Source organism: Zingiber officinale, chromosome 6A (assembly GCF_018446385.1).
Source record: "Zingiber officinale cultivar Zhangliang chromosome 6A, Zo_v1.1, whole genome shotgun sequence".
NCBI classification, from domain to species: domain Eukaryota; kingdom Viridiplantae; phylum Streptophyta; class Magnoliopsida; order Zingiberales; family Zingiberaceae; genus Zingiber; species Zingiber officinale.
The window spans coordinates 144,839,976-144,910,431 of record NC_055997.1 but is presented as its reverse complement, the minus strand read 5'-3'; the positions used below and the strand labels follow the sequence as shown (position 1 = coordinate 144,910,431).

Sequence of the window (70,456 nt, the reverse complement as noted above, 5' to 3'; positions counted from 1 at the left end):
TAGGAAAAAGCAAACATAACAAAGAAAATAAAAAATGAATGAGAACCTATTGGAATTGGGAAAATAGAATACTTCTACATCTAATACAAGCAACAATATTCAAAGACATACAAATACATTTACAACATAATAGAAGGGAAAAAAAAGAAATCACACATCATTAAATTTAATATTGATATGGGAATAGAATGAGGAAGAGTCGTGTGACTCACTAGTCGCATGAGAAGAGCCTTTTCCAACGGTGTCGGTTGTCCTAAACACCTCAAGTCGCTGAAGAGTGGCAGAGGCTAGGTCACGGGACGTGTGGTGCTTTGGCGAAGATGTAGGTTTTTGTGGGGGCTAGGTTTTGGGAGGAGATGGAGGTTTCCGGGAGAAAGAGGCTAGGTTTTGGTGGAGGCTTGGTTTTGGCGGACAGAGGATATGACCAGAGGTTTTGGCAGAGAGATGGGGGCAAGCAAGGTTTTGGCAGAGCAGAGGTTTTCGCCGAGAAGAGCTTTTGGTGGAGAGATGGGGGTGAGCAGAGGTTTTCGCCGAGGAGGTTTTCGTCCAGAGGAGAGATCGATGGGGGCGAAAAGGTTTTCGTATGTGAGGAGATCTTGTGGAGGAATTAAGCTAAGTTTTAATTTAATAAGGTTGTGGGCACCGTATTTAGTATTGTAGATAAACAAGTTTTATAGACAACGCTTTTTTATAAAAGTGTTGTCTTTCACTTAAAAAAAAAAATTATTAGACAACATTTCACTTAAAAAAAAAATCATTAGACAACACTTATTTAAAAAACATTGTCTTTAATAAAAACTAAAAATTATAGACAACGCTTTTAATAAAAAGTATTATAAAATTAAAAAAAAAAGACAACATTTTTTAAAAAAAATGTTGTCTTTTAAGTGTTGTGTAATCCAGATTTTCTTGTAGTGTTCGGGAGTCCGGGAGGTATCCGGGCGCCCTAAGGCGGAATTTTATCCCCAACGTCGTTGTGCCACGTGGAGTTCACTTAGTTGGCTCGCCTACATCATAGTCGAGGCGCCCTGAAGGTTCCAGGCGCCCCAAACCTCCTAGATTAGGAGGGTCAAGGCTGAAGCTCCAACAACAACTCAGAACTCAAGATCTGCTCTTCTGTGCTCCTGCGACGCTGCGAAAGCTCTCCGACGAGGCGCTTTTCCTTTCAGTTCTTGTATTTCGTTGGTATATTTTTCGTTTATTAGCACTCCTGTACTTAGTTTATAATACTTATCGAATTGCTAGTAAATTGCCCATCGAATGCACTCTTGTGTGCGGGCCTTGGAGTAGGAGTCGCCAAAGGCTCTAAACCAAGTAAATCGACGTGTCTTCTTTGGCTTGCTTTTTATTTTCCGCTGTGCGTACTAGCTTTCAATTTTTTATTCGCTATTCACCCCCCTCTAGCGAAACTAACGATCCAACACCATCCACGTACACCCTCCATGAGGACTCAGGCATGTGCTTTTATGGCAGACCGAGGTTGATACTAGATGTCAAATTCACTGAGCTCAGTAGTCCATTTGATTAGCCGGCCGGAGGCTTCGGGATTGAGCAGAACTCGGCCCAAGGCGTTGTTGGTCATCACAATTATGGTGTGGGCCAGGAAATAAGGTCGGAGCCTTCGAGCGGCTAGGATCAACGCATAAGCGAGCTTTTATAGACTAGTGTAGCGAGACTCAGCATCTCAGTGGATGATAGATAAATCCAAAGCGGCTCCGCGATAGTTGGTTTGGCCAGAATGGGCAGGGACCTAAGATATTGTTTGAGCTCCTCGAAGGCCTGATCACACTCATTGTCCCATTGGAACTTGGTCGCTCGTCGTAATATCTTAAAGAATGACAGACTCCGGTTGGACGACCGGGAGATGAACCTTGATAGGGTCGTGATTCTTTCGGTCAGCCTATGTACTTCTTTCATATTGCAGGGCGGTGGCATGTCCTGGATTACCTATACTTTGCCGGGGTTCGCCTCAATTCCTCGCTCGGTGACAATATAGCCCAAAAAATGCTCGCTCTTAACACTACGTTGGCTAGCCAGGTCGGAAATTGAATCTCCCTAATGTGTCCGGCCACTAGCAGCTTGTCAACTTCGGCGTGGATGATCAAATCCTGCTCGGCGCTGAAGTCGCGCTTCCTTAATTTGCTTGACTGGTCGAGCGTCTGGCCGAACGTGCAGTTCATGTAGTGCCACGCTCGGGTCGACTCCAGGCAGCTCGTGCGTCGACCAAGCGAATACGTCGTGGTTCCATCGCAGGCAGTCGATCAACTCCTCCTTTTGCTGTTCTGGCAGATCGGAGGCTATGAAAGTAATAGCTTCTGATCGACTCGGGTGTATCTGTATTTCCTCCTTGTCGTCGTACACCAGCGTGGGAGGCTTTTCCCCGATGACGTTCACTTCCATCCGTGGGCATTTCTTGGTGACTCTAGCTTCTTCCTTGACCATTTCAACGTAGCAACGCCAGGCCGCCACCTGGTCCCCTTGGACCTCGCCCCACCAGCTTCCCGACAGGGAATTTAATTTTTTGACAGTAGATTGACACTACTGCCTGAAACTCGTTGATGGTCAATCGGCCTAATATCACGTTGTACGCTGAGGGCGCATCTACCACAATGAAATACGTGGTGTGTGTCCTAACCAGTGGCTCTTCTCCGAGTCCTTACTTGTCCGATTGGCAAGACTTCGTTGCCGGTGAAACCGTACAACGGAGTCACCATGGGCAAGAGTTTGGCCTGATCAATTTGTAACAAATCAAATACTTGCTTAAAAATAATATTTATCGAACTTCCTGTGTTGACGAAAGTCCGGCGGATGGTGTAGTTGGCGATTACCACCTTGATGATCAGCGCGTCATCATGAGGGACCTCTAGTCCCTCCAAGTCCTTGGGGCCAAAACTGATTTCTGGCCCTTCTGCCTTCTCCTTGCTGCAGCCCACCGCATATATTGATAATTGTCGTGCGTGGCTCTTCCGAGCTCGATTGGAGTCTCCTCCGGTCGAGCCACCTGAGATCATTTCGATTTCTTCGCGGGAGGTGTTTCTCCTATTTTCCTCCTCCCGTGTAGGGTGCCTATCCCGATCAGTGGAAACGCGAGTAGGGCTACGGTCTCGCCGATGATGCCCTTGTTGGTCGCACGCCTTCCGACCATCGGTCCTTGCTTGGTTCTACGTTCGGGATGTTGCTCTGGGGTGGGCGACCGGTGTCGGTATTCCCTCCGCTTTGGTCGATGCACATTAGGATCGCCACGACACTCCCAGGTGTTGTGCGTTCCTGACTGGTGGAATTTACAGAACATTAAGGTCCCTTTTTTGCTCTTCTTCTGCAGATTGGCCTCCACATGTACTGCATGTGTCCTAGGCTCGGGATACTGTTGTACTCCCGTGGCCTGGGGTCTATGCGGGGGTTGGTGGTTGCTGGGCACCCTTCGTTCGGACGATGCGTGGGGCTCGGCGGGTGCTTCTTTTCTGTGAGTCGCCTGTGCTTCTTCTACGTTGATATATTCCGTGGCCTTCTTCTGCGGATGGGCGAAATCTCGTGGTGGCTTGCGGATGAGTGACCGAAAGAATTCGCCTTCTATGAGTCCCTGGGTGAAAGCGTTCACTAATACCTCCGGGGAGACTGTTGGTATATCCATCGCCACCTGGTTAAAGCACTGGATATAGGTCCTGAGCATTTCTCGAGGACCTTGCTTCAGCGAGAACAAGTTGACGCTCGTTTTCTGATGTCGGCGGTTGCTCGCAAAATGGTGCAGGAAGGCAGCCCGGGAATCCTTGAAGCTACGGATGGACCCGATCGGCAGCCTGGTGAACCATCGCTGAGCAAGCCCCGATAAGGTTGTCAAGAAGACCCTGCACTTCACCCCATCGGTGTATTGGTGCAATGCAGTGGCGTTGTCGAACTTGGCCAAGTGGTCGTCCGGGTCAGTACTCCCATTGTACTCCCCGATCGCCAATGGGGTGTAATGGCAAGGTAAGGGATCCTCCATAATTCCTCGCGAGAATTCGTCATCTCGTGGGGCTTTCCCCTTCCTGGCATCCCTTTCGGGCGCCTCATCTGACGAGGAGCCCCGATCTCGACGGGCTCGGCCTCCTTCCTCCGAGGGTGTCTGGAACAACACTTGGTGAAAGGGGATCGGCGCGTTGGGCGCTGGTCCGAACGTGTCAGACTTTTTGCAGATTTCCTGATCGGCCATGGGTTCAGTTTCGCGACCCTGTTCTCCAGGTTGGCCAGATCCTGAGATGGTTGGCTCTTGTGTCGGTCGTTCGGCCAAAACTCGTTGCTGCTGCTCCATCGCCCTCGCCACCCCGGCATGGATCAACTTTTCTAATTCTTCTGTCGTCAGCATCACGATCGTAGGTTGTCCGGTTTCTTCCATCTTCTTCTCCCAGGTTCAGGTTGAATTTCCCACATACGACGCCAATTTGATCCTGCCCCGAAGTCAAGAAGATGGCAACCAGGAACTAACGCTGAGGTGGCTCTTCGTCTGCACCGATGATCATATATCCTGCAACCACAAGTTGTTAGTACCAAGCCGGGAGGGGGTTTCCGACGACGGCCCTCCGACGCTCAAGTCACACACCGGCAAGCAAAGAAAGGAAGTGATGAATAGTGGCTTCAAGAGATGTTTTCTGCGTACCTCCGCGGAAGGCGATCTCCCTTCTTATATAGAGCCTCGACGGGTGGATTGCACACTTCCCGAGTGGACGCGCTTCCCCAAACTTTCCCCAAAAGCTAGCATCGAGAAGGTGTCCCTGACACCTTACCATAACGGGGCGAGCATATCTCTGCATAGGCGCCGGAAGCTTCTCCCGTACGATTCTCTATCTTGTCGGTCGATTTTCTGTCCATCTACGTCGCTCGTCGACAGTACTAACTCCCAAAATGATGTAGGCACGCGCCCCTACTGTTCCTGTTTGTCGGCTACTAGTCTGATCGGGCTCTCCTCGATTAGTTCGGTTGGTGTGCCGAGGCTGATCAGCTAGAGTATCATTTGCCTTTGTGCGCTGCAAGTTCGATCGTCTCTCACTGAATCCTATCGGCCGATCGGCAATGGAGAACTTTCCGATCGGCTGGTCAATGAGTTGACCCCCCCTGACCTTGACGCCTACCGAAGCCCCGAGCTTCCTCGGAGGGGGTTCCTAGTGACGATCCTCCGACGCTCAAGTCACACACCGGTAAGCAAAGAAAGAAAGTGATGAATAGTGGCTTCAAGAGAAGTTTTCTGCGTACCTCCGCGGAAGGCGATCTCGCCCTTCTTATATAGAGCCTCGACGGGTGGATTGCACACTTCCCGAGTGGACACGCTTCCCCAAACTTTCCCCAAAAGCTAGCAGCGAGAAGGTGTCCCTGACACCTTACCATAACGGGACGAGCATATCTCTGCATAGGCGGTGGAAGCTTCTCCCGTACGATTCTCTATCTTGCTGGTCGATTTTCTGTCCATCTACGTCGCTCGTCGGCAGTACTAACTCCCAAAAGGATGTAGGCACGCACCCCTACTGTTCCTGTTTGTCGGCTACTAGTCTGACCGGGCTCTCCTCGATTGGTTCGGTTGGTGTGCCGAGGCTGATCGGCTAGAGTATCATTTGCCTTTGTGCGCTGCAAGCTCGACCGTCTCTCACCGAACCCTATCGGCCGATCGACGATGGGGAACTTTCCGGTCGGCTGGTCAATGAGTTGACCCCCTTGACCTTGACGCCTACCGAAGCCCCGAGCTTCCTCGGAGGTGGGCCCTCCTGAGTCCTTCCTTGGTCATCCCCGTATCATTAATATTTAAAATTTTCTTTCAATTTTAATTTTATTAAGTTAAGATTTTTAGTATTTAAGTTTTTATTAGTTTTTAAATTTGAATTGATTAAACTGTTTGAATTATATTTCTTTAAAAGTTTATCTCTTAATTTTTTATTAACGGTTAATTTTAAATTTTCTTTAATATTTAATTTTAAATTTTCTTTAATGTTTAATTTTGAATTTATTAAATTCAGTTTTGGTTTTATTTTATTAACTGTTAATTTTAAATTTTCTTTAATATTTAATTTTGAATTTTCTTTAGTGTTTAATTTTGAATTTATTAAATTCGATTTTAGTTTTATTGAAATATTTGAATTTATCCTTTTCTTTGTCTTTTAAGTTTATATTATTAGTTGAATTTATTAGATTAGTTTTATCTTTAAAATTTAATCTTCTGTTAATTAAATTATCTTGGTTTTGGATAGAATTTTCTAGATTGATATTGTCTAGGTTATTAAATACTTTATTAAGGTATTTATTGATTTTATCTAAATCTATTTTCTCATTTTTAATTTAAATTCAAATTTATTTTAATGGTTGAATTAATTATTTTTGAATTTTTACTTAATTTTAGATTTTCTGAATTATTTGAATTGATTTAGTCATTGTTCTATTTGACTAAGTGAAGGTTGATGCTGATTTGATCAAGGTCTTGATTGACTTGATCAGAATCTTGCTTATTTTATGGTTTTGAATTTGAATCATGTAAATTTAGATTATCATGTACCATACTTGAGATAATTTCATACTTATCTAGATTAGCATGTAGATGATCTAAACTACTACTCATAGGGGTGTTTTTGTAAATTATACTAACCTCAAGCGCATCTCCTAATTCGGTAGGCTCTTCTGTTGGATTTGACTTGAGTTTGGATTCGATTTTGACTTAATCGTTTAACTCCAATGGCTCCTCGTGAAGGTTGGTCAGGCAGGTCCAAAACTCGTGGGCATCCTTGACCTTTCCTATCCTGCAAGTAACTTTGTCAGGTAATAAATCTGAAACTAACTTTATTACCTTTTGGTTTGCTTCCGAGTTTTGTGTTGATCTTCTCGGTGCCATGCCACCATCGAAGTCGTTCATGAGGATAAAAGTTTCCATCTGCATCCTCCACAGAATGAATTCATGTCTCTTGTACATCTCATATGGAGGTGGTTCGTGAATGCTTCATCCTTCGACTTGAGCCATTTAAGGACTGATGATAGAAAACTAAAAAGATGTGTTAAGACTTGGTTTTGGATTAGCAGTGCTGGAGAAAAAAATATAGTATTTCACTAATTTAAAAAAAAATATTAATAAAAAATATTATTTCAAATTTGGGTAAATACGATATTTTGCTAATACTAACCAACAGTGAAAAAATAACAATAAATTTTTAAAAAGTAATTTTGGAGGGAAAAAACAAAAGGCGTAAGGATATTTTTTAAACACAAACGATATTTATTTTTCTTTTAAAAAGAACCTCCCTTGCTCGATTGGTGATTGTATCAATTCAGAGCGATACTTGCTCTGATATCACTTGTTGAATCGTTTAGTTCGCTAGAGGGGGGGGTGAATAGCGATCGTTAAAAAAAAATCGTTATTAAACCGAGTACGCAGCGGAAAAATAAAAGGCACAACGCTAACACAAATCAATTTTACTTGGTTTGGAGCCTTCGTCGAGTCTACTCCAAGGTTTGCACTCGTCGAGTGCTTTTTTTGGGCAATCACTAATAATTCGTAAGATATTACAAACTTAAGTACAAGAATAATTAAAACAATACCAACAATACAGAAAAAGAAGTTGAATCGCAGGTTGTCGGAGGAGCCTCGCAGCGTCCCAGGAACAGAGTGCAACAGAGCAGTCGTAGAAGAAGTTGTTGTGAGTAGCTCTGGAGGAAGGCTCCTTTTACAGGAGTGCTCTAGGCGCCCGGATCCCTTCCGGGTGCTCGGACTGTGACATCGACCGGTCAATCAGCACGCTCCACGTTTGCAATGAGATAGACTTTTGCCTTCCGGGTGCCCGGATCCCTTCCAAGCGCCCGGACCACCATTTTCCATACACTTGTTTTCTGCAAGAAAATGTTAGTCCAAGGCAAAATAAATAATACTACCCTGCAAAACCAAGTGTTAGCACAATTATAGTCAATTAGAGTAGTAATTAGATTCCGTCTCACCGAAACCGGAATCTAGTCACGATCTCAACTTAGATTCTCGAAATGGTTCTAAGTTGGATCGACACCTACTGTTCTCTCGAATGGGGAACGCGTCCTCACCAATTCACTCCCCTCCAGTGATTTACCTTAACTTACCTGTCAGACATCCGGTCAGCCCGTCGACCTGTCTGGACTGTTAGGATCTTAGATGGCTAGAGGGGGGTGAATAGCCTCTTAAAAACTTAAACACAAATTTCTACAAATAAACTTGTTAGCACAGCGGAAATAGGAAACTAAAACAAGGAGGAAACAAGCACACTAAACCAAGGATTTACGAGGTTCGGGGATAACTTGCCCCTACTCCTCGGCGTGTCCGTAAGGTGGACGACCCCTCGATCTTCGGTAGATCGCACCCCGGAAAAATTCCGGCTAAAGATCCTCCTTCTCAGTGGAGTAACCTCTCCACAAAGTCTCAAGAAATATATATGTTAAAGCACAAGACTTACAGAACTCGGTGGCAAAGAAGAATGAACTATCGCTTACAACCACGCGAGGATCAGTGGAAACAGAGAACTCACAGACAGCAGTTTCTCACCCGAGAGCTCAAGAACTTAGCACACCTCAACGATCAACAAAACTTTTTTTTTCTTACTTGCTTCTTCTTCTTTTCTCTCGCTTTTTTACTGCTTCTTAAGTCCCTGTCCTCTGCAGTCATGGATCGTGGTCAATCTGCACAGAATCATCGCTGCAGCCAATCCCTCTTCCTCCTTACTGGTTCTCTGAACTCACACCAATGAAATCACAGTCTTCACTGGTGTCTTCTGAGCTCGAACCAATCACCAGGAGTCAAGCGGATCGCAGCCAGATCACACCAGTAGCCGTTGATGCCTCAAATGCACCATGCGCCACGAATCACAGCAGAAAGGTCATTTGTCGTATTCCTCTTATGTACTTAATTTGAAATTAGGCTTGGAATGATACCTGTTATCCTGCAAACTCAAAAGCTAACAGCACAGAGGGTTATATGAATCAGGCAGATAAAATGCAGTGGAGGAATTACAGAAACAAAACTGATTGTGTATGTGGATCGGTCACCAGACCGATCCATGGACCGATCAGGACATATCCTGATCGGTCCACAGCTTGTCTGATCGGTCGTGGAGACAGATCAGGCTGCAGGTGGATCGGTCTCCACGACCGATCCCTACCTTCTTCTCTTCGCAATACCATCTCCTAATCGGTCCGAAGACCGATCAGTTACCACTCGGTCTAGGATGTTTCTGATCGGTCTGGACCGATCAGCACTCAGTGATCCATGGAAACTTAGTTTCCGGATCGGTCTGCCGACCGATCCAGCTTTATGTGTCTGGATCGGTCTACCGACCGATCCAATGTACCATGGAATCATTCGACCTAATCCAGGAGAACAAACTACGAGCCCTCTCGGGCTTGTCCGGTCCGAGCGAGCTCGAGCCCTCTCGACCTGGTCCGGAGAGCGAGCTCACGAGCCCTCTCGACCGTCGGGTCCGGAGAACGAGCTACGAGCCCTCTCGACCGTCCGATCCGAGAACGAGCCACCGAGCCCTCTCGACCTAGTCCGGAGAATGAGCTGAGCCCTCTCGGCCTAGTCAGGAGGCAGGCTGAGCCCTCTCCGACTTCGTCAGGTCGGAGAACGAGCTCGAGCCCTCTCGACTTCGTCCGGTCCGAGAACGAGCTCAGGAGCCCTCTCGGACCTAGTCCGGAGAGCGAGCTACGAGCCCTCTCCGACTTCGTCAGGTCCAGAGAACGAGCTACCGAGCCCTCTCTGACCTAGTCCGGAGAACGAGCTCTCTCCGACTTCGCGTGCCAAGTTTCCAACTTGGACTTTTCCCTTCCACTTGATCAACCTTGATCACTAATCAAACCGTGTTTAATTAACATCTGATACAAACTTAAATCCGTGTCAACATCAAAACAACAGCCAGGTCAGACTGTATCAACAATCTCCCCCTTTTTGTTGTTTGACAACACGATTTAAGTTTAGATCAGAAATGTTCTTATTTTCATAATTTTAGGGGAATCAAGATCCTCCCCCTAAGATGGATACACCACTAAGTCAATAACGGGAATCAAGATCCTTCCCGTTATCTTCTCCCTAAAATCAAGCCTTCATACATCTCTAAACTTAGGTGTCCTCTCCCCCTTTGTCAAACACCGAAAATGTGCAAATGAGGTGACAAAACCCAAAAGGCTCCCCCTTAACCCATACTGTCTTTTTCTTAATGCACCTAGAGTTCCCTCTAAGTGTATTATATGACAGTAAGAAAGAGATAAGATACAATCAAATCATGGCATAGGAACAGCATATTAATATGAACTGAAGCATAAGGAAAAGCAAGAGATAGACAAATGAATAGCAAAAACATATGAGTAGCATAAGTATCCATGTCAGACATAGAGATCCAACAGATAGCAACCAAAATACAGACAGGCAAAGTGACACACAGAATGTATCAATCAATATCCTCAACAGGAGGAACCTCATCATCATCTGCAGGAGGCACGTAACCCTGAGGCGGCATGCTGGAGCTCGAAGGTGGATGGCCCGAGAAATGCTGCAGAGGTGGGTAGTTGGCCATCCAGCCCAGAAGCAGCTGCTGCGTCACCAACTGCTGACTGCGTAGATCATCATAGCGCTGGTCGATCCGAACGCGCAGTCCATGGAGCTCAGCAGCCAGTAGCTCATCGTGCTGATTGAAGCGGCTCTCTAGCTCAGCGATCTGCCAGCGCAGATCAGGATCGGCCTCATCAGCAGCAGGAGGAGGAGCAGCAACCTGTCGAGGAAGTGCCCGTGGTAACTCTCCCAGTCCTCTCCCATCCTTCCACCGAACAGCCCCATTCTGTCCCAAGATACCGGACTTGGAAAATGCCCGTTTTCCAAGTCGGCAATCCTGTCTGACCATCTTCACTATCCTACCTTTAGACACATCTATCTGAAGGGTCTCGAGCCAATCTGTAATGATATGCCCATAAGGCATATAAATGGTGGAGCTGCTAGGCTGAGAATAGGAGATGATCGAAGAATAGATGCTGGACATAATGTCAAAGTCGAGACGCCGACGCAAACCATAGAGCATCAAACAATGATAGGATCGGATCTCTGCTAGAGGTTTGGATGTGATTGGAAGAAGACAGTTTGTGACTATCTTAAAAAGAATATAGTCAGGTGGAGATAGTCTCAGAGCCGCAAAAATAGGAAACTCAACATCCAACTCATCCAGTCCATCTGGTCTAGGATGACCGAAGAAGTACTCATAGATGGAATCAGGTGAGACATCAAATGGAGGAGGTAAAGGATGGGGTAAATCAGGATAAATGGAAAAAAGATCTCCTGAACACATTCGGCAACCTAAATACCCAAAGAATTCTATGATGGAGAAATCGATAGTCCTTTTAGCAACTCTGGTTCTATAAGCACCATCACTGCCCTGATGAAGATTGTTGTAGAATTCAGATACTAGGTCATGGTTGATGTCCCTTTCAAGGTAGACTAACGAGTCAAGTTTGTAATATGCCAGGGTTTCGGATACAGAGGGACAAAACTCATCCATGTACTTTCGATCCACAGATCGACATGGGAGCAGCTTGAATGTCCTCTGTTGAAATGCTTGTTCAAACTGTCGGTTCGGGAATCTTGAAAAAGAGGAAGGTTGAGGTCGGGAGGGTGCCTGGGACTTGGACTTCTCAGCAGATGACTTAGACGTACCCTCACCGGCTGATTTCTTCCTAAATAGGTGAAAAATGGGACATGGTCGGGGCAAATGGGAGTCCACGGGAGCCACAGAGTCGAAAACCGAGACAACACACACAACACACAGAGATACACTGTGAAAAGAAGCTAAAATGCCAAAAATGAACAGATTTCGGGGAGAAAGGAAGTTACCTAGGCGCCATTTAAAGCTGTCGGAGAAGATGAAGAGAAGAGTCGGGACTGAGGAGTGGTTCGGCTAGGGTTTTCGGCGTGAAATGAGAGGAGGAAGGATTGGGGGAAGTTAAAGGGGGGTGATAAGATCATAAGATCGGACGGCTGTCCGATCAGGAGAAATCCTGACCGATCAGGGAACGTCCTGATCGGTCAAGGAGGGTCCTGATCGGTCGTGGAGACCGATCAGGAAACCTCCTGATCGGTCCCCGGACCGATCAGAGGTGGATCAGAGGTAGGAGCCTCCTGATCGGTCGTGGAGACCGATCAGAGAACCTCCTGATCGGTCCCCGGACCGATCAGGGGTCGATCAGAGGTCAGAGCCTCCTGATCGGTCGTGGGGACCGATCAGGGAACCTCCTGATCGGTCCTCGGATCGATCAGAGGTCGATCAGAAAGAGCAGAGAGGTGGAACTTCCCTGATCGGTCGTAGAGACCGATCAGATATCATCCTGATCGGTCCCTGAACCGATCAGTGTCTGATAGTCAGTGATTTCAGCCTCTGAAATTCGTATCGAAAGCTCTGAAACTTGGTTCAACAACTTCCAAGTTCATAACCTAGGATCTGAAGAGCCTACATATTATATTCAGTGATACCAATGGATATTTCCTAATGATGAGCTCTAATGATTTGAAATTATTTAGGGCTCAAAAGTTTCAGACACTTCATAACAAATGTGTTGAATCTCAAGGTTTCAAAACCAGAGAAGTTTGTTTTGTTTGTTTGCTGAAACTATGATCTATAGTGAACCAAGGTAATAAATCTGACTCAGGCTATTAGTTCAAAATACATCCTTGCTATGAGTAGTTACAAGTTTGTCAAAATATGTCAAGGTTTCTTCACCAACTTGTCCTATTTTCAATCAAAATCAGGAAGATATCAATCAAGGGCATCAATCAACACATCAACAAGGTTAGATGATTTCTAGACACAGGTCCAACCAAGATTCCTTAGTTGGAATATATGAGTAAGATCTAGGAGCCAAATACACATGAATTATGTAATGGCCTTCCCCATACTCAATTTATGTCTCTTCAACCTAATTATTCAAGGGATGCATGATACATTTTGAATAATTTGGTTGATCCTAGCATCTCACCCCATTTCTAGCAAACAAAAATATTTTGTTAAACCTTATAGTTTGTGTGAGATGTCCCCAAGTTACCCAAATTAATTTCCCAATTTCTCTTGTAGTTTTAGTTGTCCTTATTGATCATGATGTGGTCAAAATGACTTATTGAGCCAAACACATTCTCAATTCCCTCCTTAAATGACTAAATTCATTTTCCGGAAGGGGTTTGGTGAAAATATCGGCTAGGTTTGACTTTGACTCAACATATGTGAGTGCAATGTCTCCCCTAGCTACGTGATCTCTAATGAAGTGATGACGCACTTCAATGTGTTTGGTCCTTGAATGATGGACTGGATTTTTCGTTAGGTTTATTGTGCTAATGTTGTCACACAACACTTGCACTCCTTTATATGAAAGTCCATAATCTTCTAGAGTGTGAATCATCCACAACAATTGTGATACACTCTCTCCCATGGCAATGTATTCAGCCTCGGTCATGGAGAGAGCAACACAATGTTGCTTCCGACTTGACCAACTAATCAACGATGAACCTAAAAATTGGCAACCCCCACTAGTGCTTTTCCGATCCAATTTACATCCAGCATAATCGGAATCGGTATAGCCTATCAAATCAAAAGACTCCGTACGAGGGTACCACAGTCCTACTCTAATTGTGCCCTTGAGATATCTTAGAATTCTCTTAACTATAGTTAAATGAGATTCCTTGGCACAAACTTGATATCTAGCGCACATGCCCACAGCAAAAAGTATGTCCGGTCGACTAGCTGTGAGATATAGAAGACTACCGATCATGCTTCTATATTGCGTTAGATCAACTGGTTTCCCACTCTCATCATTGTCAAGACGAGTGTTTGTCGCCATTGGAGTGGATACTTCCTTAGAGTCACTCATTTTGAATTTTTTGAGCATCTCTTGAGTGTATTTCGTCTGATGGACATAAATTCCATCTCGAGTTTGTTTGATTTCAAGTCCAAGGAAGAATGTCAATTCTCCTACTAGACTTATCTCAAACTCACTTTCCATGTGAGAAATAAATTCATTCAAATAGCCCTTGTTATTTGAGCCACAAATTATGTCATCGACATACACTTGGGCTACAAAAATATTTTCACCATCTCTATGCAGAAATAGTGTTGGGTCTATTTGGCCTCTTACAAAACTCTTTTCTAGTAAATATGTTGACAACCTTTCGTACCAAGCTCGTGGTGCTTGTTTAAGCCCATAAAGTGCTTTCTTGAGCTTGTACACGTGGTTTGGAGCTTCGGTATTCACAAACCCCGGTGGTTGTTCAACATAGACTTCTTCTTTAATAAAACCATTTAAGAAGGCAGATTTAACATCCATTTGATAGAGCTTGAAACCTCTATGTGCATCAAAAGCTAGCATCAAACGAATGGACTCTAATCGAGCCACGGGATCATAAGTCTCATCATAATCGAGACCTTCGACTTGACTATAGCCCTTGGCTACAAGTCTTGCCTTGTTTCTTACAACTTCTCCCTTTTGATTTAATTTATTTTTGAAGACCCATTTAGTTCCAATAATGGTGGTCTTCTTAGGTCTAGGAACTAAGTCTCACACTTGGCTCCTTTCAAATTGACCTAACTCATCTTGCATAGCTATGATCCAATCAGGATCGCGCAATGCCTCATCAACTAATTTTGGTTCAATCTCTGAAATCAATGCGACTTCATTAGACTCATTTCTAAAGAATGACCTAGTCCTAACCCCTTGTTGGATGTCTCCCACAATTTGGTCTTGGGGATGACTAGTGGCTATCCTAGATTGTCTTGGTGTTGGTGGTGCCTCATGAATGATCTCACTAGGCACAGGCAAGGACTCAATGTCAGGCAAAGGATCAGATTGAGTTCTTTGTTGCCTTTGCTCATCATCATCAGAGTCAACTTCGACTCTTTCTATGTTTTGATCATTCAAACTTAGCCTTCTAAGTTCAAATTGAATTTCTCCTACATCCCTTGATTGATCATTTAAGTTAGGGATTTCTTTAAAAGCTACATCAGAGGACTCTTCAATCAATTTAGTCCTATTATTGTAGACTCGATAGACTTTGTTGGTGAGCGAGTACCCGACCAGTATCCCTTCATCAGCTTTGGCCGAAAATTTTCCAAGATGGTCCTTGGTGTTCAAAATAAACACCTTACAACCAAACACCCTAAGATGTTTAATTGTAGGGGGTTTTCCAAACCAAAGTTCATGGGGAGTCTTTCCTAAAAATCTATGTATCAGGATTCGGTTTTGCACATAGCAAGCTGTATTTACAGCTTCAGCCCATAAGTAACTCGGTAGTGAGTACTCATTGAGCATACTTCGTGCAGCCTCTTATAAGACTCGGTTCTTTCTCTCCATAACCCCATTTTACTGTGGGGTCCTTGGATTAGAGAACTCATGCCTATATCCCTTTTCTTGACAGAATTCTAAAAACCTATGATTTTGAAATTCCCCACCATGATCACTTCTAATGGTTTTAATTGTTGTTGATTTTTCATTTTCAGTTCTTCTACAAAAGGAAATAAAAATATCTATGGTTTGATCCTTAGTTTTCAAAAAGAAGGTCCATGTATACCTCGTAAAGTCATCAATAATTACTAAACAATATCTACTACCATTCAAAGAAATGACACTACTACAATCAAACAAGTCCGTATGCAGTAAATCTAAAACAGTAGAGGTACTTACAGTGCTTTTACTTTTATGAGTTGCTTTTGTTTGCTTACCCTTTTGACATGCATCACACAATTTGGTCTTTTGGTACTTGATGCTTGGTAAGCCTCGCACTAACCCTTTGTTGACCAACTTCCGGATATTCTTCATGTTTACATGAGCCAACCTCCTATGCCAAAGCCACGATTCTTCTTCTTTTGACATGAAACACTTAGCAAGAGCATTAGTAGCACTTTTAAAAGAAACTTGATAAATGTTATCTACCCTTGTGCCTACTAGTACCGTGTCAAGTGTGTCAATGTTTTTGACTAGACATTGACTCGAATGAAACTCAATTGTGTAACCTGTATCACATAATTGACTGACACTTAGGAGATTAAAAGTCATCCCCTTGACTAGAAGAATATTCTTGATTTGGAGATATTCGGATATATGAATGTCTCCAACCCCTATAACCTTAAGGCTACCATTATTACCAAATGACACATTACCTCTATTTTTATTTTGAATGGTAGAGAATAGTGACTTGTCCCCGGTCATGTGCTTGGAGCATCCACTATCAACAAACCAAGTTGATAGACGCTCCCCCTTTACCAATGCCTACAAGACACGAAAGATAGATGTTTTAGGTACCCAAATCTTGGGACCTAATGCATCTACAACGAAAGACTTAGGCACCCATGCCTTTGTTACCTTCTTCCTAGTCTCATGAACCCTAGAAACATGCGATCTATGAAATTGGGTTCTTGACACTAAAGAAATAAAGCTAGACTCCTTAGGTTGGTATCCTAATCCAGCTTTGTTGTAGACCGCCCTTTGGGCATTTAGAATCATGTCTAGGGTCTTAGAGCTAGTTGAGAATTTTTCAAGCATTTTCTTGAGTTTCTCAACCTCACCCTTCAAAGCCTTGTTCTCATCCTCAAGGACCTCTAGATGTAGGTCATCAACCTCATCTTCCCTAAGGGCCCTCAAGTTTTCTACTTCTTCTTTTAATGATTTATTTTCTATTTTTGATTTTTTAAGCAAGGTAGACAAATGTGTAATAGTCTTATAACATTTTTCTAAGTGAGAAGAGATTACCTCTTCATCATCCGAAGATGATGAAGCCGCGGCTGAAGTGCTTGAGTCATCACTCTCGGACTCGGACTCCTCCCTTGCCATGAGTGCCAATTGCCGAGTACTCTTCTCCTTCTTCTCTTCCTCCTCCGATGAACTTGAGGAAGATTCATCCCAAGTGGCCTTGAGAGCTTTCTTCTTCTTGGCTCTTTCCTCCTTCTTTTTGGCCCGTTCCTTCTTCTTGAGTTTTGAACACTCACTCCGGTAGTGGCCTTTCTTGCTACACTCATAACATGTAACATTAGTCTTATCGATATTTTGATCATTAGGTTTACCTTTTCCTTTATATCTTCGGCTTCTTCTCATGATCCTCTTCACGAAGTTGGTCATCTCACTTGATGATGATCCACCTTCATCATCGGACTCGGAGGAGGATGTAGATGAAGAAATCTCTTTCTCCTTCTTCTTTTCCCTCTTTCTTCTTCCATCCTTATTCTTTGGTCCTGCAACTAAGGCAATACCTTTCTCTCTTTGACCTTTGTTAGCAAGTTTATGAAGTTCCATTTCACAAAAGAATTCGTCTAATTTAACAATGGAAAGATCCTTGGAAACCTTGTAGGCATCTACCATAGATGACCACAAGGCATTCCTTGGAAAGGATTTAAGAGCGTACCTTACTAGATCGCGATTCTCCACGCGTTCATCTACGGAATGTAGACCATTGATGATTTCCTTGAACCTCCCATGTAGTTCACTTACCGTTTCGTTTTCCTTCATGGTGAGATTTTGTAGTTGATTCAAGAATAGGTCCCTCTTGGCTATCCGAGAATCTCGAGTTCCTTCTTGGAGCTCGATAAGCTTGTTCCATAAATCTTTTGCACTCGAGAATGGACCTACCTTGACGAGTTGGTCCTTGGCAATCCCACATTGTAAGGTGACTACTGTCTTGGCATCGGCTTGCCCTTTACGAGTTTGTTCGGTAGACCACCTTGATGAATCGAGTTCCTTACCTTCTTCGTCCTTCGGTGGTGTGAATCCTTCCTTGACCGAGAACTACATGGAGATATCAGTCTTGAGGTAATACTCCATGCAGCTCTTCCAGTACTGGAAATCTGCTCCATCGAAGAAGGGTGGTCTGTTGGTGCTGAATCCTTCCTTCATGGCCATCTTCTTGCTCCTTTGGATGTTAGTCCAGATGAAGAGCACCAGGCTCTGATACCACTTGTTAGGATCTTAGATGGCTAGAGGGGGGGGGTGAATAGCCTCTTAAAAACTTAAACACAAATTTCTACAAATAAACTTGTTAGCACAGCGGAAATAGGAAACTAAAACAAGGAGGAAACAAGCACACTAAACCAAGGATTTACGAGGTTCGGGGATAACTTGCCCCTACTCCTCGGCGTGTCCGTAAGGTGGACGACCCCTCGATCTTCGGTAGATTGCACCCCGGAAAAATTCCGGCTAAAGATCCTCCTTCTCGGTGGAGTAACCTCTCCACAAAGTCTCAAGAAATATATATGTTAAAGAACAAGACTTACAGAACTCGGTGGCAAAGAAGAATGAACTATCGCTTACAACCACGCGAGGATCAGTGGAAACAGAGAACTCACAGACAGCAGTTTCTCACCCGAGAGCTCAAGAACTTAGCACACCTCAACGATCAACAGAACTTTTTTTTTTCTTACTTGCTTCTTCTTCTTTTCTCTCGCTTTTTTACTGCTTCTTAAGTCCCTGTCCTCTGCAGTCATGGATCGTGGTCAATCTGCACAGAATCATCGCTGCAGCCAATCCCTCTTCCTCCTTACTGGTTCTCTGAACTCACACCAATGAAATCACAGTCTTCGCTGGTGTCTTCTGAGCTCGAACCAATCACCAGGAGTCAAGCGGATCACAGCCAGATCACACCAGTAGCCGTTGATGCCTCAAATGCACCATGCGCCGCGAATCACAGCAGAAAGGTCGTCGTATTCCTCTTATGTACTTAATTTGAAATTAGGCTTGGAATGATACCTGTTATCCTGCAAACTCAAAAGCTAACAGCACAGAGGGTTATATGAATCAGGCAGATAAAATGCAGTGGAGCAATTACAGAAACAAAACTGATTGTGTATGTGGATCGGTCACCAGACCGATCCATGGACCGATCAGGACATATCCTGATCGGTCCACAGCTTGTCTGATCGGTCGTGGAGACCGATCAGGCTGCAGGTGGATCGGTCTCCACGACCGATCCCTGCCTTCTTCTCTTCGCAATACCATCTCCTAATCGGTCTGAAGACCGATCAGATTGCACTCAGTGTGCTACTGAGTGTTTCCTGATTGGTCTACAGACCGATCAGATTGCACTCAGTGTGCTACTGAGTGTTTCCTGATCGGTCTACAGACCGATCAGATTACACTCAGTGATCCATGGAAACTTAGTTTCACTGGATCGGTCTGCCGACCGATCCACTGTCTTATGTGTCACTGGATCGGTCTACCGACCGATCCAATGTACCATGGAATCATTCTGACCTAATCCGGAGAACAAACTACTGAGCCCTCTCCGACTTCGTCCGGTCCAGAGAACGAGCTACTGAGCCCTCTCTGACCTAGTCCGGAGAACGAGCTACCGAGCCCTCTCTGACTTCGTCAGGTCCAGAGAACGAGCTACCGAGCCCTCTCTGACTTCGTCCGGTCCAGAGAACGAGCTACCGAGCCCTCTCTGACCTAGTCCGGAGAACGAGCTACCGAGCCCTCTCCGACTTCGTCAGGTCCAGAGAACGAGCTACCGAGCCCTCTCTGACTTCGTCCGGTCCAGAGAACGAGCTACCGAGCCCTCTCTGACCTAGTCCGGAGAACGAGCTATCGAGCCCTCTCCGACTTCGTCAGGTCCAGAGAACGAGCTACCGAGCCCTCTCTGACCTAGTCCGGAGAACGAGCTCTCTCTGACTTCACGTGCCAAGTTTCCAACTTGGACTTTTCCCTTCCACTTGATCAACCTTGATCATTAATCAAACCGTGTTTAATTAACATCTGATACAAACTTAAATCCGTGTCAACATCAAAACAACAGCCAGGTCAGACTGTATCAACATGGACTTCGTGTCAGCTATCCGGTCAGCCCGTCGACCTAGATGAACTTCCTTGCAACATTGAGTTAGCACAATAGATAAAATGGTAAGGTAAAATAGTGTTAACAGAATTCAAGTATAACCTAGGATTTATCTCCCCCTAGGGTTACCTAGTTTCACTCACTAGGACTTCCATTACTTAGCTTCACTCACCAGGACTTCCTCCACCTAGCTTCACTCGCTAGGGCCTAGCTTCACTCACCAGAACTTCCTCGATCTAGCTTCACTCGCTAGGGCCCGGCTTCACTCACCAGGATTTCCACCACCTAGCTTCACTCACTAGGGTCCGGCTTCACTCATCAGGACTTCCACTACCTAGCTTTACTCACTAGGGCCTGACTTGACTCACCAGGACTTCCATTTTGCCTAACATCCAGCTAGGACTTCTCTTTGCTAGTTATCTAGTCCTGACTAGACTTCTCTCTTCTAAATATCAAGTCATGTTTGAATTAACCCTTGGTCAAACTGACCAGACTTAGGTATATTGTCAAACATCGAAACCCTAGAGGTCGATTGTACCAACATGAGTTATCCAACTTTAGGCGCCTGGACCACCCGGGCCCCTGGACCGTTGACGTGGTTGCAGCTGGGTAAAACTATATCCGATATACTCTATCCATTCCCGAGCACCTGGACCAGCCCCATGCTGGTGTGTGCTTGCCAATCAAAGCATACCAACTCAACTGCATGCGTGGTTGGGTTTGGCTCAATCCAAGCTCTTGGACCCAGTAGAGGCGCCCACGCCTCTGGGCGCCTGGACCCTTCTGGGGTGCCCAGATCTCCTTTTTCCAATCAACTTTAAGCTTTGATTTCTTGTACCACAGGGTTAGGAAAACTGGCAATAACATGATAAATAAATGTTTTCATATTCTCAGGACTACCCAGTCATGACTTTAGATTTCTTTAAAATTCTAGGTCGAACTGAAGCTTATTGTTCCCTTAACCGAAAACGCGTCCTTACTGAATCTCTCCTCAGATTTTTACCTTACTTACCATTGCAGACTTACTCAACCTTAATCTCCTGACTCACTAGGTCTTTCTGTCAGATGTCCCATCTGAACTTCAGCCAATTATCATCAAGTCCCGCAGACCCAACTATACTTTCTGCTAGATATCAACTTATCTGATCTTCCTGCCAACCTAACTGGACTTTGGCTAGGTGTCAAGTCCCATCAAGTCTTCTAGTTTTGCTCACTTGGTAAACAAGTTAGAAAATATAATTTCTAACTTTAAAATATTTGTCATTAATCAAAACTTGAATTTGACTATCAATGCTAATTGCACCAACATCATAATTTATTGTTGTGTGTTTGCATATAATTTTGTAAATATGATGTGAGAGTCTATTTGCTATTGCGGTTTTGCATGTAGTTTTGTAAATATGAGTCATAAGGATGAATTGTGATTTATAACTGCGGTTTAACATAAGATTTTGAGAAATATGATTTGGATCTTGTGTGGATTATAAAGATGACTTATTGAAAATGAACACTTATTAATCATATTTCGTGTCATTCTTATACTACATATCCACATTTGATCTATATCGTTAATGATATTAATACTGTAATTATTGTTATGTCTTATTACAGTTATAGTAGTTATAACTTCTTTAGTCATATACTAATTAATTTAATAGACCAGATTGTTTAAAGAGATATTTAACCCATAAAGTTTTGACATGTTGAGCTCAACTAAGAGGTTGTGTGGTGTATAAGAGATCAAGTATAGCCCAAATGGGAGATTGAAAGATTAAATCCACATAGGTGGACTCAATCCGATTAAGTCTACATGAGTGGGCTTAATTTGCATAAGATGAGCTTATACTTGATTAATACACATACATAACTAATTATCATTAAAAACTAAACTTCAATTACATAATCTAATACTTGTAGCATGAAGGGGGTTTGGATTATTGAATGTATAGATTCAATGTATAAATCCGTTAACCTAATTTATTAATAGTAATGGGTTGTTAATGATGTATAAACTTTATGTGGATGGTCCATATAGGATGAACTTAGTATATAAGGTAAGAAACTTTCCTAAATAGGGCATCTTCTTGAATTAAGAGGGTTTGAACTTCTTCTTCCTCTTCCTCCTTGAACTCTATTCCACTAAGACCAAGATAAGATTATCGTCCATTTCTATAATAAGATCATTTTATGCTTATAGAAATTCTGACTTTAGACCATTCATTTGCCGTGGTTTCACTTTTCCAATTTGGGCATCTTCTTGAATTAAGAGTATTAAAGAGGGTCAATTTTTCTGCCTCTCATTGAATTGCAAGGGTGTTCATCAATTCGCTACATTTATACTAGAATTCATGTACTTAGTCGAAGTTATATTAAAAAAAAAAAAAAAAACACCAACAGATGACATATGGAAGTTCTTGATTTTGATTAATTCTATGGAGAATTTGAAATTTTCAATTTCAATTTTTTTTTTAAAACAAAATCTTATGAGTTCGAGTTGACTCATGCCCGCGCTAGACTTAGATTGGGAGATCGCTAATTTATACATGAGCTGATACAGCTCGACCCTTTTCCAGCAAATCAGACTGTACGGATATGGTTGACCTTTGCGTATTTGCCAAAGGTCATTGTTCACTCATTACTCTACCCGCTTGATGCTTCGAAGAAATATGGGTCCTTTTATGATTACCCATGACAACCAATCACGAGACAGGTAAACAATTGAAGTATAGTTCCTCGAGAAGAACGCCCATCCATCCCCTCTTCTGCAGTGTCATTTCGGGATTTGTTTGCCTAATAGAGCGAGCACGAGCCGCTAAAGGAAACAAAAAAGAAAGGGGAGAAGAATTTGGGATCGCCGGATCGGCGGGTAGATCTTAATCTTATTCTCTCTCGCATAGTCTCTCTCTCTCTCCGTGAAATACTGGGATTGTTTCCCGGGGCGAGGAGTAACTGAGGCCTCTGTGGTTTGGAAACATCAGGCGATTCATAGGTTTCTAAATCTGAATCTTTCATGAAACAACTGGATGAGATTTCTTCGGGGTTTATTCTTTTTATTTGGAAGAAAAATAACGATTTTGGAATGTTTCTGCTGCATCTGAATAGATTCCTCGTTGCTGTTCGCTGAAATTTTATGCCTTTATTATCGATTAGTTGATTTGCGCCTTAAAAAATTTCTATCTTGGCATTTATTATGTTTATGCGCGTTCTATGGCAAACATGGAAATGATACTTAATGCATATGGATACTGAGACTTTAGCGAACTTGGGGCGAGTTTGTAACATTGCCATAAGAACCAATCGATTGCGTTAGACTGCTAAATACAAACCGTATGCAAACAGGATGAATGTTGTTTTCCTTTTCTCAGTTGCATTAGGTAATTTAAGGCTATTTTACTCCTTCCATAAATGGGAATTTAGAGTTAAGGCACAAGAGAATAGTTGCTTTAACTGCAAATATGTTTGATGATCCAAGCTACTTGGCGCCTCTTGCTAATCAACCTTTAGAGCAAATCAAGATAGACCTTAATGTCATGATCTGGTTATAGTAGATAAGGCACATGAGTTTAACAAAGTCAAAAAAAGTTTGAAATTTATGTACATAAGTAACTGTTGTGGAGTTGAGATGAAAAATAAAGAACTAGCTAATATGCTCTTGTAAAAATGGAAATTGGGATTTCGTACTAGGAAAAACAAACTAAGATGGATAGATGAATTGTGAAATCAGAGATCCTTCACATATAGTAGTAGGAAATACATCTTTCCAAGAGTTTTCATCTTACAAATATCTGACGGGATGTTGCATTCTGCAATATTTGAAAACCATAATCTTCAATATTTTTTTTTAATAGTCCTCTTAATTGATCTTTCTTTCCTTCTTTATTTAGATGTTTACAACATTAGCGAGCTAGAGATTTTTCCCTTACTAGCAACAGTGTCTTCTGGTGCCATGATTGCTGCCTGATGTCTCACACATATCTCATGTATGATTTCCTTTTATGTGCTAGGATTTCGACATTTGATTTTTGAGTAGCAAGAATAAGTGTCTCAGAATCCATATTATCATAGGAAATATTCAATGTAGCAGCACTATCTATGTGTTTAATTGAATTCTTCAAAATTAGTATGATTTCTAACTTCTCAACTTTTTAAGAAAAGAAAAGTTTAGTCAGAAAAGAAGGTATTGCTTGTTGGCCATTGACTATCATTTATACAGAGTTCGGCATTGAGTATTTTCGAAGATTATAAAAATGATATAATGCAGATTAGCATCGCCCTTACTCTATGAGGACACTCATAAATCAAGAAATGCTCGAAAAAAAAAGAGTTAGGCATTGAGGTTATCAACATGTTAATATGCCCAATGCACCTGCGTTAATAAGATGAGAAGCTATTCCTTAAGGAACAAAAGCATTGAGGATTTTTATGTGCACTTGATGGATGAAAGTGTCTAATTTTCCTAATCTGTAATTGCTTAGGTACTTGGCTGTATTTTAGAACGTATGATATTTAATATATGTGGTAGGAATTGTGGGACTTATATAAATGTTGGGGATTGTGCAGTTGGCTGTTCCTATCTAACTTCTAACATCAAAAGTACTATGGCAATAGACAATACGTGTCAAGTTTCATCATGTAGTTTACCATGTTCAAATGAAGTACAAGTTTGGCACCAAAAAGGAGATAGAGTGTTTAAGATATGAGTAATTACTGCTTTTGATGTTGTTATATGTTATATGTGCATGTTAGTAAATCACGTTTAGCTCAACTGTTTTGAGTACAAGATCAAATATATCCAATCCTATTGATCAGTGTTCTTGTAAAGCAGGTTTTGAAGGTGTCAACTAATATGCAGTCACATCTAGAAGATACTTCCCTCAGACACAGATCCCCAGAGTTTTCAGACAGGGGTAAAAAAAGGTCACTTCATATGATTGATGGCGATCCAATGTATTCTGGCAATCCTTCTATTGAAGGTCATTCAAAAGAACTGGTTCTTTATGATCCTGGTACAAGTGGTATGAGTAATGACACTCCTGCAGTTACTAATCACATTGAGAATTATACTCCTACCTTTAGGAACTTCTTGGCACCAAATCCTTCCAATCGTACCTATTCAGCAATTGGAACATTCACTGTCCAATGCGCTTCATGTTTCAAATGGAGGATAATTCCAACAAAAGAAAAATATGAACAGATTCGTGAAAAAATATTGGAAGAGTATTTTGTATGCGAACATGCTCGAGAATGGCGCCCTAGTATTCGATGTGAAGATCCTGAAGACATATCTCAGGATGGCAGTAGAGTCTGGGCAATTGATAAACCAAACATAGCTCAGCCCCCTTCAGGTTGGGAAAGATTGCTTAGAATCAGAGGCGAAGGGGGCACAAAATTTGCAGATGTGTATGTCTTTGGATTTTTCACTTCTTCCTCTCCTTTGTTTTCTCCAAATAATCCATCAAGGATAAAAAGGACCGGCTGTTCCTTAAACAATACATTTATTTTTCACATCTTGAAAATATCATAGTTGCAGATGGGGCCTTTCTTCTAATCAGTTTGTTATAGTTTTTCAGGCTTAGCTATTTTTTTTACCTTTTCCAAAAGACTTGTACGCAAAATTTTGATTTTAAGAAGTAAAACTGCTCCTGTAATCTTGATTGGTCTGAGATATAGTCATCCAAGTCATGTATTTTAACCAACTTCAAGGTGCCAAACGTTCATTTGCTTTATGTGCTTTCTTTCTGCAGGTATTATACTGCTCCATCTGGAAAAAAGTTGCGGTCCATGGTTGAAGTTCAAAGGTGCAATCTGTGTTCTATGATCTTTACATGTTTTTCTGATTACTCTCTTTCTTTGTATATGTGCCTGTATGTTGATTGGTCTATATCTGTGCATGCATCTTCATTGCTCAAGCAAAGAGCTAATAGAAGATTACTAACTAGTATGATTTGCAACTAACATTTATCTTGGTGATTCAAGATTGTTCAGTGTGATGTGCAGTGACAATAGAATTGGATGCCATTGTTTATTTTTGTGATATATGGTGACGGTAGAATTGATGTCATTGTTTATGTCATATGTTGCTTCTTCATGTTTGATTAATTTATTTAATTCTTGGAATTCATAATTCATGAACCTTGTAGGTATTTGCTTGAACATCCAGAGTATGCTAGACAAGGGGTAACTCTCTCTCAGTTTTCATTTCAGGCCCCAAGGCCTCTCCAGGAGAACTATGTCAGGAAACGCCCTATACGTTTTATGAACCCTTCTGATGGCAGTGATCTTCTGCTTCAAAGGCCCCTTGAAGTTGAAGAAGGTGAGCGAATAGAATTTGTTGTAATCATTGGTGGATTAAGGACTTCTTTTAAGTGGGTACAAGATTGTTTATAAAAACAAGAAATTTTATCACTAGTGTTAGTGGAACATTTGAAAAAAAATAGAAAACTTACCATAAGCAAATTAATACAATATTGATATCCATTTTTAATTACCAAAACAAAAGTCCTTAAGGTTCAACCAAATAATTAATTTGCTCTATTGTATTTGGAAATAGGAGTAAAAATTGAGACTGTTTTCATTTTATTAAATAATACCAATTAAACCCTAACTAGAATCTCATATCAAAAAATATAATTGGTTTAAATTTTAGTTTATTTAATCATGGTTTAAATTATCATTCTACATTAGACTATCAGTCCCTAGTGTTATAGATGAACAACTTATTCTTAAACAAGCTCTATATCCGGCTTGATGAGAGCTCGTTTTTGATAAACATGCTCAAATGCTAATTTCCTTGACTCATTAATGTTTGTAAACAAAGCTTGTGAATAATTTAACTTATCTAAATTTCAATTAAGATTTTATTATTTGTTTGTTTTTTTTATTTCAAATATATATAAAGATATATACTCTATAAATTTTTACGGTTTCAATTATCTATAATATGTTAAAAATGAGAAGATAATATATAATTCATTTTTAGAGTAATTTTTTAACTAAATTACAAGGACAATAATGTCTTTGGTCAAGTTCAATAAAAATCTAGAGCTATGCTCGAGATTGATAAGATTCTTAACAAAGAAGCTTGAACAAGATTAATAAGAAAATGAATATGATTGTATGCAATCACGCTCGACTCACTTACATCCCACTATCGGTCCATTGTAGAAACAACTTGTGTTAGCATGTTGGAATATGGTGTTGGTGGGCACTAATCTAGAGGGAGGGAGGAATCAAGGACTTAATTGGTGCTTTGTGTTGCCTCCTTGCCTCTTTATGCTAGAATTGAAGCATCACAAAAGAATCCTCAACTACTATCAGGAGCTTTACATCACCTCATCTCACCTCGATGAAGCTAGAGCATTATAGAAGAAATCTTGCCTTATATTACTTGTGGTTTATTGGATCCTTGTGGAAGAAGACTGCCTCTCGACCCATCTTATGTGTCGGTTAGTCAGGAATTTATATGTTTTGACCATGTAGACAGAATGATTTGCAAACTGTGCATTGAGTAATATAAATAGCCCAATAACACACAAGGCAACTCATTATTGCACAATGAGTGGGTGGTTGCTCCAAGTATTGCACAATGAGAGCTTAAGTTTGTAAACTGAATCCTAATTTATAAGGATGTTCTGATAATTTCTTTTGAGAAATACACGGAATGAAAGTCTTCATCATCTAAAGAGATTGCATATCGAGTATTAATGGTTAAGTCATTTTTATATGTTTAAAGGGGCAACCTGGTGCATGAAGTTCCATCGAATGCGGGGTCTCGAAGAAGGGTCAGATCATATTGGGTCTATTGTGCATAGCCTTACCTGCATTGCAAGAGGCTATTTCCGCAACTCGAACCCGTAACCACAAGGTCACACGGCAACAACTTTATCGTTGTGCCAAGACTCCCTTCAAGTCATTTTTATATGTTTGGCTCATATAATTTTCTTCCACTTAACTTATTTGCTCTTAAAAATTGAATCAATAATTAAATAATCAATTGAAGAATTTTGAAGAGATAGGCTAGAAAAAAAGATGGCATCAATTGAATTATCTTGACGCATATGATACTCATTGGCATAATAGATATAGATGACACTCCAAAGATTATCCGTGATAATTAGTATTGGGTGTTGTTAATTTCTTGGAATGGAATGATTCAATTGTGTCATTAGGCATGGCACGAGATTTCAAAACATGAATAATATCTAAGAAAATCTATTACATATATTTGCTTGGACTTATATACAATGCACAATGACACGCCTAATGATACGGCGGTAATTATTATTTTTTGTATATAGTTAGTGCATTATTAAATGTAATTTCTTTGTTATCTTCACCTCTCTTACCTCTTGTTTTTATGTCTTCATGGTCAGCCAACTGGTAGCAGAATATCTTTTTCTCTTCATTAATCACCTTCTCCTTTTACTCATCAACTCTCTTCCCTTGTCTATTTTTTAGTTTGCGCATCTCACACCTTTCATTAAATCTGTTTTCTCACCTTTAATTTTAATTTATTCAAGTTACCTGATATGGAACTTGCTATTTTTGCCCACATCCATATTATGCTAACCATTTGTCTGGAGAATTTGACATCTGGAGTTTTACTGGAGAAGCTTATAAAATGTAGGTATTTTAACATTGCAAAAAAGGAAAACTTAATTATGGTGGTATGTGGTTAGCAGTATCAAAATCCGTATGGAATGAAAAAACCATTTTACAATTCTTTTCAAATCCTATATTATTGAATGTTAAAAGTTTTTATATCATTGTTAATAATTTTTCTTAGCTTTTAATAAATTTGATTTTGCTTGGGCTCTCTATTTACACAATTAACGTCTTGGCTGATTCAAGCATCAACTTTGGTATGGCATGTATGCCTTTTATGCTCTGTACAATATCTTAATGCTATGGATCCTTTTACCTTATAATTTCCAGAATACTTGAGATTGTAATAAGCAATCTCAAATGCTGAATTATTACAACTGATATGGTCTTCTTTCTGCAGTTATTCCTTTGTCTTGTGCTGCTCCATCCCATAAAGAGCAATTAGTTGGTGCACAAGCTTCGCCAAATATTTTTCCTGAAAAAACAATTCCTTCTCCTCCAAATGAATCAACAACAACTGCCATGCCTCCATCTGAACAAATGAAGCTCAACAATGAGCTCACTTCAAATGCACCCTGTAATGCTTCAATCTGTTTTTTCTCCTTGACTTGCATGTCATCCATGATAGGGAGTGTTATCTTTTACATGAGTATGCAAAGTTTTTGTAGTCAAAAAACACTGGCATCAGCATATAAAATTTGAAGCAAGAAAGTGATATAACAAAAAAAGAAATGCTATTCTTCGTCATTCCCTTTTCTCTCCATTTACAATGTCAGATGGAAGAGGATTATAGTCATAGTTATGGCTCTTTCTCATGCCCAGCGGCCTAGAAACTACTGTAAGAAATCTCAGAATCTACATTGTAGCACTTTATGGATTGGTCTCTTTCTGCAGTTAATCCCTTGTTCTGGCCTGCTGCTCATACACATAAAGAATCATTAGTAGGTGCACCAGCTTTGCCAAATGCTGCTTCCGAAAAATCTGTTTCTTACCCAAATGATATGCGACCACTTGCTGATCTGCCTCCATCAGAACAGGTGAAGCTTACAAATGAGCATCCTGCACGTGCATCTTCTTGTGAGTATTTATGTTTCAGTCTATTGTTACTATTTTTGTTTTTTGTTATCATACATCACGTGCAATGGGAAGGTCATGTTCATACATATTGAAGGATGCTCTTTAGTTTTTAACAAAGTTCTTGCTACAAAAGCACATCATCAGCAAATATTTCAAGTATGAAAGTGATTAAAATGGAAATAACTATTGTTTATCTTCCCTTCTTTTTCTCCATCTGCATCATTTCAGATCCAAGAGGATGATTAGCATTGTAATGGATGCCTTTTGTGGTTTTCAATCCTCTTGAAATTGTTTAGCAATATCAAATGCTATGTTGTTAAATTGATTTGTTCTGCTTTTTGCAGTTAATCCCTTTTCTTGGGCTACACTTCCTGCAAATAAAGAGCTAAATTTAGGTGGTGCACCTGTTTCTTCTCTAAATGAATCAATATTGCCAACTTCCATGTCTCCAGAAGAGATGAAGCTTAAAGATGGGCACCCTACAAATCCATCTTGTGAGTTGTAATACTTCACTCTTTCATTCAATTCTTGTGTGCTACGCGCAAAGAAAAAAATCCATTGCAAAAAAAAAAATGATCTAATATATGAAAGTGACAAAAATGAATAAAACTATCCTTTCATAGGATGATTGCCATGTAATGGATGTTTTTTTTCCTTCTCATTTCAGTGTTATTTTAGTTGTCTTGAGCAAATATCTGATGCTACATTTTTCACACACCTGATTTTGTTCTTTCCTCCTGTAGTTAATCCCTTCTCTTGGGTTGATCTGCCTACATATAAAGAGCAGGCAATAGGTGGACCAGCTTCCAGAAGTACGACTCCTGAAGAACTAGTTTGTTCCCCTCCAAATGAATCAACTCTACCAGCTTCCATGCCGCCACCAGAACAGATGAAGCTTAAAGACAAGCGGCCAGCAGATGCATCTCCTTGTGAATTGTGATGCTTTACCCTGCTGTATCTATTTTGTTTATTTGTACTGTTTGCTCAATGAAAATCGAAAAGATCTGAGTACAGGCACAAGAAGAATGACTTCTCTTGAACTATGATAGGGATACAGAGTTCTTGTAGCAGATCAGCAGGACCTTGTTGTAATCAGGTCCTTAGTTTTACAAAACTCCCAAAGAAGGCCCCAACAAGACCCTAAAACATGTTTTTGGAACTCATCTAGACTTACTTTTTCAAAATATGTGAAAAAAAAAGGATATTGGCCAACGATCATTAAGGGTACTCTATTTGAGAAACGTGAGGCTAAAATTGAGGTTCTGAAGTTCAATATGCCACCTCAAAGATATACCTTATTGCATTCTTTCCTTTTTCTTTTTTTTTTTTTTAATTGAGAAAGGAATTACTGATTTAGATCGAAATATTCCATGTTATTAACGCTACTGAAACATATTCAACATTGATACCCCTAAGCATGAACCAAATTGCTGAAATATGAAATATAGAGCAAGTTATTTTCTATTGAATCTTGTGTTCATTGCAGACCACAAATACTTCAAGTTTCACATACTCGCACTACAATTAAGCATCAATTTCATTCTGGGTGGTACTGAACAGTTCACATTTCACCTCATCAGTACAACCAAAAGTTCAACAGGAATGCTATAAACTAACTTGGTTGATAGCACACATATTAAGCCTATTTTGGAATATCTCCAGCCTCCATGTTTTAGCTCCAATTATTCACTGATGGTGGTTGCACTGGTTTGACGATTGAACACAACTGTAGAAGGGCTATCAACCTGCAAGCTGAAGCATCATCGTTCCTTCATAACATCACTTTTCTCCAGTGCCTACTGCCGCACTGACTGTTGCAATTTGGGCGTTCACTAGTTCTGCTACTGTCTACTCCATGGACCATAAAGCAAAAAATGCCTTGTAGGTAAAACCAAGGATGCAAGAGTCAAAGTACATGTAGATCATCCAGATCATTATATACTAGTACTAGCGGTTGCCTAGCCGAAATTTCAAGCATCAGTGTTATTGGTATCTGATTACAAAAATGATGCAGAATGATAAGGTATAAAATATAACCATTTCGTATTGGTGTTTAGATCAGGAATCAAAATGAAATATAAGCCCCTCTTACTGAAGCACTAAAGATGTCTTAACAAAGATTCAAGTGAAAATGATGCTGAAAACAGTACTGACTACAAATAGTTCGTAGCATAATCAATTACCTTCAGTTCCTCAAAAGAAAGTTTTCTAGGCACATAGCCACATTTGATGCGAGTGTTTTTTCTCGCTGAAAGATCTCCCACTCAGTGTCATCTCTTCCCTGAAATTAATACAGGAGAATACAAATTAACAAATGAATAGACGAAGAAAAACAATTCTTGAAAAGAAAAAACGAAAATATGATACAGAACTTTATCAAATTGTAACAACAAATCAAATCATGGACCTAGGAAAACTGAAAGAATGAAAAATTGTGCTCTTGCCTGCCAGGAATCAGATGCAAAAGGCCATAGCAGATGAAGGGATACTTCTGCCCATAATTGTGAGGCCTTGTCAATAATCTTTGCTGGAGACACTACAGGATCAACTTTCTGAGAAGCACTGATCTTTGATTTAGTTGCCATATTACCTATACATACATGGAGCTTGTATAGACAAATTTATATTGCATGTTACAGATAATCAATTTACCTGATCCATCAAAACATGTCTTCCATAGGTACGAAAACATGATCCAAATTGATGAAAAATCTAAAGTTATACCTTAAGCATTCTGTTAATCTTCCCTATGGACTATAACTATAATGAGCATCCTTTTGTAGAGCTGTTTAGGTAAAGTATAAATAAAAATCAATGCCCTTTTAATGATGAATAAATGGAAGTGTTCTAACTATTTGAACTCTACAGAAGATGTTATCACTAAAATATGAATACTCTGAAGCACGGGACATGGATTTGGGGACAAAACAATCTTTGACATCATTATTTTCTACTGGATATGAGTTGTGTGCTTTATTGTTTACTATAAATGCTTAAGTCAACATATTTCACTTGCTTCACTTGTAATCAATTCATTTAAACATCAACTTCAATTAGTTGATACTGAAACACATTATCACCTGGTTTAAAAGTACAACAATAAGTTGAACATATAGATACGCAAATAATAAAACCAATAATCCTAAACTCATCCAGTTGATAGTATACTTAAAATGAACCTATTTGGAACATCCCCAGCCTCCATGTCTTAGCTTCATTTCTTAACCGGTGGTTGCACCTGGCTGAAGGTTGAAAACTATGGTAAAGCTGGAAAACCATCATCTCATTGCAAGACTCACTATTTCAAACCCCAGAAGCCATGCAACCTTGGCCTCTAGTAGTTTCCTTTTCCAAGTTGGTGGTGCCCCAGCTCTGCTACTGCCTACTCCATGGACCATAAAGTTACCTATGTGTCTGCACTTGGTCCATGATAGCTATGCTATAGATAAAATGAAGGATGCGAGAGTAAGAGTGTATGCAGATCATCCACATCACTAGATATTTAGACTTTCACACTCTGCCGAGAATGTGTGTGAACTAGCAGTTCTCCAGTGGAACTTTGAAGTATCAGAATTATTGACATCTGATTACAAGATTGATAACTAGAACAAGAAGGTATATAATATAACCATTTCATATTGGCATTTACATTGGGAATCGAGAATGAAACAGAAAGTCTCCTTATTAAAGTTCAAGATGTCTTAACAACCGTGCGGCCGGAAAAGATGCTAACTATACTTTACTTTGCCTGTTCATTTGGTTTGGGGATTCTCTTGTACTCGTAACTGTTAATATCAATCTTTTGTTGCAAAGCCTGTATGTTGAATATTAATCAGGATCACCCATGAAAAGTAGTAATAACTACAACTTACAGCTTGTAGCATAATCAATTACCTTGAGTTCCTCCTCCAAAGAAATCTTTTTAGGCACATAGCCATCCTTGGGGCCTAGTCGAGTGAGTGCCTTTTTTGTTTCAATGATCTCCCACTCAATTTCATCTCTTTCCTTTGCCACATCTTTGCTGAAATTAATATGTGATTAAGAGGGGGGAATAAGAAAATTACAAAATGCATAGAAGGAAAAAAATGCTGAAGAACTTTGTGCAATTAGTAACTATAAATTTTTCATGAACCCAACAAAAAGCAAAAGTATGAAAAGCCAGCTCTTGCCTGCCTTGTAGCAGATGTGAAAGGCCTATGGAGCCCAACACCGTTAGTGAAATGAGAGGAAGGCCATATCCGATAAAGGGATACTTTCTGCACATGCGCTTAAATTGTGATACCTTGTCAAAATTCTTAGCCGAAGAAATCACAGGATCAACTTTCTGAGCAGCACTGGCCTTTGATTCAGATGCCATATTGATTGATAGAGAAACCACAATGCTTTCACAAGCTGGCAGTTCTACACAACCAAAATAAATAAAATGCAGAATCAAACAACAGTGCAAAACAGGCCAATTAGGAACCCTTACAGATTCATGGAGCAATTCTGATGGTGAAACAGTTTATTCATTTGAATTGAAACCATTTCAATTTACACCTTGCGATGTTTAAATTAATCACTGATCTACGGGTTTGCTCCAATAATCATAGCATCAATTTATGCATCACAATGCTACATCCAACAGGCAATTGATTGAATTCATAGAGTTTTCACATGGGATTACGTATTTGTCTAACACATGGTGTTCATAATAATAGAAAACCTCAATCTGTTACGACTAGCAATCATTCCCATCAGCCAAGCTTAACAATGTTATGCCATATTATCCATTAAAAAAAAAGTAAACTAAAACATATAAACAGATATTTGCATTAGAATATCTATCAATTAATCTGACATAAATATTTGTTAATTCCAAAGAAAAGCGACAAAGAAAGTTTTGACCTTGGGAATAGCAACAGAAAATATGGAAATCCTTTGTATAATACCAGACAATCAAGAAGCATATGTCCATACTCCATACTAATAGAGTATGCGGAGCATGGAAACTAATTTTTTGCAATACCTGCTCATTGTTCAATCAGTGTCACTGCAAAGTTTCTTAACTAGAGGAGATTGAAAATAGGCACACGAGTTGAGATAAACATGTCATCAACAAAGTCATAAAAGAAAAACAGCCCAGTGCACGAAGCTCCCGCTATATGGGGTTCCGGACTCCCAGGGAAGGATCCATTGTACGCAGTCTTACCTTACTTTTTGCAAGAGGTTGTTTTCAGGATTCGAACTCGTGATCTTTTGGTCACAAAGCAACAACTTTACCGTTGCGCCAAGACTCCCCTTCATCAACAAAGTCATAGATGAAGAAAAAAATCTTTTGAGCTTAGTCTCGTCGTTGTTCTTCACGGTAATAGTTGGAGAAGTCGTCAATGTGTAGTTATTAAAAACAGAACAAAAATACAATCAGACAAGCTCTGGGTCTCTGGTCCAGTGGTCTGGCCAATAGGTCAAGTGGTAGACCTAGACCCACTGTTAAACCACAAAAATTCATGGCAATCAAAGGAAAATCAACTATATCTTAGAATACTAATCAAGCTATTCTATAACAAATGAAATGTGCAATTTGCAACCAAACTACGAAGAACAAACAAGTGGACAACAATCTAGTAAAATAAATAATTTCAATGGGCAAAATTATAAAGCACTGCAAACACCTACACAAATAATACAATTTAAAAAACTACTCAAGAATCACAAGCAACCATAAAGAACGGCAATTTACTAAAAGGTGTATGTAGATTTTCGAATTTATCAAAAGGCGCATGCTACTTTATTATTTACCAAAGGGCACACCTTTTTATGCTCTTCCCATTCTATCCTCTTGACAAATTTTATTGCTTTTCTTTTTTATTTTCTCTGACAGTTTTCTCTCTCTTCTCTTTCACGTATGCATGCAACATCTATTTTCTTTCCTCTCTTTTGCATGTCAATTCTTCTAAAAATATTTTAACACCCTGAGAAGTCAAAACAAATAATGGATAACATATTTGAACTCCTTGCAACCCCTGAAATCCACAATAATTGAAATGGGTGCAATCGGAGCTCTCTAGGTCTTTAGTGGGTCCACTGATGGACCTAGAGAGCTCCGATTACACTCATTTCAGTTCCTGTGGATTTCTGGGGTTGCAAGGAGGTCAAATATGCTATCCATTGTTTATTTCGACTTCTCGAGGGTGTTAAAGTATAATAAGAAAGAATTGTCAAAATTCTCCACGTTGGGCCTAATAATAAGAAAAAATCGCAAAAATTCTTCACGTTGGGCCTCTATCCATTATCAGGTTCAACATGAAAATTTTTAGCAATTCTTCCTTATTATATTTTAACACCCTTGAAAAGTCTAAATAAACAACGGATAGTGTATGACCAAAACTCACTGATGGACCTAGAGAGCTCCGATTGTACTCATTTCAGTTTCTGTGAATTTGTGGGGTTGCAAGGAGGTCAAATATGCTATCCATTGTTTATTTTGACTTCTCGAGGATGTTAAAATATTTTTAGAAGAATCGGTGTGCAAAAGAGAAAAGAAAAAAAGAGAAGAGGAAAGAGAATAGATGTTTCATGCATACGTGAAAGAGAAGAGAGAGGGAAATAACAGAGAAAATAAAAAGAAAAACAATAAAATTTATCAGGAGGATAGAATGGGAAGAGCACTGTTTTACATGCGTTCTTTGGTAAATAACAAAATAGCATGAGACTTTTGGTAAATTCAAAAACCTACATACGTCTTTTGGTAAATTGCCGCATAAAGAAATATCACAAGTTTCAATTTCACAAGATACTTAGTGTTTCTAAAAGAAAATTACAAATGAATATGAGTTAAAAACTCCTAACACAAGCCCCAAATCAAACATCTTATGCATCAAATTGCTAAGAATGATATGCATGTAACTGGAATGACTAACAAAATAGAAAATTAATAAGAAGTTATACCTTGCATAGCTAAAAAAAATAAATTGGATGGATTTCAAATACAAAAGGAAACTCGAAAATCTAATATGCATTACACATCTTAATCAACAGCTAAGTAGAAAGAGAAAAGCCCTTGGTGCAGCAGCCTCTTAAACCAAGAAACAGGAATAATTATAAAGCTTTAACAGACCATTGCACATAGAAAGGAAACTTAGAGATACAACAAAAAGGAACAAGCAAGTCCTTTTATGTGTTTCACTAAATATGTAAATGAGGAATACGATTCTGGAAAAAATCATAAAACAGGGATGGACGTGGACCTAGTAAATTGTAGGTTACGGATGCGAGGAATGGCGGCGGGAGAGGAGGAGGAGGAGGAGGAGGAGGAGGAGTAGGAGGAGTAGGAGGAAGTCTCCGCCTGAACGACTGCAAGATCGATGACGTGAGTAAGGTGAGGTGGAGGAGATCAGATGGTGTCCAATGCCAGCGGGCTCCGTGAGGTGGCGTTCGCCCCTTCGCCTGTTCAACCGGAACTCCGTCCGTTAGGTGACGAAAGGTGGTTTGGCGGCTAGGGCATTGCTAGACGATGACTTATAAAAATTAGCAATAATATTAATTAAATTATATGTTCTTTTTTTAAAATTATCTGTAGGGAAGTGAAAAAAAAAATACCACCACTTCGGCTCTGTTTACTTCAGAGGATAATTAATAAACGAGAGGATTGCATGAAAATCAAAAAAATTATAATGACAAAGAATTATAATGACAGATTAAGGGAAGCCCTTTCATTTCTGTGAAACGGTCGACGCGGACAAAAAACGTACGACGCGCCTACCACGACTCATCCAGCGGCGACGACGACTCGGTCAACTCGCCGGTGGCCACCATCACTCGCTCTCCTATTCTCGGCCTTCCACCGTCTCCTTCGGCGTCACCATCACCTCAAAAAACGCCTCCCCCTCAAAGCTCCCCACCCCTCCTCAAATCTCTCTCGACGAACACCTCCCCAATCAATCGCGTCTCGTTCCCGCTGCTCGCGCGCCCCACTCGGACGGTCGCCGAGCACCATGGATGGTCGGCGGCCGCTCCCGCTCCTCGTTGTCGTCCTCCTCCTCCTCCTCGCCCGACGCTCCCTCACTTCCCCCGACGCAGACGTCCTCTTCGCCTTCAAGGCCACGATCGTCGACAACTCCGGCTCCCTCAGCAGCTGGATCCCCGACACCGACCCTTGCTCCGGCCACGTGACCAAGTGGGCCGGCGTCATCTGCGACAATGAAGGCAGCGTCGACGGGCTTCGGCTCGAGAACATGAACCTCGCCGGCGTGATCGACGTCGGTCCCCTCGCGGCTCTGCCTCAGCTCCGCTCCTTCAGCATCATAAACAACGGCTTCGCCGGGACAATGCCGGAGTTCGGGAAGCTCACAAGCCTAAAAGCCGTGTACCTGTCGAGGAACAAGTTCTCCGGCGAGCTTCCCGACGCGTCGTTCGCCGGCATGAGTTGGTTAAAGAAGCTGTACCTGTCCAACAACCAATTCGCGGGCGCGATTCCGGCCTCTGTCGCCGCGCTTCCGAGGCTGCTTGAGCTAGGGCTGGACGGCAACCGGTTCGCCGGCGCGATCCCACAGTTCCGGTCGAACGAGTTGAAGATGGTGAACTTGTCGAACAATAACTTGGAGGGAAGCATCCCGGCGGGCATCAGCAATATGGACGCTAGTCTCTTTTCAGGTTATCCTCTTCTAAAAACCTTAAATTGTACTAGTTTTGAAATTTTCTGTTGTATTTTAATTCTGTGGCGATTTTATCACAGGAAACGAAGGCTTATGCGGCAAACCTCTTCAAGTTTCATGTTCATTGTCGTCGTCGTCGTCATCTTCGCCATCATCTCCATCATCCAACCAGCCCCTTCTTCACATGTCGTCGATGGTAGTCCTCAGTCTAGTTCTAGCCATTATCGCCATCATACTCTCGACTCGTCGCCGGCCTCCGGTGAAAAACGTTGCGGTAAAGAACTCCAAGCCCGCGCCAACTAAGGAAGAAATGATGGAGGAGGGAACAACGCGCTCCGGCGGCGGGAGCACCACTAGCAAGAAGTCCACAAAGGAGACCGACCAAGGAAGGTTGATCTTCGTGAAAGAAGGCATAGGGAAGTTCGACCTGCGAGACCTGCTCAAGTCCTCTGCAGAGGTGTTGGCCACCGGCAACTTCGTCACCGCCTACAAGGCCGCCTTGCCGAACGGCACGGCCATGGTGGTCAAAAGGTTTAGGAACATGAACAGAGTAGGGAAGGAGGACTTCGACGAGCATATGAGACGGTTAGGAAGATTGTCCCACCCAAATCTGCTGCCATTGGTAGCTTACTATTACAGGAAAGATGAGAAGCTGTTGGTCACTGGCTATGCCGTCAAACGGAGCTTGGCTGATCTCCTCCACGGTTCTCGACTGAAAGCATCGGTTGACTGGTTTACTCGATTGAAGATTGTGAAAGGAGTAGCCAAAGGGTTAAACTACCTGTACGAAGAGCTGCAGATGCTAAGCGTGCCCCACGGCCACCTCAAGTCCACCAACGTCCTCCTCAATGACTCCCTCCAGCCACTGCTCACCGACTTCGCCCTGATTCCGGTGATGAACCCGGCGCACGCCGCCCAATTCATGGCGGCGTTCAAGTGCCCCGAGTATAAGAAACAAGAGAGGACGTGCAAGAAGAGCGACGTCTGGAGCTTGGGCGTGCTCATACTCGAGATCCTGACAGGGAAAGTGCCGGCCACGGAGAAGGGAGGGACAGACTTGCCGGCCCTGGTGAGCTCCGTCCCCAGAGAGGAATGGGCGAGCAAGGTGCTCGACGGAGAGGTACAGCCAACGCCGGCGGCGACGACGAAGGAAGCGCTGATCGAGTTGCTGCAGATCGGATTAGATTGCTGCGAGGAAGATGACGAGAAGCGGTGCGAGCTAGAAGAAGCTCTGGACAGGATTGAAGCGCTGAAGGAAGCATCAAGTGGAGACCACGCAGCCATCGACATCAACTGAGATCGCAATGAAGCTTGGCGAGAGAGATTCACGTAAGGATTAATTGAAGAAGCTCGCAATGCAACAAATTAAAAACACAGCAGTGAATGATCCACAGTGCAATCGGCGTAGCCCCGAAGGTTTTCCTGTGTTCTTGACTACAATGGCAGTGTGGAAAACGGTAAGGTGATAGGGATATTCATGGAAGAGACAGAGATCTCGATGTTCTAGATCCACACTTATTTTTTTTCCTGATGTATTTAGCTGCTTAAGTTTAATGCCCATTTAAATTTGTATGTTGTGAGATACGATAAACATTCGATACCAGTAGGTTGTGAGATTCGTAAACTTAACCCTTCTAAATTATTCCTGTAATTAATTTTATTTTACAACAATATATATCTATATATATATATATAATTCTACTTCTTGAATCAATAAACTTTACTGAAGAACCATGTTCTATAGACACCATCAAGTTTAAGTTGTAGTAAAATAGTAATCCTTAGTCAGCAAATGAAGAACAGAATGTGGAGAAGGTCAGAGACTGACTTAATTACAAGATTATTTTCCAGTAGTCAAAGATTAATCACATGTTTTCAAACCAGAGGAAAATAAACAATTGCAGGAAACACACAGGAGAATCCAATGATTTAAACACCTAAAGCACCTCATTAGTTTACAAGAGAGAGAGAAAGAGGAGGAGGAGGATGAAACTGATGGAGAAGCTCAAGCGTTTGTCATCTGCACTGCTGTTACTGATGGTATGGCTTCTTTCCGTCTGTAACTTCGGTCAAACAAGGGAGCTGCTGTCGGCCGGAGAAGAGTTTGTCGCCGTGAAAGTAGACCGGACAGTGAACCGGGGAAGGCAAGCAAGGGTGAGTTTTAGGAGGATTCCGCCATCAAACTCAAACCCAACACACAACAAGTAAGTGCTGCATGTGTTATGAGTTGAACTTCTTAGCTTGTTGTTTTTTGAATTTGTACTTCATCTGTCTGCACTTCACTGTTTTAGACTTTCCAAATTAAAAAAAAAAATTATAGCAAAGCGAAGAGATAGCAAATGTACTCATTTCATAGAGGTGTAGAGATCTATTTCCCCTCCTTTAACTAAGTCTTGTGTTATTTTATCACTATGTCATTGGAAAAAAAAAATCTTCTTACCCTCTAATAATTTTACAGATAACTATAAATCGATGTCATAATTTATCTCTTTTGATATAATTGAGAGTGGGCTGTGAAAGATGACTAGAATAAGTATAATCATCTTTATTACTAACAATGTGTTATTTTATCGTTTAAAATTTAAAATGCATTTAGTTGGAGGTTATCCTTAATAATTTTGATTATATGTCAAAAATCATGTTTAATTTAGATAATCGATAATTCCCGAGTAATATTTCATACCCAACATGTCAGCAAAAGGGACATGCAATCCCAGGCAAGATTCTTTGGTCCCGTCTGCATTGGTCTGCCTTTGGACCAGGGGCAGTGATTGGAGGTATTCAATGATAAACACGTGGGGACTATTCAATCCCTCCAATCAGTACAATGGACTAGAGTCTAGTCCGTTAAAAGCGGACCTAAGGATCCCTGCTCATACAATTCGAAATCAGAAAACCTATGAATACTGAGATTTTCTTGATTCCGAAGTTAACGAATTTTTTTTATCAAAAATATCTTCCGATAAGAAAAAAAATATGGGAAAAAAAAAGAAAAACACAGAAAAAAAATGAAACTAAAAAAATTTTAAAAAAAACATAAAAAATTTAAAACTTTTAAAAAAAATTAAAAATTTAAAAAAAATAAAAATTTTAAAAAAAAATCAAAAAAATGTTTTGTAATCCAGAATAATACAGTAAAATATTAAGCTAAGTTATTCGTATCCTTAGAATTTTGTTATACATTATAACTTAGAGATATATACGTGATTAAATATTTGATAAACAATATTGATTCATATCAATTCATGTGGAAATAAATAAAATAAATAAATATTGCTATACATCAGCTTCAAATATATAGGGTTCAATTTATTATTTTCCTAATAAAATTATATATATATATATGGTAAAAAAATAAATTTTTAATCTTATGATTTTAATATATAATAAAACTCAGAAGCAAAATTTATCTCAAACATACAAATTCATTTTTTAAATGATAAATTGAATTCATTCCATTGAGTTCACTTAATTCATTATAATTGAATATTTTTTTCAGTAAAATTCATACAAACTTTAACAGTACAAATATAATTTGTTTCTGCCCTATGGGCTCTTATTGTATTTTATTTTTTCTGAAAAACAATGCCACAATATTTAAAAATAATAATAATATAAAATAAAAGCAGTATACCAAGTTAATTCTATTTGCTGACTTTAAAAAATGCTTCCTTTTTGCACTGAACACTAATAGATTTTAGTATCATACTCAAATAATAAAAATATTTTTTAAGACAAAAGGAATGTTTAATGACAAATTAACTCATTTATATTTATTTAATATTTTAAAACAAATTTAACTAAATATTGAGCCAAACAAAAACACAAATAATTCATAAAATTTAATTCATTAACTCAAAAAATTTAATCATGTTCTTTTGAAAATATGGCATACACTTTATATGATATTCATTTGATATTTAACATTTAAGCTGAATTATAAAAATAACACTGATACAAAAGACGATCTTCACAAATAACGGTTGGAGCCACTGGCGCAGAATAACTAACAAGCCGATGATCTTCATCAGTGTTCCAACTCATTCCCATTCCACAGTAGCAGGTGGTTTCGATGTTATGTCTTGACACACTCGATTGACGCCACGGACATTGTTGCATATCTTTCGAACCACGTCGATGAGGAATTTATGATCGAAGTAATACCTGACAGGATTACAAAAAAAACAAAAAATTGTTTAACAATTGTGCAGCAACAAATCAGTATTACTTCAAGAATCATCATGTTTTTGAACTAACCAGTCTGCGGTCATTCCATCCTCACTTGTAATTGCCCGAAGTACCACGACATGAGAATGTGTCCTTTGATCTCCTTGGACACCCACTGATTGCACTGGGAGAAAAACAGCAAAAGCTTGCCATATGGAATCATAGAGGCCAGCTTCTTTGATTGACTGGATAAAAATCTCATCCACCTAGAAAATATACTATAAGAGAGGGCAAACAAAGTTCAGTAAGAAGACATCAATCAAGCAAACCTGCCGAAGAATCTCCAAAGCATTTCCTTCAGTTACATCGCCAAGCACTCGGACAGCGAGGCCAGGTCCAGGGAATGGGTGTCTCTTTAGAAATGATTCAGGAACATTCAAAATGCGTCCGAGTTTTCGTACCTTGCAAGCACTTGGCATGTTAGAATCATTCAGTGTAGCAAAATGTCATGTAACTGGATATCATCATACCTCATCTTTAAACAAGAACTTTAGTGGTTCAATAAGCTTTAGCTTCATGTCCTTCGGAAGCCCTCCGACATTGTGATGGCTCTTGATTGTGTGAGAGTGAGTCATTCCACTTCCGGGAGGTGGACAAGACTCTATTACATCCGGATAGAGAGTCCCCTGGACCAAGAAAGTAGGTTTTTTCCCCAATTTTTTCTCTAGTTCTATAGCAAATTCATCAAAAATGCATATGAACTCGTGACCGATAATTTTTCTCTTTATCTCGGGGTCTTTAACACCTTTTAGCTTATTCAGAAACTGCTCAGAAGCATCTACACAAGTAACTGGTAAATGCAGCTCGCTTTCAAAGGTCGACATGACTCTTTCCCTTTCCTTGTACCTATAGCAGGCAAGGTTTATTGTATCAAACAGATGCAATGACATCAAGCTTTTTCATCTCGCAACATACTAAGAAAGGAGTGTAATTAACCTCAATAAGCCATTGTCGACAAAGACGCAATGAAGCCTATCTCCGATTGCCTTGTGAACAAGAGTGGCAGCAACAGTGGAATCAACTCCTCCAGATAATGCACAAATCACATGCTCATCAGGCCCTACCATACCTTTGATAACCTTAACTTCTTCTTCGAGTACGTCTTGCATCTTCCAATCAGCAGATATCCCACAAACGTCCAAGAGAAAATGTCGGAGTGTCTCCATTCCTTGAGGAGAATGTGTGACCTATCAGATCCAAAGAAAATGACAAGAATATATGAATGCTAAACCTCTAAAGGCAGATTATTTATAAATCAACAGAAATTGTCAATTTGGTGGCGAGTAATGGCAGGATCTAAAGTTTGGATCTTGAAATTGGACGTTTGAAAACACACTAGAATGTGTCTCTTTTCGCAGAATTATGAGAAGAAGAAGAAGAAGAAAAAAAAGAAAGATGCCTTGACAATCGGCAAATAGACCAGACAGGAAAAAAAATTCAAAGAAACGTTACCTCTGGATGGCACTGGAGACCATAGAGCCTTCTTGATCTGTTCTCAATGGCGGCCACTGATCCCTGCAGACTCCTGGCGACCACCGTGAAACCCTCAGGCAGATTCACCGCCTCATCTCCGTGGCTCATCCACACAACCTGATGCCCGCCAGCGGCCTCCGCCCCATAAAGCCCGCACTCACCCTCCACGACGATCTCCATCTTCCCATACTCCTGCTTCTCCCCGACGTCGACGACTCCTCCCAGCTTCTGCACGATTAGCTGCATCCCGTAGCAGATGCCGAGCACGAAGACGCCGTTCTCCTCGGCGTACTCGAGGAAGCCGCCGGGAAACGAGGGAGCACCGGGAGAGTGGACCGAATGGGGCCCGCCGGAGAGTATTACGACGCTGGGGTTGAGCTTAGAGATGGAGTCGAGGGAGTTGGTTCCGGAGACGCAGAGGGAGAGGACGGAGAGCTGCCGGATTCGGCGGGTGATGAGGTGGGTGTACTGGGAGCCATAGTCGAGGATGAGGACGAGATTGGAGGTGCCGCGCGCTACGCCGTTGCCGTTGGAGGCGTTGGATTTGACGGCAGGGTCCATGTCTCCGGTGGCGGCTAGAGAGCTAGGGTTTAAGGAAGGAATGTAACATATAAGATGGCGTGTAGGTCTCTCCTATAAATCCAAATATGAATGTGTATCATACATAATATTATAGTATGAGAATGTGTATCATCTTTATACATAATATTATAATATTTGATTAGTTGAATATTTTCAATCAGATTTAATCTAAATTTTTTTTTTATCCTTAGAGAAAAATAAAAAAAAATTAGATGTAAGAGAAAGTTGGATTTGAGAAAAACATATGATGAGAGGAAAGTGTGACGAGAGAAAAAGTGTGATGGAAAAAAATGAAGAGAGGGAAAGTATGATGAGAGAAAATGAGGAGCGAGAGCATGATAGGAGAGATTGAAAAGAGAAAAAATATGATGAAAGAGAAAGAATAATGAGAAAAAATGATCAGAGAAAGTGTGATAAGAGAAAATGAGAGATTGAGGAGAAAATGTATGATAAGAAAATATGATGAGAGATTGAGGAGATAAAGTATATGATAAGAAAATGTAATAAGAGAGAAAATATGATCGGAAAAAAAATAAAGAATGAGAAAGTGTGATGAGAGAAAATGAGGAGAGAGAGTGTGTAATGGAAAATAATAAAGAAAGAGAAAATGTGATTAAAGAAAATATGGAGAGAGAGTACGGTAAGAGAGGTTGAGGAGAGAAAGTACGGTGAAAAAAAATAGGAGAGAATAAAGAGAGAGAAAATAATGAGAGAAAGTGTGTGATGAGAGAGAATACAGAGAGAAAATGGTAGATAATACGTAATGAGAGAGAGTATGATGAAAGAAAATAAAAAGAGAGAAAATATGATGGAATAAAATATGGAGAGAGAGTGTGGTAAGAGAGATTGAGGAGAGAGAGAGTATGATCAAAAAATGAGGAGAGAATGAAAATAAAGAAAATAATTAGAGAGAGTGTATGATAAGAGATAATACATAGAGAAAATGGTAGAGAATGTCTGATGAGAGAAAATGAGGAGAGAGAAAGTATGTTGAGAGAGAAAATATGATGATAAAATGAGGAGAAAAAAGTGTGATGAGAGAGAACAAGGAGAGAGTGAAATTAAAGAAAAATTAACAAATATACTAAGGATATTTTCGTCCAAAATATAATTTTTATTTCCATTCCATTAAAACCCAAGGGAGAGGATGAGTTTTATCCACACCTAAATTTTTAGGTTTCATTCTAAAATCTTAATTTTATTCCATCAACCAAACATTCTATTTCCATCAACCAAACATAAATTTTAGGAATGAATTCATTCCCTCATTCTCAAACCTCTAAACAAACGTCACTTAAATCTATAAAATCTTGTAGTTGTGAGAGCATTTGCAACACCTTTAAGGTGCAAATGCGTTAATACATTTTTTTTAATGAATCTGTAGCATTAACACGTTCAAAGATTTGAACGCGTTAATGTTACAGTGCCAAAAAAGCTATCCACGTCGACGTTAATGCCTCAGACATTAACACCGTTGTGGATGCCCTTAATCATTTAAATTTGAAAACTCTAAAAATTCTATAAAATTTTTAAAAATTATAATTTTTTACAAGTACATGAAGTTGAGATTTAGCAAAAAAAAAAAACATATTTTCAAAAAATACCGCCGAGTTAAAATTTGATTTAAAAATAATAATAATTAACATATAATTCTGTATCAATTTCATGAGTCTTAGGATAATAATAGTGTAATGATTAAGCTATTTAAACGGTTACCTAGATATTTAAGAATTGAATCTATTATGTATTATATTTTTTATAGTGAAAAGATATTTATAGTAATACTGATCACTTAGATAGACCTCCATATGTCGTCGATGAAAAATTTTATTGGTATTGGATCGAATTGTTTATCTTTAAAACTAATTGATTTGAATAATTAAATACTTTATTAAAAAAATATATATCAATCTTATAACTATGGAAAATTTATTTTTTTCAGTTGATTTATCATAAAATAAATCTCATGAAAACACATGTATTTCATCTATAAAGAAGTAATCTTACCCGTGACACCAATAGCTAAGGGTGTATTTGGTTTACTAATTTTCTATTTTTATTTTTTAGAAAATATGTATTTTCTAAAAAATAGAAAATGATTTTAAGATATTCTTTATTTTTATCTATTTTTTTTTAAAAAGTAAATATCAAAAATATAAATCAAACACTATTTTTCATAAATATATATTTTTCAAAAAATAATGATAGAAAAAGCACTCAAGCTTTAATTTTTCCAAAGCATTGAAAAGCTAGTTTTTTTTTATTAAGGTGAAGTTTTATTAAAGCAAAGCTAGCTCGATTACATAATATAAAAATATTTTCAAATATGATTTGGTAAAATATGTACATAGTAATTTTACATCATTTGGGCCATTTTCTCTATATTTTAAATATTGTTTGTTCTCATTATAGCTAATATTACATTAAAGCATACTCTTAATAGACTTAAAAGGATATTTCAAATTAGAATTTCTATATTTCAAAGATATAATTAGGGGTGATGAAAAGTCAATTAAATTAACTAAATGAATCAAGTTGGATTTGATTAATTTAAAAATTAATGCTTTTATAAATATTGATTATTTCAATCAAATAAATTCGGTCTAGGTTTTAAAAATTGAATTCGATTAAACGGATTAAATTGAATGATCAAATTAGAATAGAGAGTTAAAATCTCTAATTTCATAATTCGTGACTTATCTGTAAGTACATTGCATCATTTTGATATGATAAACTAAGTTCAATTAGGTATTATTGTGTTTAATTCTTATGTTTAAGTATGCAGAAACTTAAGAACACAAGAAATCGAACGGAAGATCCAGCTAGAGAGAAGGATGTCATGGGGAAAGAGCTGACAGGTTCGGTACATCCGAGCGACAAGATGCTGCGGAAGAGTATACCGGTGGATAAGAAGGACATGCGCAACGTTTGAGGGACGAGAAACTAGGGAGGAAGTCTGCTCAAGAAGAAGGTCGAAAAATGGGTTCAGGTGAATCTTATTTCTGATGGTCGAAATCACCCAAACGAGCGGAGCAATGGAAGAGCCAAAGGAGAAGTTTGGAGCTCGGTAGCAGCTATTGAAGGCGCTTTTAATGGTATTGAAGGCACCCTTGGGCCTTTCAGAAAGAAGGCGCCTTCAACCTTTGAAGGCGCATTCGACCCTCTATGGAATACGCCTTCAACCCCTTAAAGGCGCCTTCAAACAGTAACCATTGTGAAGATGAACTTTATCTTCGCACGTATAGGATTTGTCAGGCTGGAGGCGCCTTCTACCTTATTGAAGGCACATTTCAGTCTTGGATAAATTTTTTCAAGGGCTATAAAAAAGCTCCTAGACTTAGAAAAAATACAACTTCTGTATTAACTTTCTGAGCTTTTCAAAGAGTATAAGCGACTTCTCCGCCTTCATAAAAGGAGACGTTTTTAGTAGAGCTTTGCAACTGCCTTGGATTAACAACCATCTAAGTTGTAACCAAGTAAGAATCGTAGTCTTTTACTTATTTTTCTTTTAAGTTGTTATTTCATTTATTGTTGTTGCTTAATTAGAATTGTGCTAAAAGAATGGGAAGGAGTTTTATTTTTTTCTTCTTATAAATAATTCATCCTCCTCTTATCAACCGTTGTACCAACATTATCTTTACTTCCAACTCGAGTTATAATTTAATTGAAAGTTCGATTATTTGATTTTTGATTGATTTAATTTATATTTTATCAGCTCCGTTTGTTCGATTTTTTAGGAAAGGTTGATCAATTTAATTAGATAAAAAAATTAATTTAATAAATTTTGATTTAACCGATGATTTAATTATTAATCAATTACTCACAAGGACTAACATTGTAATCTTAGAACTCTCATAAATTTAGCACTTGTTTTTTTCTTTTTTTAAAGCATTGTAAGTTCATTAAAGTTACGATCATTTCATCTTAAAGAAATAGGTTGTGCTTTACGTTATTTCATCTTTACCTAATTAATCGAATTAAATTTTTAACTTTGATTAACTCAACTTCTTGAGTTATAAAATAATTGATACATAGTAGAGTTAAAACATAGTATTATGTATAATAAAGAAGATTATGTATATATATAATAATAATAAACTTGTAAAAAAAGCAATTTAATAGGAGCCAACAATAACAATAACAACAACTAAATCTTTTCCCATTAGATGGAGTCAATCTAATAGAGCCAAATAAAAAAAATGATTTATCTTTGTTATAACAAGAGGATAATGACTCTTTATTTTCGCAACCTGATCGCTCTTGATCAATTAATTCCTACAATCCTACAAAAAAGCAAATGCTAAATTTAAGAGTGCTCTAGTATTATAATGGTTGTTGTCTCACTCGTACAAGTGGAATAAATTTCCCCTTAATATATTGAATGCTGAATTTTGTTAATCTGATCTCAAAATATGTCATATCGAAATTTGTAAAACATTATTGTGTCAAGAAAAACATAAGAGATGTTTTTTTTTAGAAAATAAAAAAGACGACAGAAATGGTGGCGTCGATTTATTATTGCTTGTCTCTCACTCCGATTCCGACACCATTCGAATCATCAGCCCAGGTGCGCGATCTCCAATTCAACATGGAATATTAACCCTAAAAAGGCGAAGGGCAAAGCGCACGCAACGACAGGAGGTGCGCCGGAGAAACGGAGCGGCAGCGGTGGGAGGAGGTCGCCCGTTGATTGGATTTGCCCCCTAATCCCGTCGCGCCGTCTAGGATCGGGGGCAATCGTCTACTTCTTCTTTAATTTCGTGTTCTTAACTCTTTTGATCTCCAGGGTGCGGCGCATCGATCCTGGATTTATACGATTTGTTGATCCGGTTTGCCACACTTTTTTGTGGTTTCCGATTTCAGTGAGCCCGGGATTCCTCTTCTCGTATAGATCAAGCTTCGATTTTGCTTTTAGATTGATGTATTCTTGTCGCCTATTGGAATCTCTTGCCGACATATTAAAGGTCTCTGTAGCTTTGTAAGATTCCTTGGTGGTTTATTCTTGTTAGCGATCTTGCGGTATCATCTGATTCGAAGATTCGATCGTTGTCACATAATTCTTCTTCTGGAATGTGGGCATCGGCATGTTAAAGAGAGAAGCTCTGCGGTCGTGCTTTTCTCTGTTTAGATTCCTTCGAAGTGATCGTTCTCCTTCGATGGCTTTGAATAAGCCTCTCCTGTGTGCTCATTCCTGTGGGTTCAGCCAGATGAGGGTAGCTAAAGAGACAAGAAAACACGAAGGGAAGTTTTTGGTTCGCATGGACATTGGTTCCACCGGTTGTCCCTGCAATGGATTGAGCTTGATCAGCAGCTTGGAGCACCACAGTGGTGTTCCTAGGAGAGCAGATGATAAAAATTTGAAGTGGAATGTTTTGGCACCCCATCGCCAAGTTAATCGTGATTCTGAAGCCATTCTATCAGAGGATTTGAGGTTGAAGTTGGTGAATGGAGATGGATCATGTAAACATGTAAATCATTTTGGATTTCTGGGCCTTTCAGGTGGTGAGAAGATGATTGTCGCTGTTGATGTTGATGAAGGTATTCTTAGTAAACTTATTATTATCTGTGTTAGGATTGCTGTGATACTTATATTGCACGAGGGTCCCCAGATTTGAGAAGCCTAATCCATTAGTATTAGTCCATTGTCATTTGAATGTCTGGTGAACACACCAAGAATATTCATCCTTGTCCTATGGTTAACTGTACCTACTAACTAGATCCTATCCAGTATTGTTTGGAAGGAATTGGATTTAAGTTGCTTTGTGCTCTATAGTCTATAGGATTGTTAGATCCTCTAGGAAAATAATCAGTTCAAATTAAATAATATTTTTGAAGTGTAAAATAATATTTTTGGAGCAACTGCTCTTTCTTATGCATGACCTTGGCTAATAATACTATCACAATCTTTATCTAAAATAAATTGTCACTGTTAAAATTGAATGTGTCTGTTGTCGCAGTTTTATCCACCATGTTGCTTTTTGTTATATGCAATCATGCTTTGTTGATATTGACACAGCCCATCGCATAATTCTAAGCTAAATCTACTCACTTGACTTCTTTCCTATTTTTATGGTTTCAGTCTTGGGAAGCTTTCTTTCAGTTTTGAACAAATTTATTGCGGATCGCTACTCCTCAAATCATTCCGTTGCAGAGTACCATGTCTACGAGTTTTTCAAGGTATCATATGTTGAATTGAAATTGGTTTAATTTAAGCTCAATTTTTTACATGCAAAAGGATCTAGAAATTGGTTTTCCCTTATAATTTAGTTCTCACTGACATTAGTCATCTACTATATCAACAGGTCTGGAAATGTTCTCGAGCTGAAGGTAGCTGGTCTATATTCTTTATTTTTTTTCTATTTTATCGACTTGGAGCTGTTTCTTTTCATTTTGAGATGTGTCATGTTCCCCTCCCTTTTGTTTTTTTAGCTGATATCCGTGTCCATGAGTTCTTCAAAACTTCTTACTTCAAATCTGGCATTCGTCCAATCCCTGGTGCACAGCATGCTCTCCATAATCTGTCTACTTTTTGCAACCTATCTGTGGTAACGTGAGTCTCTTTGATTCTTATTTCTGGTTTAGGTCTTTATAAGGGAATTGTGGTCATCTGTATCATAAATGAATTGATTTACTGCTACAACTCTTGTAATTAGTGTTTTTTTTAATAGTTCTCGTCAGAATGCTATTAAGGATCACACAGTTGGATGGATAGAAGAGCATTATCCAGGCTTGTTTCAGGAAATTTACTTTGGCAATCATTTTGCTCTAGACGGAGTATCAAGGCCAAAGTCTGATATTTGCAGGTTTGCTGCAGTATCAATTTTTATTCTTATTATTGTTTCTTAGTGTTCATCATCAGGCTTATTTTATTCAGACATGGAATTGAGCTAAGTTTAGATTTCTTGTGTAAGGCGAAAATGTCTATTTAGAGCATGCCTTATCTGCCAAGAAAGAATTAAGGCATATCATTAGAATACATTGGGATTTAGTCTTAAACAGGCTGATATAGCTAGGGAAAAAAACTCATAGGAAAAGGGCTAAACTGAAAGAAAAAAGAATAGTGTTCTTGGTTTGGTTCCCTGGAGGGAGAAAGAGGTAGTGTAGAGTTATCTGTTCAGCTGATTTCTTGGAGGAAAGGAGAAAGGGGAAATTTCAAAAACTTTATTTGTTAAAACATAAAGAGAATCACAAATTAAAATAGATTTTGAAGTTAAAATATTTTAAGCCTGGATTTGAGTTTCATTGCATCCAAAAATGTGAAAGTGTTAGGGAAATCTTGTTACCTTGTTGTTGTCCGAGATTCAGTCCCTCCTAGGAAACACACTAAGAAAAGAAGAATGGAATTTGATTGGGCAAGGCATGGAAGATGCAGTCAACTAACATGAACTTCAATATATAGTTCCATCCGTAGTGATTGGGAGAGTCTGTAAGGGGAAGGCCTGCTTATATTATATTATTCTAGGAATGCAACTTTTATACCTTGGATTCCAACCAAATTGCGAATTTGATGAAAGTTTCAGAAAAATCTGTGTTTCTCAGATCCGACTTCAGACACGTTTTATCATGAAAATCTTTTGAGCTTTTTTACACGCCCAAAGTCTTAGCTTTATAGCGTTTTGTATGTTTATTATTCTTCGAGTATCTGCCATTGAAGCCCATAGAGTTGCTCTTTGCAGATCTCTGGGAGCACATGTCCTCATCGACGACAATCCAAAATATGCTATAGAATGTGCAGAAATTGGCATGAGAGTACTACTCTTTGATTACGACAACTCGTATCCTTGGTGCAAGTCAGATTCAGCAATCTCACATCCTTTGGTGACAAAGGTTCACAATTGGCAGGAGGTAGAGTTACAGCTGCTCTCATGGGTACCAAGATAGGAAATTGAATCTCAAAACTTTTACGGCCAACACAACCCTCCCAGTTTGTCGGAAGCTTTTTCTTTCCTTCCACATTTCACTATATTTTGGAAGTAAAAGAAAATTCGATCAATTCTCTTATCGATGCAATAATAGATGCATCTAGAGCACCTTGAAATGGAAGAATTGTGAATACTTGGATAGACCTCCTTGATCGATGGCAAGTTTCTGAATTTTTCCCCATTTTGTGGGAATTCTCAATCTTTGTTATGACACTGACAACTGAGCAATTTCAGTTCTCAAATATTCTTCGTTCTCGGTTGTTACTTCATGTAATATATTGAACTTCTATTCATGCCATGTAATTTATGAGAACCAAATTAAACGCAAACAATTAATGATCTAAGCGATGAATTTAGAGAGCTCATGGAAGGAGATTGGCGATGGCAATGGCGACGCTACAGAGCTTGAAGAAGTACTGGCTCCTCTCCGCGAAGGGCGACTGCAGCCCGGGCTTGTCGGCGTAGGCGCTCTCGCAAGTGTCGGAGTAGGTCATGGCGCTGGAGACGAGGTCGTTTACGTCGTAGTAGGATCCGCGGCGAAGTGCGGCGGAGGACTGCCGGAGCACGTCCACGGCCTCCTTGTACTCCTCGACGCAGTCTCTCAGGCACCAGGCGGCGTAGGTGTGGCCTTCTCCGCCGCTGGCGTCGCGGCGCCTGGAGAGGTTCTTGGCGAGGGCGACGGTGGCCTTGGCGTGTGCGAGGCTGAATTCGAGGGCGATGGCGGCGAGTTCCTGAAGGTCAGCGCGGCGGCTTCTGGGGCGGGAGGAGAGGGAGGCGACACAGACGTCGTAGTAGAGCGTGCGGTTGCAGGTGGAGGCGATGAGGCTGCCGGCGGCGGGGGAAGGTGCGTCGCGGTGGGAGTGGACGACGACAGCAAATGAAGATGCGACAGCGAATACGAAGAACAAGAGGAGAGGCAACGGCGGTGAAGGAGGAGGAAGAGAAGCCGCCATGGCGAGGCGAATCTGACGCTGTTCCCGATTTGTGATCGTCGAGCCGCGAGGAAATGAATATGAACTAGATGGCTAGTTTTCAAAATGCCCCATTAAATCCTCTTTTTTAAAAACACCTCTCAAATTTTGATAAATGTTTAGACATCGAACTAAAGAAGTCGAGAGCTTTTTCCACATTTCCTAAATCTCGATGGCATGTTTATAATTTTCCAATCGAACGGAAGATTTCGTCGTGGTCATCTTTAGTTGGTTGGAGTTGCGAGCGTTCGTTAGTTCGTCGTCGCAGCAAGAAACGCACGAAAAGGGCCACTATTTGTTTGCCTCACGTTAATAGATTAATTATTGGTTAATTTTTTATGCAGTAAATTCGTTAGGTTTTCATCTAATACATAAAAAATTAGTTATTCGTGATAAATTAAGTTTGGAAAGTACATAAATATGTTAAAAGTGATCAAATAAGTAGTTACTTGACACATTTAGCAGTCAATCCTACCTTTATTTAAATATTTGGATATTTTATATTTATATTATAAAACTAAAACGACAAATTAATTAAGTTAAAGTTTTTCAATATCTAAATCTATTAACCTAAATTTTAAAATTATCAAATCACATATGGAAATTCCATTTTAACTCGCTTTATTGTTCCCAATATAGATTTATCAATCAATGCTAGTGTATCGATTGTAAATCAATTTATCACTCTAAACTCTAAACTCTAAACTCTAAACTCTAAATCATAAAATCTTATTCCGTTTCAACAAATCACTATTTTTAATATAATGCATTAAATTAATATTTAGGAATATAAATATTATAAAAAAAAATTAGACTAACACTAAGACGTGATTCTATATTATTTCGAACTCTTTAAGTCAATAAGCCTGTTTCAGTTAAAATATGCTAATGGACCTAAATAATTCAGAATGACATAGAATTAGATTTTTTGTATTTGTCTAATTCTCTTAATTATCTATGTATTCAAATATCAATTTGATATACTTATGTGAATAGTGAGTTTTTTAAAAGAATCACATTTTTTTTAACTGATCGTTATATTGATTATATAAAAAATTAGTTATTCGTGATAAATTAAGTTTGGAAAGTACATAAATATGTTAAAAGTGATCAAATAAGTAGTTACTTGACACATTTAGCAGTCAATCCTACCTTTATTTAAATATTTGGATATTTTATATTTATATTATAAAACTAAAACGACAAATTAATTAAGTTAAAGTTTATCAATATCTAAATCTATCCACCTAAATTTTAAAATTATCAAATCACATATCGTAATTCCATTTTAACTCGCTTTATTGTTCCCAATATAGATTTATCAATCAATGCTAGTGTATCGATTGTAAATCAATTTATCACTCTAAACTCTAAACTCTAAAATCTAAACTCTAAATCATAAAATCTTATTCGGTATCAACAAATCACTATTTTTAATATAATGCATTAAATTAATATTTAGGAATATAAATATAATAAAAAAAATTAGACTAACACTAAGACTTGATTCTATATTATTTCAAACTCTTTAAGTCAATAAGTCTGTTTCAATTAATTAAATATGTTAATGGACCTAAATAATTCAGAATGACATAGAATTAGATTTTTTTGTATTTATCTAATTCTCTTAATTATCTATGTATTCAAATATCAATTTGATATACTTATGTGAATAGTGATTTTTTTAAAAGAATCACATTTTTTTTAACTGATCGTTATATTGCAATAATCAATTCGGTAAAGTTATATGATTATGATTAATAATTTTAATTGATTGATACATAGTAGTAATCGATTAATTTTTATTTTTTTAATAATTATTCAAAAAAAATACTGTTCTTAATATATTATATCAAAGTGATATTTGAGAATGTAAATATAATCAGGAGAATTAGACGAATATATAAGACCTATTTTGATATCATTACGAACTCTCTATATCTATTAGTCGAGCTCGAAATAATATTGAATAAAATCATATGTGTTTATGTATGTTTTATAATTATATTTATGTTCTTAAATTATTAGTTTGATATAATATATTGATAGTAATAATTTTTTAAATATAAATCGATTGTTTTTTAAAATACATATATTTAATTGATTGATTCACTGTAGTAATCACTGGGAGACTTTCCTGCACTAATAAATGAATCATATCCTGATTGAAATAAATGTTGAGGGGGTAAAATAGGTATTAGCAGATTTGATAATTTTAAAATTTGAATAGGTGATTTAAATATTTCAAAACATCACGGAGAAACTAAAATATAAATAATTTTTCTTGTTTTTTGTTTTTTCTAAGATAGATGAGTCAAAAGATCTTCAACATAAGCCTGCATAAAACCCACTATATATACCGCAATCAGATTAATTAGAAGTAGCTTTCACGGGCGAATCTTCCATTCCATCTCGTAATAAATTGCACGCTTTATATATATATATATATATATATCTGAACTATTAATTGTTACGCTTTCTCATTATGTAAATTACTCTAAGAACCGTGACCTAATATATATATATATATATATATATATATATATATATATATATATATATATATATATATATATATATATATATATTGGGGAAAAAATTAAAAAGACGTTTCAAATTGTATCTAAGTAGGCGCTACAACTATAGCTAATTATTATATTGGTTTAAAAGTGATTTTGACCAATCTAATATAATCTCAATAAAGTTTAAGTAATTGTGACCAAATATAAATATAAAAAATATTTTGTAACAATTTTAATTAAAGTAAAAGGGTTGATTTTTGACCAAGTCAATAGTGCTATGATAACTGCAATAATAACACTAGAATAAAGAGTATTTTAGACCTAAAATAAGTCGCCCTTCTAATGATTTACAAAATTGAGGCCGCTTTAATTTTTATCCTTTTTTATCTATCCTTGAGACAATTTGATGTTCTCATCATTATGTGATTTTTTTTATAATACAATTAAACTCTTATATTAAATAAATAGGAAAGATTATGAATTTATAAAATACAAAATATATACATTAATATGAGTCCTTTGAATATAATTCAAAAATAAATTTATAAATGCTTAGATTTAAAATGAATAATATATTGATCAGTCATGCGAGTGGAATAATAGTCTTGAAAGAAGGAGGTGAGAATTCTTAGAGAAGTGAATTCTAAATAAAAAAGTCTAAGCAGGTCAAGGATAACCAAATGTCTGAGAGGAGGTCCGGAATAAGTCAAAGGTGATTGGATTACTCATTAATTGATCAAAAAATAATTTAATTAGAAATAAAAAAATACATTCTAAGAATTCAGAACAACTTTTTTGCTCTCTTACATATGTGGTATTTTTATGTAGGATACAGTGTGATCCTATCTTCTATTTCTGATAGATGAGATATGAGACAGAAGTTTTCGAACCTCCGAGTAACGAGACCAAAATTTGCTGCTTTATCGCTTGACCACGCCCCATTTTTATCCGGATTATTGGAAATACAATCAAAATTCTACATTAAAAATTCATGCAAAAGATTATAAGTTTATAAGATGGAATATATCTCTATTGGTATAAGATATTTTGGGTAGAGCTAAAAAATAAATCCATGAGAGCTTATATTTAAAGTGGACAGTATCATATTATTATGGAGATATATAATTATTTTGGTCCTAACAATTTTTTTAATCTAGATATTTAATTTTTCAAATCGACTAATCATGGAGGTAAACGGTTTGATCATATGAAAGTTTTCCACCGACGACTAAAATAAATTTGGAGAAACGAATGGAACGTCGGTATGCAACCAACATCTCAAGGTTATCTTCCTATAGGAGGAAATTAATATGTAGTGCACCACAGCTAAAATAGAGATAGATCCACATTAGGTCATCTTGGCTATATCCCACCTATTTTTTTTTTTAATTATTATTATTTGTATAAATTTTATTAAGGATTTATTTATTTTTAACAAAATAAATAAATAAATTGATTCATGAAACTGCTGATTTAAAATTGGATTGGGGTCAAATAAAAATTCATCGAGTAAGTGTGAAGATAAAGAATATGTTTGTTTAAATCAGGATTAATTTGATTTTAATTTTATAATAAACTAAATTTAATTAGATTAAATTGATTCAATCCATTTAAAATACGTTAGGAAATTTTTGAGAAAAACCTATCTCTCTTTTTTTTTCATTATTTTCCACATACACAACCTCGCCAATACTCCACAAGTCGGCTTCTTTTTCTTTTGATCTTCTCCTTCCTTCTCTCTATTTTTTCTGTTTTTCTCTTCTCCTTCTTCAATATCAATTTTCTTTTATTCTTCCTTTTCTCAAGAGCAACGACCCTCCTTCTTAATAGCAACCCTAGTATAATATAATGTAATGTGTTTTTTTTTATTATATATATAATTTACTATATTTTTTTAACAAGGAAAGTTTTGATGAAACAGTAAAGTTATTATCATGTGACCCAGAAGTCACCGGTTCGAGTTTTAAAAACAACCTCATACAAATCATAGTAAAATTGCATACAAAATCCTTCCCTGGGACCTCGTATTGACGGGAGATTCATTCATCAAGCTATTACATTAAGTTTAGGCCCATCCAAATTAGAATTCCTAGATTCGTCCTTAGCTAGGAATTGACCCATGAGTGCTTAGTTAACTGTGAAAGTTGTTTGTCGTTGCATCGTAGTCCAAGAGGTCTCAATATGTGTTTTTGTTTTTTTGCAATCCAAGTATCCCATTTTTACAATCTGACTAATCAAGTGATTGATCCAATCCAATGAAAGTTTTTCACCTGTCACTAGGGTAAATGGGAAAGCAGATAGATCCTAGCGGACAACTTAGCATCATAAGTTTTTCAAACTTTCCAAGTATAATGTGCCTGAGTGAGATTTGAACTCTTATTGCTTAGGGTGCCCGCCCTACCTCTTACCATCACACCATAGTCCCGTAACCTCATTATGTTTTTTTTTAATATATATGGTATATAGATTTTACAACCATACTAATCCTGGGATAGAGGATCCAGTCCCATATTCTATCCACTAAGTAAATTCAAGAACGGTGACTTCTAACGTGACATTCCAGCTTTACTTGTAGTTCAATTGACGTAGATGTTCCCTACGTGGGAATTAAACTTTAGTTCTTTGGAAAATGAATCCTACTTCTTATCACTACATCAATCTCAATATGTGTCTTTGTTTTAGTTGTTGACATCAGGTATTTAATTTACCCGACTAATCCGGGTGGTGACTGATTTTATTTTACAGAAGTTTTCCATCAACCATTAAGATAAATTAGAAAATGCTCATAGTGGATCACCTATCAGTCTAGTATTCTTTCCGTTTTTTAAGGAAAATTTATCGGTTAATTTATTGAAGTTGAAATTTAATTCTTAAATGTCTGATAAATTAAAAAGATGCTATGTCTGTTTGTTGCACCATTGCTCCAAGAGAGCTTGATATTCCATCACGCAAAATCAATAGAGGCAGTTTTGGGATCAGTGGAAGTTAAGTTGTTGAGTCATGCATCGACAGTGACAATAAAAATGTAACCGAAGACATTTGTATCGAGACTATTCCCAATGAACCAAACAAGAGGAAAAAATGAAGAATGAGAGGAGTGATAAGGACATCCTCAAAGAAAGATAAGATTATAAGCAATGGCGGAGAAGAAAATAAGAGTGAAAGTCTCATTGAATGACATGCTATGTATAGGATGGATAGAGGATAGAAGGGTGCGAGGGCGACCGATAAGGACATCCTCAAGGGAAGATAAGATAACAAGCAATGGCGAAGAGAAAATGAGACTGACATGCATAAAATGGATAGAGGATTGAAGGAAGACACAAATATGACCCAAAACAAACTAGACCCTGTTCATCAAAACAACATATTGAATATATAAATCTTATACTTTAAATAATTAAGTTGAATAGCAAAGATTACACAATTATTTTTAATCACTGAGTAGGTATATATCCTTAACTTGTAACCCTTTATATTTGTGAGGGTGGATTACAGTGAGGCTGATAAAGATTCCATTCGATCACAATGAATAATATAATATGGCATGAGAGTTCAAAGTATCTACCTCATTTCTCACAGAGACTCAAGTACTTGAGTTCCTCAGCCATCCTTTTTCTAAGTGTGCCATGAGGACTACTACCCCACTTCACTGCAGCCATTAGTGAACTAGTAGAAGTCAACCACAATTTCCACACAATTCACGTTAAATGAATCAAAGCTTGCAACCACTTAACATATCCAATGAATCCATGCAACTTTTTTACATCAAGTCTTTTGGAGAGGATATCAATCCATGGCACAAGTACTTTCCTTTCCATTTCAACTACTATCGCTATTATAATTATCACAAAAAAATAATAGTAAGGAAAATTTGTTCTAGCAATAGCTCAATCCATGTTTAGTGGTTTGAATTTGGTAGCGCGTGCTCTTAAAGGTTACCTAATGTTTTTTGTTGTATAGCAGTGAACTCATGCATGTAAGATTTACCATAATTTAAATATTTATCCTACTAAATAGGATTAACTACATTAATTGTTTAATCCTTTAATGTTATTGGACTCGATGATTCATATTTAAATATTTTTTTATTTTATTATTATTAATAATTAATTATTCTTTATTTTTTTAATTAATTTGCATATTTATAATGGTCGTATCATCTAATCGAAATATTTATTAATTATCTATTTATATCATCTTAAATGTATTTTAAAATTTTTTTTCTCCCTATGTGTAATATTAATTTTCTCTTTAATATTTTTATTTTTTTTATTTGTTCAAATTTGCATGCTCACTTTGATAATGACTCTTAGCTCTGTTTAATTGAAGCAGTGGATGATGAATAAATTAAATAAATCTAGGGGTACGAAAAGAGAATAGAAAAGGAAAGAAATTTCTTTCTTTAATATTTGTTTACCTTTATTGAAGAAGGTGAATTTTTGTAATTAAAAAAGATGTATACATCATATTTTGGATATATAGTACAATTTTGTTAGTTAAAAAAGATGTAAGAATCATTTTTATGGTATATAATGTAATTTTATAAATAAAAATGGTATATATATCATTTTTTTCATCTATTATTTTCTGTCTAATTTTTAGATGATTAATTTTTGCTTTAAAAATTATCCACTAATATATTGTATTTTTTTTTTCTAAAATTTTTTAATGAAGTAAACTTGAAAACTTTTTTACTACCGAAATTTTCCATTAATTTTACTTTGCCCTTTCCAAAATAAACATAGTATTAATGTAACTTGAGTGGAACTTACTTTTTTACTCATTTTATTCTCTCTAAAAAACTAAGAGGCTAACAATAAGTAAATGCATGCTTTCAAAGGAGAGTTTCAGAATTTTTTAAAAAGGACAATGAAGTTTCATTTTTTTCAAAGGGGTAAATTTTTTTTTAAAAAAAACACTCTTTTATTAAAATAAATTTATGCGGCCACTTGGCCACTTGTGTGACTGCACGACGAAGCCTCCAAGCAAGAAGTCGCTAGACCAAGCAGTCGATTGGGTCAGACGACCTCCTAACCAGGAGGTCTTAGCGACTAGGCCCCTAGACAATGCATGCATCCAAGAGGCATGGTTGGACAACCGCACACACAAGTATTCACACGGTCATGTAGGGTCACACGATCATGTTCTCCTTCTCCTTTGGATGTGTTGCACGGTCGTATAGGGTCACATGACTAGTGTCGGTTAGCCTTCTGCTTTGCTCTCCGGTACAATGACGATCACCGCTTTTGCTCCAAAAGTCATCCCTATGAACACAAATACACACAAAGAGCAGATCTCTGAAATAGAAGAGTAATTATGCTGTAAACATGATAAAGAGTGTAAGAATGCATAAATCCATCATGAATAAAATACGTGAATGTGCGTCGAAACATGCATAAAAGATTATAAGATCTATGCACATCAGTGAGTCGGTGAGCCAATTACACGTTGTATCCAAGATCTTCTGAAGGGCCTATATGCGATCGGACAAAAAGTGGAGAATCGTGGTGTCATCAGGTACGCATTAAATGCTTTTCCGAGAAATACCTTGTTGGCATCAATGGTAGATGCTTATAAAGTATCCAAGGATCTTCCTTTAATTAGACTAGATGAGCTATTTTTAGAATTTGAATTGCCTAAATAGACTAATGCACTTCCAACCGAAAAAGGTATTGCGTTGGTTGCAGGTACAAGCAAGACCAAGGAGTCTAGGAACAAGCGTCACCGAACCTGAGTCCGAAGATGAATCAAACTCAGAAGACAACAATGAAATCACCACCGAGCTCGTGAAATTGGTATAAAAACTGTACAAGAAGAAGAAGGACTTCACTAGACAAGAGATCAATTAGGTGACTCAATCAAACATGAAGGCTAAGATCGGAATTACCTGCTATGGCTGCAACAAGAAGAGACACTACATGCCCAAATGTCCAAACCAGAAGCAAGGAAGAAGGAAGGCATTGAAGGCAACGTAGTCTGAGTCATCGGAAGAGTCGGACGAAGAAGAACAAACTCAAGCAAGATTCCTTGCTCTACCCGTACATGCCCATGTTACTGAGACTGAATCGAAGTCTGAGACAGAATCAGAAGCTGAGTCCGAGCAAACCACATATCTGTATCCGGCTCAGAAGATTCTAAATCCACTATAAGTAATTCTTTAATTATATCTCATAATTTAATTTCTTACTTATCATGAAAATTATCTAAGTCCAATATCCGGGTCTAGACAAATCTCTTAAGGGGAAGACTAACACAAGTCCTTTGACTGAGCCAGTTCAAAGTGAAAATTCGACCCAAGTCCAATAACTTGAGGAAGAAAATTTTAATCTGAAAACTTAAGTCAAAGGACTTAAGGACACGTTGGAACGGTTCACCTTAGATTCCAAGAACCTTGATATGATTTTTAGAAAATAAAAGGCCGTATACAACCGAACCGGACTTAGGTACAAGGCTAGACATCAATTCAAATCTTACTTGTCTTTAGTGAATCAATCAACTAAAAACCTAGTCCAAGCATGGACCCCCAAGTCTAATCTAGATAATCAAATTGGACTTGATCAAGATTGGATTCCCAATGATCAAATCCACTATCTTGATAGAATTTATCGAGACTATGATTCCAATAGAAAGATCATCTTTATTATTAGATAAATCTAATTCAGGCTTGATTTACTGCCTTTTCCTTATACATGCTTAGATTAAGATAGATAAGGACTTAGACTTGATCGACACTTGTTCAGTTAGACCAAGGATTTTCAGAAATAAAGTTAAATATTTAATTTCTTTAAAAGGTTTTTTCTAGAAGTGATTGTTGTTCCAATATCAAAGAAGGCCTAGTACCTCGCCATATCCTGGAAGTCAATTATTAAAATGAATGTTTAGTTAACTAACTATTAAACCTTAATCAAACTCATGTGTAAATCAATCCTTAGATTTGAATCTAAATTGAAGATAAAATTAATCATCTTATAAAACAGATAAGGTTCCCTGATTGAAAATATAGAAAAAGGGTGAGATGGATTTAGGTTTAAAATAAACTTAATCAAACTTAACCTAAACTTAATCAAACTTAACCAAACTTAAACCAAATTTTAATTTTAAAATCTTAATTATTTTCAAATCATTATTAATTTTAAAATTTTATTTTCAAACTCTTAATTATTTTTAAATATGTATTAATTTTTAAATCATAATTAATTTTTAAATTTTAATTTTAAAATCTTAATTATTTTAAAATGTTAATCTTCAAATCATAAAAAAAATACATTTTAATTTCAAAATCTTAATTATTTTCAAATGTTATTTAATTTCAATCTTAACTATTTTCAAATCTTAATTAAAATTTTTAAAATTTAATTATTCAAACTTAAATATTTTTGAAATTCAGATATAAATATTTGTTCAAAATTCAAACTTAAATATTTAATCTTGAATATTTTTTAAAAAATTATAAATTAAATGTTCACTCTTAAATTTTAAATTTAAATATTTCTCAAAGTCAGGAATAATATTCTCAAACTTAAAATCAACTTAATGTTGGATCGAGTTACATGTGAGAGAGAGAGAGGGGGGGGGGGTGAATCACGTGATTTTCAAAAATCTTGTTTTATAATTTTAAAAGAAAGATGTACGCGCAGTGGAAAAAGAAATTAGAAAACGGAAAGTCACAAAGAGAACATAAGCAATTTACTTGGTTTGGAACCTTCGATGACTTCTACTCCACGACCCAGGTCTCGCAAACCTATCGATGGGTAATCCACTAAAAGTAGCCTCTTCCGATACCTCCGGAAGAGGAAGTCGAGTACAGAAAGGAGATCGAAGGAGTGTAACAGACTACACTTTTCGTTTGCAGAATTTAAGTGCAATTAACAAATGTTACCAAACTATATCTGAAGTTGGTCGGTTTGCGCTGAGTGTTTGGTCAGCTTCTCGATGACAGTAGAGTGTAGTAGAGTCGTAGCAGGGCAACAGCAGGAGCCTGGAGCAGTCGGAAAGCCATTTGGATGCGTAGAAGCTCGTATATGTGTTGTGTATGAATCTTTGGGCGAGCATCCTTATAAAGGGATTGGAAGGCGTCTTCCATAGTCATTGAAGGCACCTTCAACTCGAGAAGTCTGATCCGGATCATCCTGGCTCTTATCCGTGATAACGTCTAAAGTTCATCCTGTGGAAGGCTCCTTCCAAAGTCTTTGAAGGCGCCTTTGAGTACTGTTTATCCGAAAGTCTTTTACTCTTTTGTCCTGTAAAAAGATGTTAGTCCAAAACTGAAACATCTACCTTACAAAACAAAGTTAGCAAAGTTATAATAATGAGTATTAATTAGTTCCTGTCCTCCAAGAACCCGGAACTAGTCAAGGTCTCAAATTAGATATCCGAAATTGACCTAACCTGGATCGACGTCTATTGTCCCTTCAATCGAGACGCGTTCTCACTTAGTCACTCTCCTCCAGTGACTTACCTTTACTTACCAATTTGTCAGTTGTTTGGTTTGCAGACCCAACTGAACTTCTTGTCAGATATTCGGTCAGTCTGTCGACCTATCTGGACTTCTTACCAGATATCCGGTCGATCCGTCGACCTATCTGGATTTCTTGCCAGATATCCGGTCGGCCTGTCGACCTATCTGAATTTCATACCAGATATCTGGTCGGCCCGTTGACCTATCTGGTTAACTCCTGCACACTTAGTAAAGTAATTAGATCACAACAATACCTAACTTAACTTACTTTGTCATTCATCAAAATCTTAGTTAGACCATTAGTGTAAACTGCATCAATGATCTCTCCCTTTTTGATGCAATGACAACCTGAATTAAGTTAGGAAAAAAATATGTAAAGCAAGTACAATAAATGATTTTAAGAGAAACAAGATTTGAGACAATTGGTTTTGTTCTCTTGATCATTTTTAGGGTTAAGTTGTTTATAATTTTTCTTTATTTTCTAACTTAAACCCTGACGCTCCCTCTTTGACATTCTTCAAAAATCATGAATAAATAACTGCTAAGTAAAAAGATAATGAATATTTGGCAACAAAGAAATTTCAGGATTATCGGGGGAGTTTAAAGAATATTATAATATTAACTTGGTAAAAATACTTTAGGAAGGAATTTGAACTTAGAAAATACTTTTAAGATGCTTTAAACATGAAAAGTTTTAAGGAAAATTGAAAATAAGTTTTGCAAGAATGAAAACTTTCCAAGGTGGTCAAAAACATCTTTCAAAGTTGGTTTAAAGTAGTTTTCAAAAACACTTTTAAAGTTATCTATTTTCAAAGTAATTTTGTAATTTTTAAAAAGTTTAGTCTCTTTAGATTTTCAAATTTTGAAAGTTTGCAATAATTTTGGAAAACATTTTCAAAGAGAATAAAATTAGTTTTGAAATATTTCATATTTTTCAAACAAGATTCAACAAAGCATTATATATTTTTAGGCAAATTTTAGAAGAGTTTTTTCAAATCGATGTGTTAAAGAAATTTAGTAAATTAATTTTGAAAATGTTGTCAAAATATATTTTAGAATAAATTAAAAATATTTTGTAAAAACAATTTTGAAGAAAAATTTCTAAGAAAGACTTTCAATGTAAGTTTGAAAAGAAATTCAAGGTAATTTTACAAAAAAGATTTAAGAAAGATTTTCAAAGTGGAAGAAATTTAAAAACAAATAATTTGATTTTTCAAAAACTTTCTCAGATCAAATAATTTTTCATAATTTGCAATTTTGTTTTTTATTTTTTCACATCAATGTTTCAACATATTTTCAAAATAATTGAACCCTTTCTCCCCCTTAAATTAACACTCCTCCTTAAATTGTACTAGGGTTTGGACATATTAAATTGAACACACTTTCAAGGCCCTTGCTTCCCCTTAACCTAGCACCTTCTAGTTATCTTTGTTAGCAACAAGGATTTCTATCTTAGTGTTTAAGGAACTTACTATTTGTAACACAAATGTTCATCAAATATATTATTTACACTTTATTATTATTGTTCATGTAAGTTAGTTAATCTTTAAAAAAATAACCATAGATTTTGGTGTATTAAGTTAAAATTAAGTTTTAGGTTAAATGAAAGAATTTGTTATTAATTCAATAATAGTTAATCATTATCAATGATTTGATTAACTTTTACTTGACTCAATTCAATAATTTACTACTTATTTGATTTAAACAACTTACATTTCATATTAACGAATTGAGTTAATTGAATAATGAATGAAAGTATTAGTTTTAATTTTAAGTTTTGATTAGGTTTAACTTAAAATTTATTTTTATTAAAGTTAAGTTAGGATTAACTAAGTTGTAAGTTTGAATTAATTCAGAGTTAAATTTATTAAAATTAGTAAACCAGTTAAGGTTTAATTTGAGTCAATCTTTGATTAATATAAATTATGAATTAATTAAAGAAAGCGCTGAGTTGATGAAAACTGGGGATGTGGCGCTCTCTGCTACCTTCGGGTGATCTCCGCGCTGACATGGGCCTCCGGTGAACCTGCAACAAAGTCGGGCTGAGAAGAGGTTCCCGGCGACGACCCTCCGACGCTCAAGTCAGGCAATGGCGAGATGAAATGAGGGCAAAATAGTGAGACTGTGGCTACAATAGATGAGAAAAGCATACCTCCGTCGAAGTCTGGAGGTCCTTATATAGGACCTCAGAGAGGCGCGTGCACGCTTATCGAGACGTGCACGCTCCTCCAAGCATACCTCAGAATAGTTGTGTCAGAAAAGTGTGTCTGACGGCATACCGTAACTGCCCGGTCATATCTTTGCCACGACAGTGGAAACTTCCACCGTACGATCCTCGATACGGCCCGGCCGCCGACCATGCTGTTTGTCGGCGGCAGGTGTCTCGAGAATGATTTCACCAGCTGCCCTTTTTGTCTTCTTCTAAGTCTTTTGTCTCTTACTGGGCGAGACGGGATGGCCGCTCAACCTCCAGGGCGCTCGGGTGTGTATGCACATCGGACCGGACGAGAAGGCCGCTTAGTCACATACTCTGACGGGAGTACAAGCTGGTTGTTCTGCAGTTCGGCCGAGCGGATCAGCCGCTCGGCACAGCAGCTCCTCTATAAGGGAACTCGTGAGCGTCGGAAGCTCGACCTGAGATCAAGCTATCTTTGCGCCGGCCCAGGATTTACTCCGGTCGGTCGGCCAGGTGACTTCCCCCGCTCAGCCGGGACTTTGACTCTCTCGTGTCATTGCCCCCTTCCTATGTGGGCCCCGATCCTTACCACCGGATCACGTGTCTTCCCCTCAAGTCTAGTTGAAGGAGGCTGCAAGTCCGACTGACTGGACCATTGGCCTGGTGGCGCGCCTGCCATTCTACTATTGTTGTTAATGTCTATCCGATCGGGAACTGTGCGAGTGGGCGATGCCGCCCGGCAAGACACCTGCCGACATTTGGAAAGTTTCATTTGCTAGTGGCTGTCCCGCCGCCCCGACATTGGTCAATGTTGATGTCCCTAGAATCTCCCCCGAATTTGTGCAAATCCTTACCATTAAGGCTGAGCACGCGCCCACGCCTGCGTAAGGGCGCTCATTAAATGTGACCCAGTAACCTGGTGACACGTGGAAACCCCGCCGTCATCATACGGCGAAGGTGACGCATCGATGCGACACACGACTATTCGAATTTTACAGCCGGATGCAAGCCTCGATTCCAGTGACCTAAATCGGACGGTTCTGGCTGGCCGGGCCAAACGTTTATAAGACATCAACGCCAACTTTCAGTCCTTCCCTACTGTCTTCGTGCTTTAGTGATTCTTTTCACTCCCAGCTCTCCGACGATCTGTTTATTCGACGCTCAGGCGAACTCTCGGCACCTTTCCCCTTGCGCTTTGCCTCCCTAGTAAGCTTCTCCATTGCTTTACCTTGTCGCCTTATTCCTTCGTTTTGATTCTCTCTTTGTTGCTATTCTTGTGGGTTCTTCTATGTTAAACCACCTGAAGAAACATCGAGTTTTTCCCTCTTCGGTCATGGCCAGCACCTCGGATCCCTCTCCTGGTCTCTGGTACAAAGCGATGGAGAACCGATTCGAATCGGGGGATGCCTGTAATTTAATCAGGACCCATGACCTCCCTTCCGACCACAAGCTTACCCTTGCCGAGCCGTCCCACCGACCCCATGACCTGCCGATCGGCACGGTTACTTTCTTCCGCGACCAATTCGTAGTCGACCTTAGGTTTCCTATTCACCCTTTCATCCTAGAAGTGTGCAACTATTTTCGCATTCCGCTCGGCCAGCTCGTACCCAATTCTTTTAGGCTGTTGTGCGGTGTAGTGGTGCTCTTCCGAACGCACGACATCCCCCTCAAGCCTCAAATCTTTCACTATTTTTACTATCCCAAGCAGTCCGAGATCGGCACCTTCCTATTTCCATCGCGGATCAGCTTGGTCTTCTTCGACAAAATGCCCACCTCCAACAAGCATTAGAAGGATCATTTCTTCTTTTTGAGTTTTCTCGAGCCACCACCCTTTCGAACCCAATGGCAAACTTTGTTGCCGACTCCCCCCGACCTGAAAAGGTACCGGACCGAACCTGCCTTTCTACACGCGGCTAATCTGTTGGCCAGGCTGAAGCTGGACATCCATAAGCTGTTGCCCGAGGGGATGATGTATCTATTCGGGTTAAGTCCGATCCGAACGCGGCTTCCGAACGACCCTGGTAAGAAATAATCTTCTCTCCTTTTCTTTGAGTCTAACTGATTTCCTTTTCCTTTCTCGCAGCCAAGACCATGATGAAAGCGATGGTGTTCGGCAATCTGAAACGCAAGGCCGCCGAGATAGAGGCAGCTGTCGTGCAGGAGGCGGAGAAACTAGGCATCACCCCGATCGGCTCTCACGAAGGTGAGAGTGAAGAGGTGCAGACGGCGGGCGAGACATCTGCCGCTCGGACGGTCACCACTGATGTAGCCGGGGAAACCGCTCCATCGAGTGCGCAACCGGCCACTCGGCCCAAGGAAGCCGAGTCTGCTGACGATGAACTTCCGTTGGTCGGGCGCAAACATCGCCGAACCGGAACCCCAACCCGCTCGGCCGTTCATGTGTCCGAGCAGATGGACGATCCTCCAGCTCCTGCGTTTGTGGAAGCGCTGCCGTCCGATAGGACCCTATCTCAAGGAGACTGGCCTTCCGACCCCGTCGCTGCTCAGCCTCTTAGCTCGCTTCCTCCAGCTCACCGGATAATCAAGTGATCTCTTATTCGCTCTGAGCAGACCAGCCAATCTTCTGCTCCATCCGCGTCCGCTCAGTCTACTCCGGGCCGGCACAGGACTATCAAGGCTTTGCGCCATTTGCCGACAAAGGAATATTTGCAGAAGGCTGAACAACCGTTGAGCCCCGAACACTTGATAGCAATTCGGGGGCCTCTCGCAAAAGTCTAGGAGGACGTCCGAGTGCGCATGGGCGTGATGCCACCTGGGCTGCTCGGCAACAGCTATCTGCAACAAACTACCGGGGTAACTCTTACAAGCCTTTATTTCTTATCCCCCGCTCTGTATTGACTATTCTTTACGTTTTTAACCGAATCGCATCATTGGGTGGAAAGTATAGCGGTCTGCCACCACTTAGTTTTGCTTGAGGAGGAATTCAAGAAGCTCAAGGTCTCTGGTGGGACTTCTCTTCAAGGCCCCTCTTATGCCGAGCTGAAGGCCGATCTGGATAAGACCAACAAACTGCTGGAGGCCGAGCGGCCCAGATCCCCGGGCTTGCAGACCATGGTGGACCGGCTTGAGACCCAGGTCAAAACATATGACAAGAAGATAACTTTGGCCACCAATAGGAAGAATCAGACCATCACCGACCTGGAGGCGAAGAATGCTGAGGCCCGGGCGCTTGAGGGGAAAGTCAACGAGTTGACCGACCTGCTGATCACCGAGAAAGATGGATGTTCGGCAGAGGTGTCCACTCTTCAGAGTGATCTGAAGACCCTTCAAGACGCATTAGAGGCCTCCCGAGCTGCCTTCAAAGAGTATTAGGATTTTGAGCCGAGCCGGGTTACTGTCATGCAGCAAAACTACATCTGCTCGGAGAAATTTGTGGCGAAAACTTGCGATCGGCTTGTCCGCGCATTTGAGTTAGTCATTACTGCCACGACCGACTACCTGAAGGCCAAGGGCCGGCTTCCTGAGGACTTCACTATCCCCGCCCGGGACCATGCTGATCTTCTAACCACGATTCCGGATGAGGTTTTTAATTATCTAGAGTGAAGTCGTGGCTTATGTACTAGCCGTTCGGCCTATCTCTTTTTGTATGTTCGCCTTTTTTGGTTTAACCAATTTTCCTTATTGCTCTTCTGCTATGTGTATTCGTGCGGGTTATCCACTCCTTTGATCTTTGCTAAATTCGTGGGAACATCTTTTGACTTCCGAACTGCCGCTCGGCCATCGAGTACAAGACCACTCAAGTCTTCTTAAGCTTAAGCGATGCCTTGTTTGAATCATTACATATGTCGATCGGTGATAAGCCGGCTAGTCCGGCTCGGGGTTTTATATCGCCGCTCGACGGTCCTCGGGTCGGGGGTTTATAGTCGCCGGTTCGACTTTGGGATTTAGCGTCACCGCTTGACGGTCTTCGGGCCGGGGGGTTTATAGTCACCGGTCCGACTCTGGGATTTAACGTCGCCGCTCGACGGTCTTCGGGC

The 70,456-nt window shown here is 38.9% G+C and overlaps 6 protein-coding genes and 2 long non-coding RNA genes across 13 annotated transcripts in view; 3 read left to right on the top strand and 5 right to left on the bottom strand.

The window, feature by feature from the left end:
- LOC121998488 overlaps nt 1–638 on the bottom strand; it is a 2,500-nt gene extending 1,862 nt beyond the window's left edge. For 2 of the 3 annotated variants that reach the window (XR_006116525.1, XR_006116523.1), the window contains exon 1: nt 213–638. This is a non-coding gene — a long non-coding RNA (uncharacterized LOC121998488). The other variant, XR_006116524.1, reaches the window with a different exon arrangement.
- A 21,931-nt stretch (nt 639–22,569) lies between these two features.
- LOC121998486 (methyl-CpG-binding domain-containing protein 2-like) lies at nt 22,570–30,602 on the top strand. Of its 4 annotated transcripts, none has more exons than XM_042553425.1 (9): nt 22,589–22,796; nt 23,692–23,787; nt 24,633–25,207; nt 25,552–25,605; nt 25,948–26,120; nt 28,812–28,988; nt 29,306–29,488; nt 29,833–29,982; nt 30,232–30,602. In XM_042553425.1, the coding sequence occupies exons 3-9, from the start codon at nt 24,654–24,656 to the stop codon at nt 30,426–30,428; spliced, it is 1,488 nt and encodes a 495-aa protein (XP_042409359.1). In that variant the 5' UTR covers nt 22,589–22,796; nt 23,692–23,787; nt 24,633–24,653; the 3' UTR covers nt 30,429–30,602. The 4 variants fall into 4 exon arrangements, with proteins under 4 accessions (XP_042409361.1, XP_042409359.1, XP_042409360.1 ...); XM_042553428.1 differs by having other exon boundaries at nt 22,602–22,673; XM_042553427.1 differs by lacking the exon at nt 23,692–23,787 and having other exon boundaries at nt 22,570–22,673.
- A 317-nt stretch (nt 30,603–30,919) lies between these two features.
- LOC121998485 lies at nt 30,920–31,772 on the bottom strand. The gene is made up of 2 exons (XR_006116522.1): nt 31,672–31,772; nt 30,920–31,481 (listed from the first exon to the last, which is right to left on the bottom strand). It is a non-coding gene; the product is annotated as an uncharacterized LOC121998485 (long non-coding RNA).
- A 1,315-nt stretch (nt 31,773–33,087) lies between these two features.
- On the bottom strand, nt 33,088–36,985 carry LOC121998484. Its single transcript, XM_042553424.1, has 4 exons — nt 36,718–36,985; nt 33,658–33,889; nt 33,383–33,509; nt 33,088–33,302 (listed from the first exon to the last, which is right to left on the bottom strand). The coding sequence occupies exons 2-4, from the start codon at nt 33,843–33,845 to the stop codon at nt 33,228–33,230; spliced, it is 390 nt and encodes a 129-aa protein (XP_042409358.1). The 5' UTR covers nt 33,846–33,889; nt 36,718–36,985; the 3' UTR covers nt 33,088–33,227.
- A 242-nt stretch (nt 36,986–37,227) lies between these two features.
- Nucleotides 37,228–39,729, top strand: LOC121994537 (pollen receptor-like kinase 4). Its single transcript, XM_042548534.1, has 2 exons — nt 37,228–38,122; nt 38,205–39,729. Exons 1-2 carry the CDS (start codon nt 37,465–37,467, stop codon nt 39,419–39,421), a joined length of 1,875 nt encoding a protein of 624 aa, XP_042404468.1. The 5' UTR covers nt 37,228–37,464; the 3' UTR covers nt 39,422–39,729.
- A 2,242-nt stretch (nt 39,730–41,971) lies between these two features.
- LOC121998483 (GMP synthase [glutamine-hydrolyzing]-like) lies at nt 41,972–44,444 on the bottom strand. Its single transcript, XM_042553423.1, has 6 exons — nt 43,804–44,444; nt 43,288–43,538; nt 42,822–43,197; nt 42,621–42,752; nt 42,382–42,557; nt 41,972–42,288 (listed from the first exon to the last, which is right to left on the bottom strand). Exons 1-6 carry the CDS (start codon nt 44,383–44,385, stop codon nt 42,165–42,167), a joined length of 1,641 nt encoding a protein of 546 aa, XP_042409357.1. The 5' UTR covers nt 44,386–44,444; the 3' UTR covers nt 41,972–42,164.
- Nucleotides 44,445–48,905: 4,461 nt separating this feature from the next.
- On the top strand, nt 48,906–52,581 carry LOC121998480. Its single transcript, XM_042553421.1, has 6 exons — nt 48,906–49,944; nt 50,486–50,583; nt 50,709–50,733; nt 50,836–50,956; nt 51,075–51,209; nt 52,083–52,581. The coding sequence occupies exons 1-6, from the start codon at nt 49,491–49,493 to the stop codon at nt 52,285–52,287; spliced, it is 1,038 nt and encodes a 345-aa protein (XP_042409355.1). The 5' UTR covers nt 48,906–49,490; the 3' UTR covers nt 52,288–52,581.
- Nucleotides 52,582–52,593: 12 nt separating this feature from the next.
- LOC121998482 (pectinesterase inhibitor 28-like) lies at nt 52,594–53,322 on the bottom strand. The gene has a single exon (XM_042553422.1). It carries the CDS (start codon nt 53,279–53,281, stop codon nt 52,691–52,693), a length of 591 nt encoding a protein of 196 aa, XP_042409356.1. The 5' UTR covers nt 53,282–53,322; the 3' UTR covers nt 52,594–52,690.
- Nucleotides 53,323–70,456: the final 17,134 nt, after the last annotated feature.

Excerpts from the sequence above, each read along its gene's own strand:
- LOC121998486 (XM_042553427.1), top strand. The coding sequence starts at position 24,654 with ATGCAGTCACATCTAGAAGATACTTCCCTCAGACACAGATCCCCAGAG. Across the intron at positions 25,208-25,551 it reads GGCACAAAATTTGCAGATGT|GTATTATACTGCTCCATCTG; the intron begins GTATGTCTTTGG and ends TTCTTTCTGCAG. Across the intron at positions 29,983-30,231 it reads GCACCCTACAAATCCATCTT|TTAATCCCTTCTCTTGGGTT; the intron begins GTGAGTTGTAAT and ends TTCCTCCTGTAG.
- LOC121998484 (XM_042553424.1), bottom strand. The coding sequence starts at position 33,845 with ATGGCATCTGAATCAAAGGCCAGTGCTGCTCAGAAAGTTGATCCTGTG. Across the intron at positions 33,510-33,657 it reads TCACATCTGCTACAAGGCAG|CAAAGATGTGGCAAAGGAAA; the intron begins GCAAGAGCTGGC and ends TATTAATTTCAG. Across the intron at positions 33,303-33,382 it reads CTTTGGAGGAGGAACTCAAG|GCTTTGCAACAAAAGATTGA; the intron begins GTAATTGATTAT and ends TTCAACATACAG.
- LOC121994537 (XM_042548534.1), top strand. The coding sequence starts at position 37,465 with ATGGATGGTCGGCGGCCGCTCCCGCTCCTCGTTGTCGTCCTCCTCCTC. Across the intron at positions 38,123-38,204 it reads GGACGCTAGTCTCTTTTCAG|GAAACGAAGGCTTATGCGGC; the intron begins GTTATCCTCTTC and ends ATTTTATCACAG.
- LOC121998483 (XM_042553423.1), bottom strand. The coding sequence starts at position 44,385 with ATGGACCCTGCCGTCAAATCCAACGCCTCCAACGGCAACGGCGTAGCG. Across the intron at positions 43,539-43,803 it reads GTCTCCAGTGCCATCCAGAG|GTCACACATTCTCCTCAAGG; the intron begins GTAACGTTTCTT and ends TGGATCTGATAG. Across the intron at positions 43,198-43,287 it reads GTCGACAATGGCTTATTGAG|GTACAAGGAAAGGGAAAGAG; the intron begins GTTAATTACACT and ends TGCCTGCTATAG.
- LOC121998480 (XM_042553421.1), top strand. The coding sequence starts at position 49,491 with ATGTTAAAGAGAGAAGCTCTGCGGTCGTGCTTTTCTCTGTTTAGATTC. Across the intron at positions 50,957-51,074 it reads TGCAACCTATCTGTGGTAAC|TTCTCGTCAGAATGCTATTA; the intron begins GTGAGTCTCTTT and ends TTTTTTTAATAG. Across the intron at positions 51,210-52,082 it reads CCAAAGTCTGATATTTGCAG|ATCTCTGGGAGCACATGTCC; the intron begins GTTTGCTGCAGT and ends TGCTCTTTGCAG.
- LOC121998482 (XM_042553422.1), bottom strand. The coding sequence starts at position 53,281 with ATGGCGGCTTCTCTTCCTCCTCCTTCACCGCCGTTGCCTCTCCTCTTG.